We start from the raw sequence: 72089 nt of genomic DNA, 5'->3' as shown, positions 1-72089 counted from the left end.
TTGACTAGCAATCAAAGGGGTGTGGGTTCAAATCCTTCCAGGAGGTGTACTTTTTCAGAATTCAATAACTGTCTGCATGCCGTTAACTTATTTATTGATATTGTTTTTAACGTCGACGACACGAACCTTTGGTGGTATGTGCTGGGGTGAGAGCACGCCATTTGAAGAATGGCGTGCTCTTGGGGTGATTGTTTCGTCCCACTGCTAGGGTCGGACTCATCAGGTAGGTTAATGAACCCTAGCAGCTACCTACGACAATCGCCGAAGCAGCGTAGTTTGTGCCTGCTATAAACGCCGGTTACGTCGAGGGTATAGAGTGTTGCGTCGCCGGTGGCGCCATCGTTTGGCGTATGCTGCACCGCAATAGACGTATAATCTACCCTGTGATCGCAACCGTCGTGCGCAGTGATGCCATCGTTTGGCTACCCTTGGTACCATCATGGTGAGATGAAGTATTCCTCTACCATGGGTACAACTACGCCGCCACAACACTCTGAGCTATTGTCTCAACCGGTCTGGCCTTCTGGGATACGTCGTTAAGACGGCCCTCCCTCATCACGTCGGGGTCACCACTTTGGCTGTATGTGCTGGGGTGAGTTCACGCCATTTGAAGAATGGCGTGCTCTTGGGGTGATTGTTTCGTCCCACTGCTAGGGTCGGACTCATCAGGTAGGTTAATGAACCCTAGCAGCTACCTACAACAATCGCCGAAGCAGCGTAGTTTGTGCCTGCTATAAACGCCGGTTACGTCGAGGGTATAGAGTGTTGCGTCGCCGGTGGCGCCATCGTTTGGCGTATGCTGCACCGCAATAGACGTATAATCTACCCTGTGATCGCAACCGTCGTGCGCAGTGATGCCATCGTTTGGCTACCCTTGGTACCATCATGGTGAGATGAAGTATTCCTCTACCATGGGTACAACTACGCCGCCACAAACCCTTGCATCGGGCCCTCGATGTACGTTCCCAATCCTACCTAGACGCCACTGGAATCGTGGAGCATTCTCATCTGCTAGCAATACCAAATCACCTCCTTTGATGCATTGCTTTCATCCATCCTTTCCAGGACTTTTTTGATAAAGAACGAGCTCTTTGCCATTCAGTCCGCACAGTTTTTCCATCTGAAAATTTGGGCATAGGAATACCTGTGCCACAAGATGAACCAATAAGAAAATGATTGGGGGTTATCGATTCAAAATCATTAGGATCCGATGAGACTCTGGTTAAGGGCCTAGAATTAACAATGAATTGGTGATTTCCTGACGGTAGACGTCATCGACGCAAATATGACGTCCTATAAACGTCAATGAAGGTGACGTAATAAAGACTTCTTCACGTGACGTTACTTCATAGTACTCAGTAGCGCGTGCCAGTATTGAATAAGGATCCGTCAATTCCAAACGTTACTTCATCGGAGAAGAGGTCTGTTCCGATATTGCTGGTTTTACTGGCCCGCAATCGAATAACAATAGAACTCGAACGACTGGGCCAATATGCGTCGTTTCTGAAATCCTGACAGTACTGTTCAGGAATATCGGAACAGATGGAAGAAGGTATAAATGCTCTGACGGGGTCAAACGAGACCGAAACCATGGTCAGCATCTGCTTTTCTTCGATGGAGCGTACTCTATTTGGTGGCCCTGACGATGGCATATTGGCTGGCTCATTCAGATCGTAACTCCTGTCGAATTCGTATCGGCGGGTGGTAAGCATCTGAATTAATTCTTATGATATTCGTTGCCTTTCTCTTAAGGCTTTTTCCCTTTCATAATACTTCAAAATAACGTCATACACTGACGTCATAATGAAGCTGACATTTGACCGTCATCTAGACGTAAAAAGACGTTAACTTTGAGGTCTACATGACATCTGACATGACCTTTAGGGTAGTTACTTCATTGTGACGTACGCTTGCTGCCTGTGTGAAATTCTCGAAAAGTTTGTTACGTAAAAAAAAAGAATTTACTTAATTAATTTTGGATCGATGTAACAAAAAGGTGACCAGCCAGCTCACTCAGGGTGGGGTAAACTATTGAGCATGGAAATAATAAAGAATTTAATGAATTTGTGGGCGCCAGGTAATTTAAATATCTGGCCACCTGTATTTAAAAATTACCAAATCTATTGATCAAAAAAAATAGAAACCCTATTGTTTAAATCTTTAATTTTAAACTTCCTAATTCCTAACACTATTCTACTCTAATTCTTAACCTATATACCTATTTTTAACTAACTATACCTAACTCTAACCTAGTCTAACCTACTCTAATTCTTAGTCTTCTTATATTTCCTATATCTTAACCTATCCCTAGTATATCCTAACTATTCGCCTGTTTTTCTGACAATATTAAATTTACTATATACAGGTATATAATACAAATCCCCTGTGGGGTACTTATACAACCCAATTTTCGTTGAGGTGTATAACACGATGATCCTCTGCTTTAATTACGGCCAATCAATAATAAAATAGCAGGATTTGGAATTAGGAGTACAAAAGAAAAAACCCTAAAATATAATACAAAAACAATAATTAGAATATTCCTTCTGGAGAATGATATTTGTCTTACCCTTGTTGGTGAGTGGGGTTGACGTAAAGGTAACGGGAAATTTATATCAAAAATCCTCGATTAACGAGTTCAGCAAAAAAAAATGACGATGCCTTATTATCTAGAGACTGGGCAACACTAAGATCTAAGGTAGAGAGGGGATTGCAGGTGTTGAAGGATTGGTTGGATCGAAGATTGTTAAGGATGAATATCAAGAAAACTTGTTATATGCCATTCTCCTGCAATGCTGCAGGTTGCCCCACGTTTGACTGCTTACATTTGGAAGGAGACACTACATTTGAGATTCTACCTGTGAAGACATATAAATACCTGGGTGTGATAATAGACTGTCACCTAAGATGGGATATACATGTTAACAGTACAGTGAAAAAATTGAGATCCATTTTGTACATTTTTCGACGACTTAGGCTTAAGCAGAGATATTTGAGAACTTTGTATTTTGCCTTAGTGGAAAGTCATATTCGTTATGGCATAGCAGTGTGGGGTGGTGCGTTGCATACACATTTGAAGCCGATCGAAATCATGCAAAGGAGATTTCTCAAACTCATTTACTCGAGGGATGGTAGGTACCCCTCGGATGCTCTGTATGAGGAGGCGGACGTTTTGGATGTAAGAAAGTTGTTTTTTTTTAACGCAGTCACTAATTATCATGTTGGTTATAAGGTGCGTTCTGTCCACCGGTATGATACTCGCTGTAAGGATCATTTTGTCGCACCATTGATGGTTAAGAGAACAACCCAGCGATCATACAGTTTTTTTGCTCCTAGGATGTATAACCGGCTGCCTGAGGAGGTTAAATCCTTAAGGGCTCTCCATCTGTTCAAAAAATATGTGAAAAAATATTTGCTAACTACAAATAGGAGAGAAATTCTTAATATCTTTAATTGATGCATTTGGGACAGTGTAAATAGCTGATTGTATCTTGATATAGTAACGAAGTGGTGGTCTTGAAAATTGATTGAATTTTTTGTTGCTTTCTTTTTGACTTTGTTTCATTTTTATTGTTCATAAATTAGGCGAGACAAGTGGTTTCACTTATCGCCTTCTTCTGCTTTATCCGGAACTCTGATTATAGATATAAATTTTTTTTGTAATACAATGTAATAGTCCGAATAAAGTTATTATTATTATTATTATTATAAAATTTCCCTTTAAAGTGAGGGTTTCAAATCTCCGATGGAAATATCCAATGATATAATATCTATCCTCGCCTTATAGCCACCATAAGAATGCCATTTCTTTTAATCGTTGCCCCAGAAGGAAAATCCGTACAAAGGGAACAATAACATACGAAATGGTAAAAAAAAACTGATTTGTTCGAACTCGGTCTGCGTGCGAGTTAAGCGAATATACGCTAAATAAACATAATTCACACATACACTACTCATCAATAAATTGAAAGGGGAAAAGGAGCGTAACAACCCCCCACTTGCCAAAAAAAAAAAAAAATTGTTCATAAAAAGGAACAAAATAAAATGGTCCAAAAATCGGACGATCACACTATAGGTAATTTTTTTTTTCGCTGACATAATTAAAACATTTTAACTATTCATGACATTCCACATTCGACACCGGTTTCAAATCCTTAACATTCCACGTTCCCTGGTACTCATCATTGTCATCGCTCAATTCATATGTCCATGGAGAAACTTTTTTTCTAATTTTGAAGGGACCTAAATATTTAGGAGCAAACTTAGCGGTGAAATACTGTAAAGCGTCGGACAAAACATAGTTCTTTCGATAGACATACTGTCCAACGGCGTAGCCAATATCACGTCTCCGTAAATTATAATATTTCGAACTTCGTTCGGAAGATCGATTCATGTACTCTCGAATGTCTTTAAACAATTTTGAAAATTCTTGAACACGTGATAGCAATTTATCGGGAATCTTAATTTCCACCTGGGTACCGGATTCCGGAGAGAAGCAATGACTTTCCCCATTCAGGTGCATTTCCGAACCAAAATTCACGAAGTATGGGGAATTTTTAATGGTTTCATGGGGAGACGAACGAATAGCGCATGCAGCTTTCTGGAGGTAATTATCCCAGTTCCTATGATTATCGTTAACGTAACAGGATATTATGTTTTTCATTACTTTATTCACGCTTTCTGTATGGTTAGCTTGAGGGTGGTAATGAGAAGTATATTTAATTTGAACTCCGTACGACGAAATGAACTCGGAAAACTTTCTACTCTTGAATTGTGGTCCGTTGTCCACTACCAGAGATTTTGGGACGCCAAACAACATGAAAACTTGGTTTTCTATTCTCTCCATTATATTCTCCGTAGTAGTGGTCCTGAGAGGAAAGAACAAAGGAAATTTTGAAAAATAATCACAGACCACCAGTACAAACTTATACCCACGAAGTGATCTAGGTAATGGCCCAACAATATCCGCAGAAATTAGTTCCCAAGGTTTATTCACATAATTCCTAGTGACCATCAAACCCGCAGGCGCCTTCTGAATACCTTTATATTTCTGACAAACCTGACATGCTCTTATATAAGAAGACACGTCTGCTCGCAATTTTGGCCACTAAAATCTTTGTTATTTTTCCTTCAGTTTTATTCAAACCCAAATGACCAGATTCGGTATCATCATGATACAAGGATATGATTTTCCTACGGTCATATTTCGGAACGACCATCTTCCAATATTCACTATCATCGTAAGTCAACTGTGGATATTTTACCTTGCAATATTTGAACAATTTTTTATCGAATACCTTCCAGCTAGGATAACAAGAAGCTTTAAGTTCGACACGAGATATCATACTAGCGTACCATTTGTCGAGAGTACTACTTCCGATAGTTTTCGTCTCAGCATTTTCCGTAGACAATGTATCTACTAATGGTCTTACATTTCCACGAAATAGTACACTACTGATATCCTTTTCTACAGCCCTACTTAAAAAATCCGGAACAACATTCTCTTCACCAGGCCTATGAACTATTTCAAACTCATATTGAGTAAGGGCAACAGCCCACCTTGCTAAACGACCTCTCGGATCTTTGAGATTATGAAGCCACAAAAGACTACTATGATCAGTAATTACCGTCACTTTTGAACCCTCGATATAAGGTCTAAATTTATCAACGCTAAAACAAACTGCCAAACACTCTAATTCTGTGGTAGTAAAAATTCTTTCATTGCGTGAAAAAGATCTCGATTGAAATTTATTCTGGGGGGATTTTGCATCTCTTCATAAACTTTTTAGGGTTTTCACTCCCAATCTCTGAAACAAAATCAATTAAAAATGAAATCAACGATTTGCTCCTGCGTAAATTCTTGCACTAATTTGCTCCTGACAAATTTGTGCACCCTAAAAAGTTTATGAAGAGATGCAAAATCCGAAACGTTACAAAGAATTATGTATAATTTCAACGTTATTTATTTTGAGTTCATTGTCAGGCAACAATTTTTTCTAGTTAATTTGCTCCTGACAAATTAGTGCAAGAATTTACGCAGGAGCAAATCGTTGATTTCATCTTTAATTGATTTTGTTTCAGAGATTGGGAGTGAAAACCCTAAAAAGTTTATGAAGAGTGACAAAGATCTGCTGGCGTAAGCTATTACCCTATCGCCGTCAGGATATTTTTGACTTAAAACGCCACCCAAACCAAAACATGAAGCATCGCATTGAACGACGAACGGTTAATCAAAATTCGGACAAGCTAATATAGGGGCAGTTACAAGGGCATGTTTGATGACCTGAAATGAGCTTTCGCACTCTTCAGTCCACTTGAATATACTATTTTTCTTGAGGAGATTATTCAAAGGAGCAGATATATGGGCAAAATTTGGTATAAAGCGGCGATACCAACTCAGCATTCCCAATAAACTACGGAGCTCTTTAACTGAAATCGGTCGGGAAATATTTACTATAGCTGAAACCTTCTCAGGGTCATCTCGCATACCGTTTCTGTTCACTATATAACCCAAATATTTTATCTCAAACTTACAAAATTCACATTTGGAGTGATTTATCGACAAACCCGCCTGTAATATCCTAGATAAGCAGATTCAGAATCCTGAGATGTTCTTCGAAACTTTCAGTAAAGATAACAATGTCATCGAGATAAGGAAAACAATATTCAGTTAATTCCCCGGTTATTATTTTGTCAATGATTATCTGCCACGTTGCAGGGCTGTTACAAAGACCAAAAGGAAGGCGATTAAAATGAAATAGTCCCCTATTAGGTACGGTAAAGGCTGTATATTTTTTTGAAGTGGATTCCATCGGTATATTCCAGAAAGCGCTTTTTATATCAATTGTTGAGAGATAATTTGCATTTCTCAATTTATCGAGTATTGTAGTGATTCTGGGCAAGGGGTATGCATCTTTTACGGTGACTCTATTTAGGCGTCTATAATCAACGCAAAATCTATAGCTGTTATCCGATTTCTTTACAAGAATGATTGGGGAAGATCAAGGGCTGTCTGAAGGTTCAACTATATTATCTTTTAGCATTTGATCTAATTCGGAATCGATCTGCTTCTGTACTGGAGGGGATACGGGGTAGTATCTTTGTTTAATGTGCGTTTCATCAGTTAGACGAATCCTATGGTGAACCAGATTCGTTAAGCCGATTTCCGATCTAGTATGACTGAATACCTTCTCCAGCATTTCATCGAGTCTTACTCGTTCATCCTCAGAGAGAGAGGTTTGAGTCAATATATTATCTACGCATATATCTGATGCAAAATTCCATTCTTTAGATCGTAAGTTAGGAACAATTCCCATTTTCCGCCAAAAATCAGCTCCAAGAATGAGCAAATGGGTAAGCGATGGTACTACTAAAATATCTACCAGAACTGTGCGATCACAAACCTGAATAGGCACCGATACATAACCTAACACATGACACTGGGTGCCATTAGTGACAGTACAATGATTTCCCGAATATTTATTTATTTATTTTATTTATTTATTTATTAACGGTACATGACCTTTCAGTTAAGAAAAAAAAATTCAAATCAATCCATCAAAACACAAAAGAGAATTGACGTAGAGTAAATTCAAGTATACATACATATAAATATATACATCAAAACAGAAAGAAGACAATAGAGCAACAACTCAAATGTATCCAAAATATCACAGTCTTATCAGGTACTTCAAATCTCTTCTCAACCTCGAAATGGAATCATGAAATATATCAACTCCTAAGGAGTCCACGACATTAGCGTTTCTCATCATCCTCGAAACCGGAGAATTTAAACAATAATTAGTCCTCGACTGTGCGAGTCGAAACAAATCAAACCTTCGGATGGGTCTAGGAGGAACATACAGACTGAATTGCGATAACAAGTCAGGGGAGTACAAAATACCTTGAAAGAGCTTAGCAATTAATATCACATTCGCATGAAACCTCCTCGTTCTCAAAGAGGACAGTCCAAGACGGTCGCGCATTCGACTAGCTGAGAAAGTATAGACCGAGAAAGTACCCATTCTAACAGCAGCACACCTGACAAACCTGTTCTGAACCCTCTCCAGCAAAGAAACATCGATCGATAAGTATGGAGACCACACGACAGAAGAGAACTCCAACATAGGTCTAACTAAAGATATATAAAGATGTTGCAGAGTCTCGACGTTGAATTCCCTAGCATTTCTAATAACGAATCCCAAAGTCCTGAGAAATGACGCAGAAATGGCCTGAATATGTGCCCTAAAAGACAATGTGCTATCATATGAAACACCCAGATCCTTGAAAACAAACACTCTATCTATATTTTTACCACCTATACAATAATCGACCATGATGGGGCGCTCCAGGCGGGATATTGTCATGAACTTACATTTATCGACGTTGATGGCCAGACAATTGGCAGCACACCAATCCTCAACTGCCTTTAAGTCCGATCTCAATCTCTCAACGTCGGATAACTATTTTACTGAAAAGAAAAGCTTCAAATCATCCGCAAAGAGCAAGAACTTAACAAATCGGATGATAAGACTTAGGTCATTGATAAAAATAAAAAATAACAATGGGCCTAGGAGACTACCCTGGGGGACTCCCGAAGTTACCGGTATCGAAAATGATAATGTTCCGCCTACTTTAACGGTTTGGTATCTGCCTGAGAGATAAGACATCAACCACCGACATAAGTTATCATGGAGACCAAACATCCTAAGCTTTCTACCAAGAATTTTATGGGACACACTATCGAACGCCTTCGCTAGATCAGTGTAAACAACTTCGACCTGTCCATGATCCTCCAAAGCCTCAAGAACAAACTGAGTGAAAACCAGAAGATTTGTCTCAACGCTTCTACCCCGGAAAAAACCATGCTGTTCAGGAATAATTCTATCATATATTCTCGATTTTATTTGCTCATGAATTATTGATTCAAATAACTTAGGGATCTCGCTGAGTATCGTTATTGGTCTATAATTGGAAACATCCTCCTTGGATCCCGATTTAAAAATAGGCTTGATAAATCCAGTCTTCCAAATATCCGGAAAAACGCCATCATTTAAGGACTTATTGAACAATATTTGAAGTGGGAGAGCAATGAATTCCTTCTACTTCTTTAAAAACAAAACCGGAATGTTATCAGGTCCGGGACCCTTGTTTACGTCAAGAGATTCGATACCGCGCAACACCTGTTCAACATCGTGTTATCCTTATCACGAAATGCATCAGTGGCGTCGCAGGAGATGATGTCGTTATGCTGTTTATAAGTAGATTGGAAAAATCTTGCGAAAGCATCAACTATCTCGCTCTCATTACGACATTCGTCGCCCTCGTACAACATAACATTGGGTAAACAATTATCTCTTTTTCTGGCATTCACAAAATTCCAGAATTTTTTAGGATCTCTTTTAATAGATATTTCGGTTTCCCTGATGAAACTGCTATAACATTCATTAGTCATCATTGCACACTGTGACCTGAGGCTACTAAATTGAAGATAATCATCCCAGGCATTAGATATTTTATAAATTTTGTGAGCAATTTTTTTTTCTGAAAACAAGATCTTTCAGTTCCCTCGAAAACCATTTGGGAAAATATGACTTCAGAGGTAAAATAAGCCTCTTCAAGATTTCCCAACCCGGGCCGCCTACTATCGTAGAGGATGCTCCAGAATCTAGTAAACCTAAAAACTTTATATCATAAATCGATACCTCCAAATATGGTCTCTCATCACTCCCAGCACTTTCCAGTATATAATCTAATATAAGGGACGTCTTATCCGAGTCAGAAGCCGCTAGTCGACCATCTAGTGCTCCGGCCTGGCGTTTCCCCGAAACTTTGAACGATCCCTTGAACAGGAAGGACATGTGAGAACAGTATAGTCAGGCTTATTACAACGATAACATCTCTTTCTTTTAGGAGCTTTGCAAACATTCGCCCTGTGACCTATTTGTCCGCAATTATAACATTTGAGCTGTGATTCCACAGAGTCCACATATGATCTAGAAAGGTTATTCGAAAATGAAGTAAACGGTTCGCTATATTCCGCTTCTACCGCTGTTAAATCTGGCTCTAACAAATGAGAAACCCTACGTGAGGGAGGGGGCTTGAACGACTCTACAGACGCTTTACACGATTTCAGTTTTCTACCATACTTAAGTAATTCATCTATAGAATTTATATCCATTAAACCCAACTGGGTCTGGTAAAAGGGTGCTATGTTACTTAATAATACTTTTAGACGCAATTGCTCCGAAAGAGGAACTGTCAGGCGATTGAACAAATTTGTCATGACAGCTACATACATTCCTATAGTCTCATCAGGAGATTGAGTGCGGTTTTTGATCTCGTCAAACAACTTGTCATTATAATCAACTGGTTGAAATTCCTCACGCAATAATTTCACCAAAGCAGACCAGCCTTTGACACGACTTCTCGAAGCACGATACCAAACTAAAACTTTACCCGAAAACAAGTCTATAGCAGAGTTGAACAATTCTTCATGAGTCACATTTCTCACTATCCTCAAATCCTCAACACGTTTCAAAAAAGCACTAAGAGAATATGAGCCTCTCTCTCCAGTGAACTTCAAATTCCACTGAGAAACTGGAATCTTTTTGATTTTCCCTGTACTGACGACATTTGAAGAATGTGAAAGGTTATGTGGAAGAGCATCGACATCTGATTCAGTATCGGATGAAGACACCTCCGAATTACTACTTGAAAGTGAAACTTGAGCGATTCCCAGACCTAAACTATGTTCTGATATCAAGAGTGAACGGTTATACTGTTTAACTTTCTTGACTTAACTTTTGATTCATCATTTGAGGCTAGTTTCATATTATTCAGTCTTTCGAGAGCAAAATTTATCTTTTTTTCTTAATTGAATCATCATTTCCATTGAAAGAATCCAGCAAAGTGTCAATATCTGATACCGTTGACTCTAAAGCTATCTTATCTGTTTCGAAGGAATAGGGATATTCTGGATATTTTACTGAAACATCGGATTTTCGTTCCAACCTGAAAAGATTTCGTAATGTCTGTCTCATTAATTTGACCGTCTCGACATCTGTTAACCCCTTAAAGCAAGCAAATACTGTAGCCGAAAGACGATTTATCTCCAATTTGGGTGGAGCCATGATAAATAAAACGTATATCTATGTGAATTTATATGACAAAAACAAGTTGAGCAAAAAAAAAAGAAATGTGTATGGACTTAGATCTGATCGCAGATGAGTTCGAACAATATCAGCAGAAAAAAAATAAAACGTATAAATCGAGAGAAAGAAAACGAGTAATAATATAAAAGTACCTTAAGAGAAATCCCAAATTCCTAACTCTAACATTTGATTAATCCAAATAATCAATATTTACACCTCCACGATATCATATAAATACAATGTTCAGATATTGTTTAAAGAGCAACATTCAATTATTTAAGCAACAGAAAAAAATTTCCTTCATGAAAATTCAATACACCTTTGTGAAAATCTAATTTCTCAATATAACAAGAAAATTTGAAAAAGAGGGCCCCACGTTGGGCGCCAAATTTTGTTACGTAAAAAAAAAAAATTACTTAATTAATTTTGGATCGATGTAACTTATCCAACCCAATTTTCGTTGAGGTGTATAACACGATGATCCTCTGCTTTAATTATGGCCAATCAATAATAAAATAGCAGGATTTGGAATTAGGAGTACAAAAGAAAAAACCCTAAAATATAATACAAAAACAATAATTAGAATATTCCTTCTGGAGAATGATATTTGTCTTACCCTTGTTGGTGAGTGGGGTTGACGTAAAGGTAACGGGAAATTTATATCAAAAATCCTCGATTAACGAGTTCAGCAAAAAAAATGACGATGCCTTATTATGAAATTTCCCTTTAAGGTGAGAGTTTCCAATCCCCGAAGGAAATATCCAATGATATAATATCTATCCTCGCCTTATAGCTACCATAAGAATGACATTTCTTTTAATCGTTGCCCCAGAAGGAAAATCCGTACAAAGGGAACAATAACATACCAAATGGTAAAAAATAACTGATTTTTTCGAACTCGGGCTGCGTGCGAGTTAAGCGAATATACGCTAGATAAAAATAATTCACACATACACTACTCATCAATAAATTGAAAGGGGAAAAGGAGCGTAACAAGTTACTCGGCAAGTAATACCCCATTGAAGACTCGATTATTTGTATTCATTTTTATGAACGTAATAAATAATTATTCTTGACAGTAGTACGGAACAGTCCAAGTCGTTTTCAAGGTACTGAAATTGTATATTGGAGCAGAGGAAGCGATTGGCTAAAATTCATTCATGAAGATAGATTGTCCTCCTAAGAAACCCATGTCTCTCGGCTTGCATATATTTATTACTGGGCGCTATCCATTTTGATTATATTTCAGTGGTAACAATAATAGCATTTTGTCAAAATAAGCACTTTCAATAAACTCAAAAATGTCTCAATTTTGTACATTTTTTTCACCCTAAATTGCACGATACAACAATACTCTCAATCAACCTGATGCAACTAATAAACTCGGAAGTAGTGAGTCATTCATTCTCCAGCCATATGTTTGTAAAATGATAATTGTTTTACAATTGTATTTTGTAATTGAATTGATATTTTTGGAGTAACAAATAATTTAGTTTTCCAGTAATATTGTGTATGTTCACCTTTTGAGAAAGAGGAGAGATAAAAACGTTTGGAATGCATGTGGCATGTGTAGTTGTGAAGGTCATTTTTCATTTCGATTGCGATTAAAGCGTTATTGTTCTTGAATGATTATTTCGTTTCCAATAAGATTAACTATATAGATCGAAAAATATAAGAATATCGAATTATTAAGATTGTAAATTTAAAATTCATAATATAGAAAAGCTTACTGATGCTCTTGTAGTAAGAAACGATAATTTTTCTTATGATCTTTTATTAGGGTTAGACGTTATTAAGGATTTCAAACTAATTCAAGATGACAAATTAAATATTTTACAGAAAAATCCCGAGAATGATAAGATAGAACAGGTAGCAAATCAACAATACAATGATTCAATTTCTCATTTAACAAAAAAAAATATATAACTCTAGAAAATCCCAAAAATACATTAAGTAATGATTGTAAAGATTTAGAATTTAAGATGAATTTCAGTCAATGTATAGATAAAATAGAGGAAGATTTTAAATATTCAAATGAAAATAAGAAAGAACAGATTTTAGAGATGATTAAAATGCAAGATAAAGCATTCGCTGAACATACGTTCGATGTGGGTTTAGTTAAAGATTACGAAGCGCATATTAAGTTGTCCAAAACTAAGTTTATTTCAAAAAAGCTGAAAATTTATAGGCAGGTTAATCAGTTGCTGGCTAATGATTTAATAGAAAAATCTTCTTCTCCTTATGCGGCTCCGGTTACTTCAGCTTATAAGAAAAATGATAATGAACGGACTCGCTTTGTAATTGATTTTCGAGATTTAAATTCAATTTTGATACCAGAGTCCCAACCATTTCCTAGAATATGGGATAATATAGTAAAAGCAGGTAATTGTAAGTTTTATTCAGTTTTAGATATCAGTTCGGCATTTTGGACGATCGCTATTCGTGAGAAGGATTCGTTATAAGACCGCTTTCGTAACACAGTCTGGACATTTTCAATGGAAGAGGTTACCCTCTGGGTTGAAAGTGTCGCCGGCAATATTTCAACGGATATTATCGAGTATATCGCGTCGCCATGGATTGACGGATTGTTGCTTAAATTATATTTATGATATACTTATTTTTCCGAAAACTTTCAAAGAACATTTGGATCATTTGGAAAAATTACTGAGAGCAATAGAAAAGGAAGACTTCAAACTAAATTTGAGTAAATATCACTTTGTGCAACCATTTGTTAAATATTTAGGTCATAGCATAAGCTATAATTCAGTTCGACCTTGCAACGATAACAAAATCGATTCGGGAGTTCCCACAACCCAAGAATAAAAAGAACATAAGACATTTTTTGGGTAAAATAAATTTTTAATATAAATATATTCGTGATCATACCAGCCAGTTGGAATCATTTCACAATTTGTCAAGGAAAGGAGTGAGCTTTAAGTGGGATGAGCGATATCAATATACTTTTGAATTTATGGAAGATTATTTGTGTAAAAGTCCGGTCCTGGGAATCTTTGATCAAAATAGAGATACTTATATTTTTACGGATGCCAGTGCCTTTGGTATGCGGGCGGTTCTCAAGCAGAAACAAGATTCTGGCGAATTGAAACCGATAGCTTACTTTTCGAAAAGGTTCAATCCGTCACAAGCTAAGAAGAAGGCCATATATTTGGAGTGTTTGGCTATAAGGGAGGCGATTAAGTTTTGGCAATATTGGTTGATAGGTATCTCTTTCAAGGTTATAACGGACCACAAACCGTTAGAAAATTTGAGGGTTAAAGCCAGGACAGATGAGGAGCTGGGCGATTTGATATATTATCTCTCTCAATATAACTTTACGATTGAATATTCACCAGGAGAAGCAAATCAAGCAGCTGATGCTTCATCGCGCAATCCAGTGTTGGCATCCGTTGATAATTCGGATGATATACTTCAAACGGTTAATTTAGTGACAGTTGAAGATATCAAGTCAGATCAAAAGAGCATGAGTTTGAAAAAAAATATAGCACACTCAAGAAGAAGAATGGCCATATATACAAAAAATTGCGAAATAAAGAAAGACTATTTATATCACAAGCGTTTGCACTTATTAATATTAAAGAAATTCATTTACAGTATGGTCATATTGGACCGACACATATTTCATTGGCCTCATTTTGGCCTTTTTACTATTGTTACAACTCAGATAGTCTAATAAAGGACCTCTGTAGAAGTTGTGAAATATGTAGGAAAAATAAAACACGGAAATGTCAAACTTTGGGTTTGTTATCTCAGTTAGGTTCAGCTAGGGAACCTTACGAAATAATGTCTCTAGATACAATAGGTGGTTTCTTCGCTTATGGATCCTCGAAAAAGTATTTACATTTATTAGTGGATCACGTCACCAGCTTCGCTTTTACGTATAGTTCGAAGGGGCAACGAAGTAGAGATATAATTAAATTAATACAGCCAATTGCAGAAGATAATCAGATTAGGATTTTGCTGGTGGATCGATATCCGGCCGTTAATTCTAAAGTTTTCAAAAATTTCTTAAAAAAGTATAACATCATTTTGGTGTTGACTGCTGTGGATTGTACATCATCAGATGGATTGAATGAACGTTCAAACCAAACTTTAGTTAATAGAATACGGACAGAATACGGTGTAAGATAAATGAACTTCCAGGTCGTTCATGCTCAGCGATTGCTTCAGAATGCTCTGAAGAGTATAATGATACTACTCATAGTCAGCAGAAATTGAGTCGGTATCGTGGCAATATATTGCCATTATTTAATTCTTACAAATTGCTACAGTTTCGAGGAACGATTGTCCTCTTCTTCAGGCTAAAAAAAAACAAAACAATGAACATACAGACTTCATCGAGTGCGAAGGGAGGAGGCAACCTACCAACATATAATGAAATTAAGAAAAATAACGACATCAGCGGTATAACGAGAACAGATAGGGCATGACTCTACGCTAACCTAAAAAAACGGTGCAGAAGTCATATGTGCTATGGACGGCCACAGAAAATCCTATCAACAATAGTCACAGAATAAACTACAACTAAAGATTACAAAATACAGTTTCGTGAACAAGCCAATGGATGTGATCTCACTCAACAGCGTAGAGATCACAAACAAACAGTCACAGGATAAAAAAGAGAAACATATATTACACTGAGAAAAAAAAAGCATTGTGGCAATTGAAAAATTTAATAAATATAGCCTCAAGTAGCCAAGTTAATAGAACCAACTAAATAATTGTCATTGATCCGAAATAATTGAGACAATTAATTTTTTTAGTTGTATCAATTCAATTTTTTTTAATTATATGTATCATTCCATTACTTTGTTACAATTAATTTAGTTTAGTTGAATTTATCAAAACAGTTTGATTATGAGAACTTTTCTTAGTCTTGCATCAATCAATTCATTCAGTCAACACAATAAAATCCCTTATTTGCATCGAAGAACTCATTCAATTATCACAATAGAACCCAGTATTACCCCAATGCAATTTGTTGCGTTTTTTTCCCTTGCACCAAATAATTCATTGAATTATCGAAATAAAATTTTTTATTTGCACTGAACAACTCAATTAATTATTACTATAAAACCCAGTATTACCCCAATGCAATTCGTTGTGTTTGTGATAGAGTAAACAAAAAAATAAATTTATCAAAAATTTATTTATTTTTATATATATATATATATATATATCAAATGTTCATAAAACTTAAAACATCCTCCAAAAAATAACCTATAATATAATATACATATAGTAATATATGCTGTTTTCAACAAAAAAAATACATATGGTATAATAATGACTAGCTGTCTTAAACATAACATAATATTTGGTGTGAGAATGTATATAATTTGAAAGGTGAAAGTTTCGCAAACATACAGCAAAGGTGAAATTGATTAAACTTAAACCATCCTCCAAAAAACAACCTATAATATAACATAGATATAATATATGCTGTTTTCAACAACAACAAAAATACATATATGTATATGGTATATAATAATGACTAGCTGATGTCTTGAACATAACATAATATTTGGTAAAAGAATGTGTATAATTTGAAAGGTGAAAGTTTCGCAAACATGGAGCAAAGGTGAAATTGATTGAAATTATTCCACTTAAACTATCCTCCAAAAAAATAACCTATAATATAACATAATAACAATGATATATGCTGTTTTCAACAACAACAAAATACATATATATAGTATATAATAATGACTAGCTGTCTTAAGCATAACATAATATTTGGTATAAGAATGTATATAATTTGAAAGGTGAAATTTTCGCAAACATGGAGCAAAGGTGAAATTAATTGTAATTATTCCAAAATAATGTGACATATGAAATACCATTAATTTCGGAATGGTTGAGGTGAGAAACAAATTTAAGTGTTTCTAGCTTTACGACACTAATTTCTCTTGATATGGATATTCTGTAGGCATAAAAATGAGCGTTGAACTCTATAACATCAATTTTTTTGTTGACAAAGCATACATCCTTGTGCTCATTAACGAGAATAGCTTCAATTAGAGCTAATTCAGGAAACTTATTTTTTTTTCCAGTTAGAATAAGATCACCTACTCTATAAATTTTATTCGTTATTCTAATACTTTTTACTAATGTTACATTTTTTTTGAATTCATCAAAGAAAACTACATTTTTAAGAGCATTCAAATAAGCCTTATCAAAATTGCTAGTGTTGATATCATAAATGAATTTTCCTTTGTACTCAAATCCTTTACTCAATCCTTTCTTGCATAAAAATCTATTACAAAGTCGAAGCTGTTGCTTTACCGCTAAAGTATGTGTAATATTCACACGTGACGACACAATATTAGCATTAGCTTTAAACTCTCTATGTTTTGATTCATATCTATAAGTTGATAAATGTATTAGAGGTCCCTCATTTCGAAGGATGGTTGGATAATGTGTAACAATGTGATGTTTTGGCTTTAATTTCAAATTGAAAAGTTCCATGTAAAGTTCATGATGTTTTTTTATGAGCTGAGCTAAAAAAACTGGATCTGTTTGTTTGGTACAATCAGAAAGAACAATATCCAATATTTGTCTCAAAAGGAAATATAATTCCCAACAAGCATTACCAGGAAGAATTAGATCACCAAACATTACTCCAAAATACAAAATAAAAGTTTTCATTTCCGAATGTGACATTCTGATTTTTTTAGATGTCAAATTATTGCGAGTTATGAGTGGTGGCTTATTAGAATCATCCTTACCATAAGAAAAATGTTTGATACGATCATTCATAACATCAAAATCGAGTATTTTATCAGTAATGATTAACTTATATACATAATATCTCAATAATATCGAAAAGTCCTATGCCTTCAAAAATATCATGTGCTATATCAACACAAAAATTTTTAGTCACATGAAATGAAGAAATGGAATTGAAAATACAAGATTCCTTGATGCCTGTTTGAGAAACATTCCCTGTCAAATCCATGTTATAGTTTTCTACAGTTCGTATTTTGCTAAAATCCTCTTCAAGCAATATTTCCGATTCTTGTCGTGAACACTTACAAAACCTACAGAAATAATTGGCACGAAAACTTTCTACAAAGCCAGACAAAGTATTGAGAGCCAAATTATCTCCAATAATTAACGCAAGTTCAATGAAAACTCTTTTATTTGTGTTTCCTATTTGAATTTCAAACCCTTCTTTCGACAATTTTTGTAACTCTGATATTAATCTAGAAAAAATTTTGTCTGTTCCAAATTCCTTCAAATCGGAAGTATGGAAGAGCTGACACAAAAATATGTTTTCGAGATGGCTCTTGAAGAAGACTGGAATGCAAGGTATGGAATAATAAATACAACCCAACTTGTGAATACCACTATGGGATCCTAAGGGGTTTCCAGTCTCATAGTCATCATAGTATAGAAATAAAGGCAGCACTAATTCATTTTTTTCATGCAAATCTAGTTTCTCCCTCCAATATTTGGTTTGAACAATATTTTGTATATCAGCATCATTCAGTAAAGATTGTAAGTATTGCGTAACGACATGAAGAACGTCAGGAATTTGAAAAATTTTTTTTAAAACTTTAGAGATCGGTATGAACTGACTTGTGTTATTTTTACGAGTAATTTGATCATGAAATGTTTCTAAACGTTCTCCAACAATGATTTCCTCTGGAATAACAAAGTATCCTGATGCTTCCAGAGTCTTGAACCTGAGATGTTCTGAATCTAAATTTTCAAAAATATTATCCAACACATGGAAGAAGCTTGAAATTTCTTGTTTCAGATCAAATTTTGCCAAATAATTCTTGAAAATTGATAAAGGTTCCAAAAGCATTTCTTTCATAAGTCTGATGATAGTTTGAACATGTTTTCTGTTTAATGATTTGTCTGCATAAAGATTAGCAATGAAGAGTAGCACATTACGATCAATGGAATCCTTGAACAAATCAAAATGATATTCATTATGTGAATTGTTAGAGATATTTTCATCAGTTGGTGGAATAGTTTCGTTCTGTTCAATCTGTTGGGGATTGATATTTTCATTAATGCACTGAGTTTCATTTTTAACCAGATTCGAATCTGCAAGGTTTACTATATGTTTACTATTGACATGTTGTCTGAATGATTTGAGAGAAGAGAATATTCTGAAACAATCAATTTCACCACACCTTATCTGGCTATAATCATGACATCGATGCTCTAATTTCAAGTGGAGCATCAAAACCTTCAAACTACTGAGAGATATTCTGCAGAAACCACAAGTCAACATTTAGCAAATTAAGTCAAACTTTCACCTTTCAATTATATAACCTGATTTTTGAGATCAATTAAAACAGTCTTATTCAAAAAAAAAAGCAGTATCTATGTTCACAACTAGCACTTACATTAAATGATGTTTAATATCAGATAAGACACTAGATGTGCTTGAGTTTTTCTCCTTACAAGGAGTATCAAACACCAACTCCTGCACCAAGTTCCAAACGCTCTTTCCTTCTGGAGGATATTCAAGATTTAATGTCTGGTATAGTTTATAAAGAAGCTCTATGCAACGAGTACAATTCTGAACATCAATTTTGTATTTTTTGCCATAACAATGGATGAAGAATGTAATCTCCTCCAACACAACAACAGCATAAGCAAAGGGCTGTAAGGGAAGGTCACCCTTATCTAAAAACAATTTCCTTCTTTTAATCCGCTCCTCTAATTCTTCATCATCCTGAAAAACAAAAAAGCAAAGAAAACTGTAGCAGTCATGTCCAATATTCAAGCATAATGATATACAAGTATGAAGAAGTTTATATAGGTACCTTCACAACACAAAAAATGCTATCTTGCACCTCTGTTCTGGATGGCCTCCAGTGGAAGTTTTTTCCCTTAATATTAGATGGGGAAAACAAATAGGCCAGATGACTGAACGCTTGTGTCTGTGGATCTGTGAATATTGAAATACAAGTTGATTGTTTCATAAAATAGAATGATAAAATACAAGTCAATTTTAGGTAAAAAAAAAATCAATATCTGTATAGGAAAAAGTTAAACAAACCTAGTTCATGGGAGTTGAATTCCTTAGCTACCGCTATTCTTCTAATTTCTAACTCCCTTAAAATTGCTGGAAAAACCTTAGGCCACTGAGAATAAATGATATCCACTCTTCCTGGGTTATCCCTATTGAAATCAGTTTCGAGCTAAAAATAAGACAACTTGATTAATCTCAATATGAATGTAATATGTAATTGAAAATAAAATAATCGAATCAATTTCAAGATGAAAATAAGAGAATTTCTGTAATCAAAATATGAAAGTAAAATTTTATTGGTAATAAAATAAAATGCTCACCAAATTTAGAAAATAATCCTTATCTGAACATTTAATATCGTTGAACAGGGTTTGAATTTCACACTCAGAATAAATGGATTTTCTTATGTCAAATGTGGCTTCCCAATTTATCAACAAGTCATGGTAAGGTTCAGAATGCGTTTTCAGGAATACCAAGCACTGTTGTTCTTCAACTGTGAATGATTCAGACTCCACTTCTGGAGTTGATATTTTTTCTTTGTTTATCAACCTCAGTTGAGCTTTTATGTTGAGGTACCTATACCACAATTTTCCTCGGGCTGGTTGTTTCCTTAGACTGTCCCTTTTGGAACTGTATGGTATATAATATGTGTTTTTATCTTCTCCCACAAACAGTTCTTGTATAGACTCTGCAATTTCAATCAGCTTCTCGGTTTTCAATCTGTAAACAAAATTGAAACGTTAGCACAGAACACGAGAATATTATTTTTTAATACTAACTCCACTCTTTGCTTCGATCGAAGACATTCGTTAATTAACTCGTCTATTATCAAATTCACTAATTTCTGTCTAGAGTCATTGGTCAGTTTCTGTTTTTTCGCCAATAATATTCTACCTTCAGTAGAACTGCGCAATAAATCTTCCAAAGACTAGAAAGGAAAAAGAGAAAAAATGGTTTTGAAATATGAAATTTCTGACAGCTTTATAAAATCCAAGGTTTCAATAATCATGTTTGTTTAAGTAGAGTAATTAAACAATATATACCATGTAATTGATGAATAATGAGGAGCTCGGTCGCTTGGTTTTCGATTCTCTCATTATAGGTGTTAAATTAGGACAGGCGTTTTCATTAGATTGCTCCTCACTATTTAAAATAGCATCTAATTCTGGAATGAAACATCTGGAGTCATTGGATACATCACTTGAATAGTACGGAGTACCCAAGTCAGATATTGTGACTGTACGAGCAGTGGATGTTGAGTTTGAGGCTGTTTCTAATGACTGAAGAAATATTAGGATTTAGAAAATATTCCAGAATGCTGAAGATCATTATATACTCACATCAATTATAATATCTGATTTTAAAGCGTCTTCGATAACTTTTTTGTTCTTATATTGTTCATATTTTGAACGAAAAATGAGGAAACTTCCTTTTTTCGGAATAAGTTCCTTCATAGTTTGCTCATCGAGCAAATCGAAGGCAGTATCATCAATACCTTCATCTGTAAAAAAATCACTTTTGAAGAACTTCGATTACCACTCACTAATCAGAAGAAAATCCAATCATATAAAAGAAATAAAGAATCTTGAACTTCTACAAATAAAAAACCAAGTATATAGCTAATTAATGAAATATATCCCTTATCGTGAGATTTGATACAACACCGGAAAATATTTTGGACAAAAACCGCCAAAAACCATACCCATATGATACCCATGCACCTGTTAAAATAGATATACAGTGAACTTACCTTCAAATAATTGGATGAGGTATTCCAATCCCCAAGATTTCAAAATACTTTTGAATTTTTCACTCATTACCACTCACAGTTTGTCTATACACTTGCTTTTATATTTACACGTACCAAAGATAAACCTCTTTGCGTACCGCGTGCGTATCTGATTAAAATCTAGATTATTCTGGCGGGACTGGCGGGAGTATCAAGTGGACCGTTGCGTGCGAACAGGGGGGATGGTCTAATGAAACCGTTTATTTGGAGGAAATTTTTCGTTTCATTATTGTAACCATTGGTTTCATAGTACGAAAAGTAATACGTATTGTAGGAATGAACCTATTCGTTCTGAGTAAATGACCAAGTATATTTTTCAGGTTCTAATTACCACAACGAAACAGATGATTAGGCACTACTGCGTAAAGTTTTTTGCAATAATTAACTGATGGAAAAAAAATGGATGTCTTGACCGAACTATTCAAAATTTTAGGTTCAATGAAACATCTAATCGAACAGAAAAAACAATTTAATGGTCACAATGCGAAGCCTCTAAATAACAGACTTCAATTGAAATATTTTTTCTCAGTGTAGACACCACTGTTATGTTCGTCAACAACTATCCATTCTAAATTTTAATTTTATTGATGGGATGGCAATATGTATTACTTAAATTGTCTATGTCACTTCTAAAATTAACAGAATTATCAAACTTTTTTATACAAACCATCTCAGATATCATCCTCTTTCTATAGTCTCTTTCTCTATCTAAAATGCAAACGTTCTCTCAAAATCAAAATTATGACCTGTGGCAAGATGGTGTTCTACCAAGGCAGTTTTATTGTTGGATAGGTTCCTTATTGAACTTTTATGATTGGACAATCTTTAGGTGTTGTTTTGTGGTGCCTATGTAGCAGCCATCACAATTGTTACAATTTATTTTATATACCAAATTTGATTCTAGTGCTTTCGGCGTCTTAGACTTAAGTTTCGAAAAACAAATATTTCCCAAAGTATTCTTGGAATATGTGACAAACTTAAAATTATCTAGGTTTAAAATTGACATCAATCTGCTAGATAGACCAGGAATTAGTGGTATCTTCACATAATGAAAGTTGTCTCTAGTTTCATTAGGTTGATTTATATTGTCATTGATGCATTTGTTGACTAATCTTCTGGGGAAATTATTCTTAACTGATTCTGATCTGCTGTCAACACTCTCAAATTGTCTCTTCTAAAAACGGGATCACTTAATCTTGCAACCCTCCTAACTCTCTCTTTTATCACATTTGGTGCAAAGGATGTAGAGAATGAAAATTTATAGTCCGGTTTGTACTTGTGGGCTTTTTATATAAGTTAGTCCTAATTTGACCATCATTGGGATCTCTTATGAGTAGTACGTCCAGAAATGGTAAGGAGAATGAGTCTTCATCCTCGAGTTCACAAGTGAACTTCAAATGTGGGTCAATAGCATTGAAAACATCAAGAACACGGTTGATTGAACTCTTCATTATCACGGCAAAAACATCGTCCACATACGAGCACAAGATTAAAAGGTCTATACCAGATATTCTTACCACCTCACACAGAACATAATCCATCACCATATCTGCATATTTGGGTGAGCTGGGCGATCCCATTGAGCATCCTGAAACCTGTTCGTAGAATTGGTCCAAGAACATCACACAGCCACTACGGAAACTGACTTCACCAGTTCCAAAAAGTTATTGAGGTCCAACTGAGTAAAAGGCTGTATATTATCCCAGTTATCCAAGATAAGTTGCTCAACAAGAGGCTGTTTTATGTTCGTAAACAGACTTTCCGCATCAAACGAGACAAGACAATAGTCTTGTGGTACTGATATGTCTTTCAGTTTTTCTATAAGTTCTGCTGAATTTCTAATATCGTATGAAAAAGTTGGAGTCAACTGGTTGAGGATCTTTAGTTGTAGTTTATTCTGTGACTATTGTTGATAGGATTTTCTGTGGCCGTCATAGTACATATGACTTCTGCACCGTTTTTTAGGTTAGAGTAGAGTCATGCCCTATCTGTTCTCGTTATACCGCTGATGTCGTTATTTTTCTTAATTTCATTATATGTAGGTTGGTTGGCTCCTCCCTTTCGCACTCGATGAATTCTGTATGTTCATTGTTTTTTTTTTTTAGCCTGAAGAAGAGGACAATCGTTCCTCGAAACTGTAGCAATTTGTAAGAATTGAATAATAAATATATTGCCACGATACCGACTCAATTTCTGCTGATTCTTGTTTTTTGGCAACTAAAGGTATTTCATTGACTACTCATAGTGTAACAAATTTCTCTCCAAGATATTCACTGAGGCGTGTTCAATCACATATAATTCTATTGCCTCTATGTACTAAATCTGATTTAGCTATACCTAGATAGAGAATTAGCGTATCAAAATTCTAAAAGAAGTCATAATAGGAATGAGTAGCGGATTGATAAGAACAGGAAAAGTGTAGAACTTAATATCGGTGATGAGGTGTATGAAGAATTAGGAAATAGAGGTAAATTAGATATATTACATTATGTCTAATGTAATATATACAGTAGATTTAGGTCGTAGAAATAAGTCAGAGTATGTACATATCAATAAATTAGCTCCTTACTCCCGACCCTGAAGGGGGGGAGATGTAAAATGATAATTGTTTTGCAATTATGTTTTGTGATTGAATTGATATTTTTTGGAGTAACAAATAATTTGGTTTTCCAGTAATATTCCGTATGTTCACCTTTTGAGGAAGAGGGGAGATAAAAAATGCAGATAAAATAACTTCCACGTCTTTTCAAGTTATAAATTTTTATTGACAATGAATGTCACTTCAACTTCAAACTCAAATAAATAGCGATCTAAATACCACATTCTAACACTCCCCCTGGATCGTTGATCCCCATATTTTTCAAATGGTTTTTCATCAAAATCAAAGGTATAGTCTTCGTCAATAGATCAGCGACGTTTGACTTAGATTCAGTAGACTTCAGATGAAATATTTTATTTTCTATCAGGTCTCTTACGTAGAACATCCTCAGATCTATATGTTTGGATTTCTCCGAAGTTGCCAGTTTTATTGCTCCTTGATTATCAATATTCATGTGACATCTTCAAAATATTCAGTTTGAGAAATTTCCTCAACCAACTTCTGCAAAAACACAAACTCTTTGGCTGGCTTCATTTAGTGCAACAAATTCTGACTCTACGGTGCTTAATGCTACTTAATGCTGCTTTCGACTGGTCCAGCTCACAGCTCCTCCTGCTAATATGAAAACATATCCACTATATGATTTCCTGTCCACTTCGTTCGCACACAGTCTGCATCACAAAAAACTTCAATTTTCTTTCCAGTCTTACAATACTCTAATCCATAATGCATTGTTCCCTTTAAATATCTAAGAATATGTTTCATTCCTTTCCAATGTTGGACATTTGATTTGTGATTTAATTGACTCATAAATGTCGCTGCGAATGCTAGATCTGGCCTATTTGAGATGGACAGATATAAGATGCTTCCAATGATTCTTTGAAACATGGCCTTTTCATAATCATCTAACATATCTTCGTCATTTTCACACGATTTATTCTTTTCTCCAATTGGTGAAGGAGTAGATACCTTTCTACATTCTAACATGTTCATTTCCTTCAGTATTTCAAAAACGTACATTGTTTGGTCCAGTCTGATATTATCCCCTCGTTTAGATACTCTCATGAATAAAACATGCTTGACTTCACCAAGATCTTTTACTGCAAACCGTTCATTGAATTTCTTCTTCACACATTCTACTTCTGCACTGGTCCCAAATAATATTCAGTAATAGCCAGTGGCCAAGAGGACTCATTAGAGCTCTTCATCCCTCTAATGAGGGATTCTTTAATAATTTTATTTGATGACAAATGCCCACATTAACATTTAAATATCTGGAGAATATAAGGGAGAATATAAGGGGTACTTCATATGAATAGCCTTGATAAAGACCAGAAATAAAGGTTGAAACGTCGGCAACACATAAAGGATTTTATTTCCCCAGTCCTCTTGGCCACTAGCTATTACTGAATATTTCGAGAAGTTAGGACACGAATAGTGTTGAATGATTCCCAAATAATAATATATCATCGACGTACGTAGTAATAATTATATTGTTATTTTTATGTTGATAATGAACAGACGTATCAGCGATAGACCTTACAAAATTTTGGTTTCTGATGAAAAAATCCACATTCCACGTTCCACATCAGTCCTGACTGATGAAGCCCATATAAACTCTTTTTCAGCTTGCAAACTAATTTATCATGTTTGATTTCTTCCTTTGAAGGTAAATCGACAAATTTTCAATTCAGGCTATAGAAAACTACTTCATTGCCTTTCGGCATCTCCATATAAACTTCTTCATTCAGGTCGGCTAAGAGATAAGCTGCTGTAATATCGATATGGTGAATTGTCCAATCTCTATTTGCTGCTATTGCAAACAACGTTCTCATCGTCTTTTTCTGTACCACTGGAGAATAGGTTTGATCAAAATCTTTGCCTGGCATCTGAGCTACCAGTCTGGCACGATACCTTTCAATTTCTTCATTCTCATTATATTTTGTCCTGAATACCCATTTTGTTCGGATGATCTTCCTACTTCCTTGGTTCTTCACGATACTCCAAGTGTTCTTGTTAATAAGATTTTCAAATTCATCCACCATAGCTTTCTTCCAGAATTCTCTCTTTTCCCCATTCAACGCTCTACTTACATTCGTTGGATCTATTTCTCTTTTCTCTCTATTTGCCATTTGACAACTTATGCCTACTATGTCTTTGTCCACATTCGTCTGATAATAATAATAATAATAAGGGCTCTTGACGATCTTGAAGATTCACAAGGTGGATGCCAATATTGTCAAGTTCCTGAAAACCGCCATGTCAACCTGGCGTACTAGTCTCAAATGAAAGCAGCAGATTGCTCCATTACAACAGGATCTATTTCGATAAGACGCAGAATTTTCCAAGGAGATTCGCTGAGTCCTCTGTGGTTCTGCAGGGCCCTGAATCCCTTGTCTCATAGATTTAATTCTACGAACTACGGATTTTCCATCAAGAGCGGCAGTAGAACTATGATGAAACTGAATCATCTCCTTTACATGGACGATTGGAAACTCTTCGCATCTACTAAAAAACAAATGCAACAGATGCTGAAAATGGTGGAAGAATTCTCGGAAGACATCAAAATGAAGTTTGGATTGGAAAAATGTCGACTGCTGAACATAACGAGAGGGAAAATAGAAGATGGTTCGTTCAATCTCAAGGATGGCGCAGAAGTTCAAGCATTAAAGGAAAGAGACATATACAGTCCCTGGCCAGTTTTTTAGACGTACTGAGGATTTTTTTTTATATTTACTGGTATTACCCGAGGAAAAAGCAGAATATTTGAATTTCATTTGCACAGAATGTCAGTTTTATCTACGACTCTCATTAAATTGTTCTATTTGGCATTTATTTTTGATGTTGTAGTATTAGTACTCAAGTGTGAATCAGTACTATGTCTTGCATTCTGCAGGTTCGACGTTATGTCGATAATCCACATATGAAATCATTATACTCGCATGCAGCAAACCGAACAATTTTGCATTGATAGTATGAAGCTCTCATAGCTACACAGGGTGGCTCAGCAAAATATTAGAATTTCATGTTTAATCATCAATAAATCAATATTTTTTATTGAATGTGATATATTCAGGTCGATTCTGTTTGGAAATAGTAATATGGTTATAGAAAAGATATTGCTATCACAGCAAAGTTTGAAAAAGTGGTATTTTAATCATTGATTTTGAGAAATATGATCTGTCAATTCCTAGAAGATCTTGTTATTTCAGTTTGCTATATCAGCAACATCATTTAAGTACTTGCTATTTCATAACAAAGTTGAAAATGGCAGTGAATCTCTTGTTTTTCCATTTCTTTCAAGCGTTAGAAATTTAGGAAGTAGGCAAGTAATTATAAACATGCTTCGTTTTAGTAACTTTTTGGAAACCTTCACTTGAACTTTTCATTTATAGCGAAAATATTCGACATATTAGTGACACCAGTAATTCATTTGAATTGCCTGATGAAAAGTTTCTGGAACTGTTTCGCTTGAATAAGGAAAGAAGAGTTGAATGGATTGGTTGAGGAACCCACTAGTAAAAATACAGTTCCTTTTTACCTACAAGTGGGTGAAAATCCATAGAGAATTTCTAGGAGATTGATTATCAAATCAATTCCATCTGATGGAACACAGTTCAACCGAAAACTCACAATCCAAATACCGCAAAAAACATTAAAGCAGAGAGTATCAATTGATGATACTCTTTGATTAAACATAACTTATTCTTCTTTTCAATAGAACAATTATAGAATTACGTGCTCTTTTCTATGAAATGAGAATCTTACCCTTCAAAACAGTGTTGTCAGCTCAAACATTCGATTATTTTTCAACAATATTGCTATGGCCAAAAGTCATAACTAATCTTGCGTAAAACGGTGAAACAGAATATTCGTTCGCTCAGTCATATTGCTATATTTTATAATTATAACGATGTTGTAGATTTAGCAATGTTATAACAAGATGCGAACAGAATCGACCTGATTATATGTGAAAACCATTTACAGATGAAGTATATGTAACATATACATTCAATTTAATAATTCAACATTGAGATTTTGCATCGAATCAATGCGTCTAATAATATGGCCAGGGACTGTACAAGTATCTAGGCATAAAACAGGCAAGAAAAATCAATCAGATCCAGATGAAGAAGGAAATAACGGAGGAGTTCACCCGAAGATTGAGAAGGATAATGGGAACTGGTCTTAACAGCAAGAATCTGATAAAAGCGATTAACACCTACGCTTGCTCGGCTCTGATCTATTCATTCGGTATCATCTCTTGGACGACCACCGATTTAGCAGCTTCACAGAGAAAAAATAAGAACGATGCTGATTAAACACAATAAAGATCACCCCAAAAGCTCAATAGAACGGACAGAGCTGCCACGACATATTGGGGGTAGAGGAATTGTTGATGGACAATTTCCTGACAATATTTCGTGAGAACTCCATCGAGAAGTTTGTGCTCCTGATAGTTCTACGCCGTTAAAGCTACAACAGGATCACTTGGAAAACGTCGAACATACTGCAGAAAGTAAAATGCAGAAACTGATTGGCAAACCTTTGCATGGAAGGCACCAGAACGAGGTCAACCATAATAACATCAACATAACTGCGTCTACTCGCTTCGACGTCTCGCTCTCGACTGATACTCTTTTCGGTACACTTGGTGTCCAATCCTATGAAGCCCGTCCCTACGACGTAGGTTATAGTGACTTTGCTGGGCAAAGGCTAGTGCCAATCCGGTTCGGACAAATTCAAAAGTCTCAGCAGAACGGTTCAGATCATTAACATGGTAAGCAACTTACGGTTCGGTATCCGGTTAGGTGTGATCCTTTCGATCCTTGTTAGCAATCTCGGTAGGAAATGTGGCGTTCGGTGAACGCATTTCCCCATCAAAATTCAAGAATGCTGGGCGATCTGCGGTTGACTCGTGTTTTGAGGCGGAATTTACTCCATTTTCATCGGAAGCCTGAACCACCACTTTGGACAGCTTTTCTCATGGGTCCAAATTCCATCCATTTTCACAAGGTTCTTCCACCACATAGGAATGATTCCTTGTCGGCTTCTGCTGGGGAACCTTGTATCGGTGACACTTGCTACATTTTCAGACATATTGGGCAATTTCTCGGAACATTCCTGGCCAATAGTAGCTGCGGGCTATACGAAATTTTGTTTCTGCTATTCCCAAGTGTCCAGCAGTTGGTCGGTCCGGTCAGTCGTGGTTCTCGAGAGGTACTTCTCTTCGGTCATCTTTCAGCATACATAACTTCCAGGGATTTCCCAGTTCAGGCTCTATAAAATCATCGGAATCGCAAAAATGGCGATATAATTTTCCTGATACAATCCTCTAGTCGGGAAACGCTGGATTCGGCAGTGACGGTAACGATAACAATGACGGTAACTGATTCTGCTTTTCCTGTGTCATGAGCTGGTCCTTTAGTAATTCAGTTTCATTACAGCCGCCTTCATGCAGCCGCTTCACTGCTGATGAAGGACCTGGTTGATCCGGTGTCCTTCCGCAAAACCGGGAAAGGGGTTGTGTGTAACTGACAGATATCCGGTTTTGAGAAGTTCCTCGGTAACGGACACTGACAATCTCTGGACATTACATTCTTACAACATCGAGAGAAGAAAAGTATCGGTTGCGATGTACACTGTGTTCGGAGATGGCCCTTACCACCACATCTCCAGCACTAGGGTTCGGTTGGCATTAGGACGGTATTCTTCGGTTCATCTTGTCTCTGACGTGCTGTAGAGTTTTGAACAAGTTTCAGTTTTTCGGACGGTTCGGACAGTGTGCTGGGGTGCATTCCGATCGGTTGGACGTTCGGTGAGGGATTTTGGAAGGTAAGATGCGGTTTGTTGATGAGACCTTTTTGTATTTGTGGCGAAGCATAGTTAGCAGTTTGCCATTTGACCAATTCGAAAACGTTTCCTTTTCGGAGCAGTTCATCTATCGTTGAAGTTGGTTGGGAGTCCAGGGCGGTTTGTAATTCTGGCAGTAAACGTCGTCTGATGATATTCACCTGCTCTTCCTCGGTCGGTCGCTTCACGGTCAGTTTCTGAAACAGATTTTGCATTCGAGTTACATACAACAAGAGTCGTTCTTCGGTTCTTTGAGTGCGTTTCTTGATTTCCTCTAGTAGAATGTCCTCGTAATCAGGAGGAAGAAAGGCCTCTCGGAGTTGGTCCTTGAAATCTGTCCAGTCGCTGAATGTACCTCTCCGGGGAATGTACTAGTCTATAACATCCTTACGTAACAGTTCGTATTTTGACTCGAACAACTGTTTGTGGCTCACCCTTCTAGCCTCCGCAAGATACTCAGCTTCCTCCAGGAATGAGGTCACGCTGGTTGACCCATCGAATATCAGGCTCCATTTCCATACAGGAACGGTAGAAACGATGGAATAGTCTTGGCGGTCTTGCTGCGACCTGTCACCATGGGGTGTCGGTCATGATATGTCACCATCTTCTCCCAAGTTCAACAAGTCTGCCTCTCCAACGGTTGTTGAACATGAAATCAAGTCTGGACCAAGCCTAGATTAGATGTCCGGTAGTTCCTGGTCAATCAGCGACGGTGCGCTGGCGGATTTCCTGGAACACCACCCAACCACTGAGTATTCTCCAGCAATCTCATAGCCACCCTCAGAAAGTGCTCCAGCTCGGTCTTCCTATGAAGCAGACTGGTAGCTTCCGGGGATAGACTTCTCAGTCGGCCTTGAACGTTCAGTAGCCAGCTTCTAATGCGCTGCAACTCATTGTCTCCATTATCAATATCAAACTCACATATCTCTCTCATTAAGCTGCACAATTTGGCACCACAAAAACCAATTTCCGGTGCCTGGTCAATGTCATCTTTTGGTATGAACGATAATTCGGAATGGATGGCCCTTCTCAGGTGAGCTCTCTTTTCCTGAACGGTATGTCCTACGGCGCAGCCTTTAACTCCTATGTCAGTTCGTCGCTTTTCAGTCAATTTCACGGCACCAAGCAATCAGAAGAGTTATTTACAATATGCACATTATGGGCATATACAAGAAACAAAGAACGGCTAGCAATTTGCCAGTGTAGAGTTTTATGATTCGATAAGAAATGAAAAGAAACGGTACGGACGGTTACGGTAACATCAACTACTCACAGAACAGCAGAAGTCCCTGCTCGGGCGCCAGATGTGATAGACTTTTTCGTACTCTGGCCGCTTCTTACCTTTGCTCGGGTGCCAGTGGGGCAATCTCTAAAACCCCTCATCTTTCACAGAATCTCTCAAGAATTAGAGAGCCCGGGTAGACTCGAGTATCAGTGGAGAAGGGTATTGATGAAGACTAGGGAGGTATCGCCTTCTTAGTGTCTGCTTTTCAACGGTCTTTAGGCGATAAAAAGAGTACTTTCCTCTTCTAACTAAACTCCTAGATGAAACTGATTTAAAAAATATACACTCACTGGCAAAATAATTGGCAACAAAATAGATGTTCAACTATTTATTTCTATTGGATTAAACAATATACAAAAAATATACAGTTACAATAAAATCATGAATGTCAACGGGTGGGCCTAGTCGGCGTAGGACGGTTTGTAAAATAATTACAAGTTAATTCAGCACGGTCACTCCAATAAAAAGGAAATAAAATTCAGAAAAATGTAAATGGTTTCGGAAAATACACGGAATCAAGGCGAGTCAAAATTTAATGAACTTCAGAGAAATATAAAAGGTATCGGAAAATAAACTGAATTAAGTCAAGTCAAAATTCAAAAGCCTACAGTAACTCCACCTCTCGGTAGAAATCGGTACGGACGTACACCAGTCGGTTACCTTCGGTCTCTCTCTCTCTCGCTTTCTCAGTAACTTCAAGATGGCTGACTGTCAAATAGCAACCACAGAGTCCGGCGGTGACGGTGTATGACGGTCACAGAAATCCATCTCTATGGTCGATGGATCCAACCTATAACCTATAATTTAAACTGTTAGAAATAGGGACGAAATGATGAAAAAATGAAGTATCGGTGAAGTAAGGGAGCCCAACGTCCTCCTGGAACCCAAATACCACCCTACGGTAACGGAAAGAAATCTATATCGAGGGAATAGCTAGATTAAGTTACGATTAATTCAGATTTTCAGCCAAGCAAAAAGTCTAGACAGGATATTACTCTACAAAGGTGCAATAAAGCAGAAATAAATGTCACCAATTACTTGCCTTGGAGTTTATAATCTCGTTAGTTCGGAAAACAGATTCTCACTGTCGTCACTCACTCACCTATCGATCTCAATTCCTACTGATCTTGACCGGCACCGGGCCTCGAAGAAGTACCCCTCTCCTCGGAAAAACTGTCCCCACCATGGGTTACTCATTTACCCATTGGATATACTCAAATTGTTCGGTCAATCAACTGGTTGGGAAAGACACAGAAATAATTGAAGAGAAGGAAAAACGGAACAAGTTGAAAGACCGTTTTTCGAGTCAAAATGACAGAAAAAGTACGTTTGAACGGAAAGACTTATAAAATATATGAATTGTGAAAACAAAAGACATACGGTTTTCGCTACAAATATGGGACTGATCGATGGGAAACGATGACATAATATCAATCGGTAAATCCCCCTTATGATAATATAACGGTTTTCTTCGAAAATATTGCGATTGTTAGGTCCTATAAAGAAAATATCGGTGAAGAAATTTCCTTTTGTGGCGGAGCTAAAACTGCCTCTTCACACTATAAAGAAATAATGAATAAAAATGTTGTGTTACAAAAAACTTGCTTGTTTGTAGTATCAATATTTATGAATCAAGCTATGAAGAGGAGCTGCTTCATAGATACGTACTGACCGAGGTACTGACATTATGGTTTCAGAAATATAAAAATTTCACACTGTAAAAATAAATAAACTTATCATTGTATCTGAAAAGACGTTGGACCTAATAATCTGATATTTTTCAAAACTCCAAATGAATACACTCTTGGTACACTTTCAAGTCATATTTCACTGCAAAATATCAGCCGATAGGTAAATAATAAATTGATGAATTTGGATGTTCTTGTGTTATATTATATTAATCACTCAAATCAACTTTCATTTTTAGGTTATTTAAGCAACGGAAGGCCCCTAACGTGTGTGGCATGGACAACTTTCACTTCCCGTGACCTTTTAAATACGCTCAAAATACCTTCGAAGACGTTCATCACATTTATGATGACCCTTGAAGACCACTATGTCAAAGACAATCCATTCCATAATTCTCTGCACGCTGCGGATGTAACGCAAGGTAAGTTCAATCCAGTTTTGTCCCGTAATTGGAGCATTATTGGATATGACTCTCCAGTTGTTGCACTTTCCACACATTGGTTTTCGATTAGATAAGGATAAGGAAATCAAGAAATTATTCTTATTGGTTGGGACAAAATCACTAAGATCGGAGAAATGTTGTTGTTGGTTATCAAACCTTCTTTTATAATTATAACATAATAAACTCGAAGACTAATAAATATTAAACATAAACATTGGTGAAACAAGCGGTTAAGGGTTACGGCTAATGATTATCAGTGAACCCCTTCAACACTATCGGAAGACAGGATAGAGTACCGAATTTTGAAGATTGTAAAGAAAAATGAATAGTAGCTGCTAACTTCTGGAATACTATGCCGTTATCCCAAAGTCCTTAAGTCCCTTCGAAATTTTCACCCAGTTTAAAACAAAGTTAAGACGTTTATTCATAAAAAGTAGACACTTGGACCCACCGAAAACTTTCTACACACAATGGTTCGCCTGATTCCTCATCTGGAATAATGAGATGATTGAAGACGGTTATTAGCTGAATTCTTTTTATGAATATATAAAAGAATAATAGTACGGGAGGTGGCGTCACTTTTGAACTAGTGATGGATCATCTTTTTTTTGTGTTGCAGGGGGAAAATTTGCAAGACAGACGAGCAAACCTCTCCTGAGGGAAAACAAGTGTGGGGATCTCTTCTTAATTGATCTCTTGGTCTCCTTCGGTGAATTCGCATTCTCCTTTTGTCTTCCCCTGGGTCGTAGTGCACTAGGCTTCGAATAATTTCTCTGCTTTTCTGTTCATGAATTCCGTTATGGTTTCCCATATTAGGTCCCTATAAATCCGTCTATTCCTGACAAACCAAGGTGCATCTATTGCACATCGTAGCAGCTTGTTTTCAGTTGCCTGAATTCTTTTGATGTGGCTCTTTGCCGCGGAACCCTAGGCAACTGAACCATAAGTCAGTTGAAGCCTAGCAACGGCTTTGATTACATTCAATTTTGTCTCTTTCGACATGTAGCTTCTTCCTATTAGAGGGTAGAGTCTATTCATCGCTGCTTTCCTTTTTTCGATTGCTTGTTTGATATGACTTTTCCAAGTAAGTCCTTTGTCAAGCGTTATTCCTAAATATTGGCTTCATTTTTTCAGTCGTTTTCTTCGCCGTCAACTTCTAGATTCGTTGTGGATCGCAGTCTTCTCTTCTATAGTAATATTACTTGGCTCTTTTGTCCATTGAGCTTGATTTTCCACTTTATGCACCAGTCATTTGTTTCGTCAATCGTTTCTTGTAGAACTCGTTCTATTACTTCTGGGTTGCGGTGTCGAGTTGCTATGCCTGTGTAGTCAGCATGAAAACGTCAGCATGGTTCTTGGATTCTTCGGAATATCGTGAATGTATATTTGGAAAGAAGTGGCCCAAGTACTGACCCTTGGGGTACTCCAGCCTCTATATCTCTTGTTGTGGTGCATTCTCCTTCCACTTTCACGTAAAATCTTCTATTTTTGAGATAATTCCGGATCAACTTGCATATTTTGATCGATTATCCAGCACATCTCATCTTGTATATTAATCCTTAATGCCATACTCTGTCGAATGCTCTGGCGACGTCTAGTAAAAGAAGACCTGTAGCTTGTTTATTTTGGAATCTTTCTGTAATGTATTCTGTAAGCCTTAATGATTGTTGCTCTGTTGAATGCTCTCTTCTGAATCCGAACTGTTCTGGTGGTATTAGTTTCAGATTTTCGGTTTCCTCATTTAGCCTCGTGGCTATAATTCTTTCTACTTCTTTTCCTAACGCCGACAGTAGACTTATCGGTCTATAGTTTTGTGGGAACTTCTTCTCTTTGAATGGTTTATTGAACACTATGACTTCCGCTGTTTTTCATTTTTCTGGGTAGTATTCTGTCCTCATAATTCCATTCGCGATATTTGCTAGAGCGGCTATACCTTTTCTTTGTAATTTCTTCAACATAACATTCGTTATTTTATCGCTTCCGGGAGCTTTTCCCTTCTTCAAACTTCTAATTTCCCTGATTTCATTTGGCGATGTTGGTTTGTCTATTTTAGCAGCCGCTGGTAATTCATCCATTTCTCCATCATTTTCTTCAACCAGAACTTCCAGATCTTCATTATCGTCGTCTATCCTTTAATTTATTCTCGATTCTCGTTCGATCGAGTCCGCCAATGCATCTGCCTTATCAGTATTGGTATACGCCATCCCCCTTTCTAACGAACATTGAAGGTTTTCCGCCATTTTGAATTTTTTTTCCGGAGTTCTTCATCTTGTCTGATTTGAGCACTCAAAAATACTCCGATGTGACCAGAAACCGTTACTTTGAGGATTATACAAAACTTAGCACACTCATTAGAATAATGCTCAAATACGACGTTGAACACCCATTTTCTCGCTTATGTGTCGAAAACGGGGTATATGTCATAAGGCAAAAGTGATTCTCCCGGTGTCATTTACCCACTATATATGTTTGTCCAGTTTATGATGAAACACCCTCTATAAACAAGTAATTAATATGTACACTCGATAAATAATCGTCAGCCGGCACGATGCCATTGGAATATGCGTCAGTCGAACTGCATAATGTGCAGCGCGCCAAAGGAAGCCCTTGACTTTGGAAGCCTGACTGACGCATAATCCACTACAGTAAACGTGACTGACGTCCATTTTTAGGTTCAATTTGATCAATAATTTTGATCAATAATCATTCTTCAAAATTCCAAGTGAAAATCGGCCACTTCAGATTTTTCCGACCACCATGTTTCCACCATCGGGAAAGTGATAAACGCCCATTTTCACTCATAATCATGAATAATTTACATTAGCACAATGTTTTACGTGAAGATCAATCACTTTTTTTTTTTAGATTTTTCCGGCGAGTTTCACCGCCTCCCACGCCCACGCCCACCACGGTCGCGCGGACTGACTTTCGATTTCGAGTACAGTAATAGTGTAACTCTCTAATTAATCACTTTCGAGTTGGAGATAAATCACTAATAAAAAAGTGACACCACCTCGTGGACTATAAGTAAGTTAAAGCTGTACTACGACGCGAGCGAAGCTATGGGTGATTTCTGCGTAATTTCGTCATTTCGTGAATAAAGCTGGGTTTCAATTGAAACACTGTGCAGAACAATTAACAATAATATTGAATGAATATCAACTGCCATAGACGATGAAAAACTCTGCGTGTACAATCTCCACTACCTTGGCGAATGTTTTTCTGGTATCAACTAAACATCATTCCATAATATATATGGATTATTGTGATGACGTCACAAGGTTAGGTATAGAACGGTATCACTTCATCTGTTGTACGCAATTGACACTTTGCAGCTATTCATGAAAGTGGTTTTTATGACGGATATTAAAAGTGTATCACCTTGTAGCTTAACATATTAATTTAGGTGCGAAGGTGTGGAAAATGAATTGATTTCACGAATTCAATTGATACGAAATTCCTTTATTACCATAGAAATCATAATATATATACTCACTCTAGAATGCTAATCCAAGTAGTAAGAAATGCGGCGAAAAATTGACAGTTGTCGTTAAAGCGAATGCGCGACATTAATTCATTTCAACTCGAACGTTGCATAGACTTTCCTACCTCAGTCGAATTGTTTATTTGGTATAAATGAAAAATAAACATATTTCATTCGTTAAAAAAACTTATTTTTCGATTCATACAGGACTTCTTTTCGGTATTGAACACATGCATGGATGACTAATTGTGTTTATATATGCCTTGTTAGAAAATCAGTACAATGATGTTGCAGGTTTGAATGAAAATATATCAGGATCTCGGAGGTAAGGTGTGTCGAGTGCAAATCTGAATTTGTCGGTAGAGGTATTATTGAGTGTTCATTGAATGTTTGACCAAACCGTGAATTGGCAGAAGATTGGAGTTTTATAGCGAATTCCATGGTAACAACTGGTGCTTACTAAATATTTGGAACTCACAACAAAAATTCCAGAAGATCTAAACTTAATATCACCAATGCAATTCGATATTATCGCAGATTCCATTAGATGAGCAGGTACCTAAACATTGAGTGCATATTATAAACCCGTGCAACAATTTTGAAATATCCTGATCTAGTGCAATACTACTATATACCATTAATGGAATTCGCTATCAGTGGAACTCGATAATTTATTCAAGTTTTGAGTTTTTTGTTTGCATTTATTATTTTTAATATAATAAACAAATACACAAGTACATTTCAGAAAATGCGACTTAAAACTCCTTACCTCCGAGCAGGTCGTGCAACATTGAAAAATCAAATGACTGAAAGAAAACGCGTTGTTGTCCGACATACCTTCGTTACATGAATTGTTCCCTCTTCATAAGATTCGATCGACAGAATATACAGAAGCTCGGCAACGTTCTGCTAGAAAATAAACTAATGATGCGCATTCGTATTAACGACCACTGCCAATTTTTTGCCGCATTTCTTACTACTGGATTAGCATTCTTCTGTAATAATATACAGGGTCTTTCACGAGGAAGCTCACCCATATTTATACGGGAAACTACTGAACGTATTTTCATGAAATGATGACAAAATCGTGAAAAATCAAATTTTTCGAATTAGAACCCCATTTTTTTATGGCAGATATTGAATCTACGTTAAAAAATAATGTGAGTGTATGCATCACACCCTTGCCCTAAAGTGGATATTTTCTGAGTTATTCACAAAAAACTGTTTTTCGTCTTGAATTTTCAGCTATTTCTTTTCCCTTCACGCCAAAAAGATGAAATTTTCAGGAACTGTTACTTTTTTTTTTTCAATTCAATTCAATTCAATTTAATTCCACATAAACACCTTAAAGGTAAATTACAAATGCAGAACAGAGACAATACAGAGAAAATATTCTAACCTACAATAGTATAGTTTCCAATTCATTAATGGTAGTATTGAAAATATCCACATCAAATTTTGTTACAATTTCATTGCACACATGCATCATACAATTTACAGGAGATAAGTGTCCAGGTATTACATGAAAAGGTTCCTTGTTTAAAATTCTCAAATTCAATTTGGGAACCTTAAAATTAATAAATTTCACAAAATCACAATCTTGGTAGCTCACATTATTCAGAACTTTGAACATAAAGGTCACAGCCTTGAATTTACGCCTATTATCTAGTGAAATCATACTGAAATCCTTCATCATGTTTTGGTACGATATTCTAAATGGATATTCATTATATTTTATCAGGTGTAAATAGCGCAGAAACCTTTTCTGAACTTTCTCAATTTTGTCTATGTTAGTGACTGTGAACGGCATCCAAACTACCGAGGCATATTCAAGATGAGGTCTTACGAGGGCATTGTACAGCAGAGGGATAGTTGAACAATTAAAATCTTTCGCATTTCTGAAGACCAATCCCAACATTCTATATGCCCTTGCGGTTGATAATTCAAAGTGGCTATTGAACTTTAGATTCGGCTGAAACATGACACCTAAATCTTTGGTTTTCGATTTGCGATCAATTATTTGTGAACCGATTGTATAATTGAATTGTATCGGATTCATTTTCCGTGTGTAGCTAACAACATGACACTTTTTGATATTCAAAGACATCTTGTTCATCTTAAACCATCGCTCTACTTCATCTAGGTCTTTCTGCAAAAGGCAGCAATCTTCCTGAAAAGCTTGAAATCGTCCGCGAACAATAAAGCCACACAGAAATACAGGTGAGCAGGAAGATCATTCATAAAGATCGAAAAAAGCAGTGGACCGAGTATGCTTCCTTGAGGTACATCTGATATCTGCAATAGATCGAGAATATGCACCTCCAATCTTGACGAACTGCTGTCTCTGCCTCAAATATGAGTCAACGAAACTACAGGCATTTTTCGAGAACTGTCCTGCAGCCAGCTTCCTAATAAGAATTGCATGGCTAACCCTATCCAACGCTTTCTCGCAATCAGTATATACTGTGTCGAGCTGATGACCACTTTCAATTGCTTCCGCTGCTAATTCAGTAAAACTACAAAGATTGCTTACCGTCGATTTTCCCCTAGAAAAACCATGCTGAATCGGATTAATCTTGAGATGTGAATTTTGTATTATATCTTGATATATTATCCTTTCAAATATCTTGGACAAAGCATTCGCGATGTTTATGGGTCGGTAATTCTCGACTTGACATATTTCCCCCGACTTATAAATGGGTGTTATTACCGATGTTTTTAGAATATCGGGAAAAGTATTCTTTGATATTGACAAATTGAAAATATGAAGCAGTGGATCTATCAGATAATCAATGCACCCCTTATAAATATAAGAAGGAATATTATCTGGGCCTAAGGTTTTTTTTGGCTTCAACTTTTTGAAACTTTCTCTCAGAGCGTCCTCTGTTATTAAGGAGAAACTGAAAGTTCCCCAATCGGACACTGTGTCGTAGCAATCAGAATCCAAAGTGTAAATTGATTCAAAGAACTGAGCAAAGGCATTCGATATGCTTTCCGCGTTATTGAGATACTCTTGTCTGAATGTCATCATTGATGATACCTTATTCTGAGATTTTTTCTTTTTCATAAATGACCAAAAAGTGGAAGGATCATTCTTGAAATTCATTTCTAATTGTTTTTTATATTCAACATATTCAAGCTTCGTTTGTTGCTTAATATTCTTCCTCAACTCCGTAAATTCAACACCTATATGTTTCCTTTTATGAAGTCTATTTTTTTTTCATTATGTTTTGTTTCAAATCAGCAAAAACCATATTGGAAATTTACGTCTTGCACTGACTGAATTACTTCTTTTGAATTTGGGAATAGCTTGGTCCAATATATTGTACATTATATCATAAAAAAGGTTTATACTCTTGTTAACATCATCACATCGAACTACATCTGACCAATCACACTGTGACATAAGATTATAGAGGAGTATGTAATCACCTCTTGAATAGTTATAACTAAATTCATTGTCATATCCACTATTTGACCTATAATGTGAATAATCGACGGAAAATTCGAGTGCTGGATGATATCTATCCTCGTTTACAACAGTACATTGGGATTTAATCACAGTAGACACTGACATGTTCGACAAAATCAAATCCAATCTGCGACCCATGAAATTCACTACATCGTTATGTTGTTTCAAGTCGAACAAGTTCAGAAAGTTATTGTAGTACATTAAAGTCACCGAAAATTAATAAATCATCGTCATCCAATAGCATTCTATCAAACATACTAAAATAATTATCGTGTATATCATACTCTGAGTTAGGCGGAAAATAGACAACAGATATGTAACATTTATAATTTCTTGATATTGATTTAACCAGTTAATCAAAATCAGACGCTAGTATAGTCGTCTGAAAGCGCTACTTAAACCATGTTTTAGATTTTACTACCCTAATATGCAAGAGAAAAAAGTTACAGGTTGTTCCTAAATAGATGGCGAATTTTGATTCGAATTTGTATCGGAAACCTTTTTATTTCAATTAATCGGCCATCGGTTTTCTCTCCAGTGATAAATAAATAATTCCTTATGAACCATATGCAAAAACTTACCATGTTTTACATTCTTTTTTTTTAATGATAGATATCATTAATTACATCTGCCAAATTCCTCTTTATTCAGTAGCATTTTGTGTTTACTATTAATTTGGTGATAATTCGTATTAAGTTCTAAAATCGATCACTATGCCTAATTTTACCACTGAAGATTATTTAAATCTCATTCTACTTCATGGAGAATGTAATAAAGTTGTAGATAGAACGATTCGACTGTTAATTGAGAGGTTTCCTGACCGACCCAGACCAACGAGAGATACCATTAACAAAACCATGACAAACTTGAGAAATGTCGGATCTTTCGTTAAGAAAACTATACACAGAGAAAAAAGTGTAGTAGAAGATGAGAACAACGAAATTACAGTTCTTGCATATTTTCGTGTGAATCCTCAAAATTCTCTCAAAGATGCCGAGATTGATCTGGGATTATCTCAATCGAGTGTTTGGAGAATATAAAAAAAAACATAAAATGGACCCATATAAATTCAATAGGCGTACAGCATTTGAAGGAAACTGATTTCGTCAGGAGAACAGAGTTTTGCGAAGCCATGATCATTCGATTTCAAGAGAATGAAAACTTTTTGGACTGTATAATTTGGACAGATGAATCTGAATTCACAAAGAATGGTTCTTTCAATAGGCATAACAGTCATTATTGGGATGAAGAGAACAACCACCACTTCAGACAATGGAACTTTCAAGAGACCTGGAGTTTCAATGTTTTTTGCGCCATCAAAAATAATGCAATTCTCGATGTTCACATTTATGATGGAACTGGTAAGATAGAACACTACACATGTTTGCATTATTTAAAGAATGTTCTCCCTTAGGAGATAGATATTCTGACATATTGACTCAAATAATTGAGCCGCTAGTACAGAACCATAATGACTTATGGTATCAACAAGATGGCGCGCCTCCACACAATTCACTCAATGTGTCAAATATCCTCTACAGGCTATTTGAAGATCGATGGTTGGCGAACAATGGTCCACATCTTTGGCCACCACGTTCTCCCGATTTAACTCCGTTAGACTATTATGTTTGGGGTAGGATAAAAAATATTGTCTACTCAACTCCCCTGACTGATAAAGAGGACTGCATAGAACGAATCAGAAATGCGTTCAGGTTTGTTTAGATTTTTAGATTGATAGTTTTGAAACTCAATTTGGTTTTTAAACACTTTTGCAGATCTCTTCCTCCCGATGAAATAAGAAGGGCAACGCACGAAGCATTCCTGAGACATATAAATTTATAAATAAATGTCTAGAAATTAACGGTCAAAACTTTGAGCATCTTCTCTAGTTATAACTGCGAGAGTTTGCCATGGTTCTCCTAATAGTAACTTGAAGTCGGTTTCAAGAAGATGTGAAAAATCTACAGCATGGTTCAAATAACAGTTCCTGAAAATTTCATCTTTTTGGCGTGAAGGGAAAAGAAATAGCTGAAAATTCAAGACGAAAAACAGTTTTTTGTGAATAACTCAGAAAATATCCACTTTAGGGCAAGGGTGTGATGCATACACTAACATTATTTTTTAACGTAGATTCAATATCTGCCATAAAAAAATGAGGTTTTCTTTGAAAAAATTGATTTTTCACGATTTTGTCATCCCTAACTTTGAAAGCGATTTTTTCACCCCCTGTATCATGAATCGCGATTTCGATTTTCAAAGTGGATACATCAATCTTACATCTTGGAAAATCCCAAAAATGAAAATTTTCCACACAAAAACTTCGAAGTTTTTCTTGTTTCAGCGGAGCTCTATTTTCGATTTTTTTTTTCGAATTTTCCCGCGCAGAGAGAATTTTCCAACCAAAACTGAAAAATGTTACATCAAAATAACTTGAAATTTTCTAAGGAATCTATTTCTGCAATAAAAAAATGGTGTTCTAATTTGAAAAACGGAAGTTGACGTCATTTCCGGAAAAACCGGAGGTGCTCATGCCTTGAAAATATTTTAGATTCCATCAGAATCGTGAAATACTTATAAGTGCTGAATTTCATGAAAATACGTTCAGTAGTTTCCCGTATAAATATGGGTGAGGTTCCTCGTGAAAGACCCTATATAATTTGATTTCTATGTTTATTACTCCAAATCGAGAACAATGACATCACTTAACAATAATGAATATTAATATGTTATTTTTTAGGTAAAATATTTAACCTTATTATAATGATCAGGATTTCTGTCAAATACTTATTCTCGACATTTTATTCATGTAATACAGTTTTAATTGGATGAATTAATGCTCAATGTGAATTTTTTCAAATTTCCTATAAATTTCGAGAAACGAAATAAAAATCCGCCGTATCTAATAACTTCTAGCTTTGGCTTCAATGGAATTTGACTGAAAATTTAAAAATCGAACATTGCATATGTTCGAAAGTGATTGAACTGTTGACTCTTGCAACACGAAATTTGATTTTCTTTGAAAATACATTATGCAGTAATTTTAACTCCATGGGTGCAGCTCAACTCCCACTATCGGAATGATGAACAAGCACCATGTGACAATATACAGGTGGAGCAACACATCCGTATAAAATAATGTGTGTCGAGTGTTTTTTCCATGATTCCATTTTGTCGCATCCAATTCACATTTTAATTTCGGTATTATTTTCGTTCATCGAGGCTTATAGTGTCAAAGTTTTACCAACCAATCTATAGCGTTTCAATGAAAAGCAGATATGCTTTGTCCTTAATCAATAGCTTAATTCTTTTTGACCTAATTTTCTTTCAGGAACTCATGTTTTATTGAATACTCCAGCTTTGGAGTCGGTCTTCACACCCCTCGAAATAACCGCAGCCCTGTTCGCGGCCTGCATTCACGATGTTGACCATCCCGGCTTGACGAACCAATTCTTGATCAATTCCAGCAGCGAGTTGGCGTTGATGTATAACGACGAATCCGTGTTGGAGAACCACCATTTGGCAGTGGCTTTCAAATTATTGCAGAACGATGGATGTGATATATTCTGTAACATGACAAAGAAGCAGAGACAGACCCTGCGTAAAATGGTTATAGACATGGTGCTGAGCACAGATATGTCCAAGCACATGAGTCTGCTTGCTGATTTAAAAACGATGGTCGAGACCAAAAAAGTCGCTGGGTCCGGGGTAAGGAAATATTCTCCCAAGTGTTCACATATCGAATGATGTCACAAATTTCTCTGTAAGAAATATCATTATTCATTTTTATTCAGGTTTTGTTGCTGGACAACTACACTGACCGTATTCAAGTATTAGAAAATCTAGTCCATTGTGCTGATCTGAGTAATCCTACGAAACCATTGTCGTTGTATAAACAGTGGGTCGAACGACTTATGGAAGAATTTTTTCAACAGGGCGATAAAGAAAGGGAAGCCAAAATGGATATAAGTCCCATGTGCGATAGGCACTCGGCAACGATTGAAAAATCGCAGGTAGGTTTATATTATAAAATATACAGGATTGGTCATAAGTCTGAAATATAATTAACATATTTGTTTTACCAATAAGCTCAAAATGAAAGCGCTGAAACCCGTCAATGGATGTTAAATTCTCTGGAAATAAACCACATATTTTTCTAATGCATCCCCGTCAAGGGAAAATATACCTAAAAGCGTGAGTATGGATTCTTGCCACCATGAATGAAAATAAAATCTGAGTTAGAAGCGAAGAATTCTTTACTCGTTATGAATAATTCGCTTCAATGGTAGCGTCCAGTATTCAAGCGTTGATGGCTGCATGAGAACGGAAGTGGAGTTTTCGATATGGAACGCGATAATATTGATATGGAAATTTTCATCGATGAAGGGATATAAATATTTCAATACAAAAAGAAGTAGTTCTGTACAGTTTACAACACTCTAGTTCGAGCGCCTATCCGGGCGCATCGGAAGAATGAAATATTAAGTTCATAAGTACCTCACATTATTGGAGCGACAATTCCTTCGGAATTGTAATTTCCATTGATATTTCAAATATGTATTTGTGCAACAAGTTGGAAAAAGCACTATTTTTCGTATTTAGGAAATGTTTCCAACTTGTTTCACACACTTTTTTTCAAATTTTGAATGGGATGTGAATATGTGAAATAGAGAATTCTGTTGTGGGATATGAAATCTCCCGAACAAGTATTCCAATTTATACATACCTACTAAAAATACATGTTGGAAAGAAATTGCTGAAATATTTTCTGGATGAAGTAATTCAAACTAGAAAAAAAACAAACACTCTGGAAACCGAAAATTTAATAGGGAAACTCGCGTTTTGACGCGTAACTACACAAACGCTACATGTGGACGCAACATGAAATAAAGGTGGAAATACATTAATAAAACGCGACGCGAGTTGACGCGTCTGGTGCGGGTGAATTGTACGCGCGTGGCGTCGCATCGGGTATTCATAGTATGATTCTGGTCTATAGAAAACAATACATTTGATTCGACTCAACACGCATCACGTTTCATCGGGTCTCGTCGCGTTTGAATAATGTGTTTCCGATGTGTTTTCTCTCTCTGTTTTAGTCTTTATTTTCAATTAATAGGTTTATATCCTGTCGAAGGTCGATTTCTTCTTAAAATATGGTGAAAATGAAAATCTGTCGTCAGTGTCAATACATATTTTTTCAATATATTTTTTTTTGGAAACCTTGGAAACATCCATTCATGAATACTTTATAGTTGAAATGAACAACATCTTTTGATTCTATGAAAAATACAATAATTCTCATGCCTAGTAATTAATCTGGGAAATGGGCCATTACTTCTTAATATCTCAAACAATAAGTTTTGCAACATGTCTTCGATAAATGGTGTTGTTGGAGTTTCTAAAACATCCACTGGTCGTATTTTTCCATCCCTTGCTGGGTAGACGTTGATAACAACAGCCTTCTGCCATGAATTCCTAGGCCCATCTGGATCCACCATTATAACAACGTCTCCCAGTTGTAGCCTCTTTCTCCATTCTCTCTATACCATTAACTGCTTCTGATCAACGTAGGTAAATATTCTCTTGACCATTTGGATCAAAACATATCGGCTAACCTTTGTGCAGCTCTCCAAGAAGACATCAAATTCAAGTCTTTTTCTACAGTTTTGGTGAATGATGGTGAATAATATGGGAGGTCTTGATTCCAAGGGAATCAAGAAACGGTATGGTGTCAAACTTTCTGCATCGTCCGAATCGAGTGATACACGAGTCTGTGATGTTTATTTTGATTTGACTTTGAAAAATTAGACTTTCTAGTTTTTAATATTTTATTTTTATAATCTTCAAGAAAGAATGTTCTTCACATTCGACAATTGACGACTTAACCTAATCTTTTTCTCAACGCTACGCTCACTCTAATCTGACTGTCCACAGCACCGGTCACATCGGTTACTCTTGTCTACTCGAATTTTCCGGTAACTGAACCTCATTGTCTTCTTCTGTGACGAGCACATTAACTGATTAGGTTTGTTTATTGGTTGCTCCGATAAATCCTTGAATTTTGTTGTTATAACTTGATGTCGAAAATTGGAAGATATACCAGTTTGATGCTTTTGATGTAGTGAATACGAAAATCTGAACTATATTTGTGGTAAATATTAAGAACAATAAATAAAAAGGAATATCGGGAATGTGGACCTTTATTTCTGCCAAAGCTACAAAATAGTTGCCGACGTTTCGAGGACCTGTATATCCTCTTTTTCAAGGCTGTAAAATCAATTGAGTTTCAGGTACATAATCATCAAGGAAATAATCTAGGCATTACCAATATTCTGCTATGTTAAATGCAGTCAAAGAATACTACACAAAGGAACATCTAGCCAAATTAAAGCAATATAATATCAAAAATAGCACGTGCACATTAAAGCTGTTAAATTATAAAACCATAACCTCACAAACTTACAAAAATACTGCGCAGTGGACAAAACCACTGAGCCGTCAGTAGACTACACAGAACTAAACAAAAGAAAAAAGAGAAGAACACTCATGGGCTTAATTATTCTTCTGAAATACTATATTAAAAATTATATTCAACAAAATTACATTTCACTACTTCACCTATTATCATCCTGTCATGTTATATCTAGTAAAAAGTCATACACTAAACTAAGGTTCTTAACATCTTCCCTAAAGTTTACAGAGTTGTTCATTTTTATGTAAAGCATCTCACTAATATTACGTTTGCAAGTAAACTTTTCTCTGTCGAGAACTGTGATATTCTTAAAATCAAATTGATGTTTCTCCTTTAATGCATGGTTAGTAAGGGCTGTCTTGTCTATGTTGCGTGCACTTTTTAGATCTGTTTGATGTTGTTTTATTCTTTCCTTCACATACTGTTTGGTCTGTCCTATGTAACATTTTTCACAGTCCAGGCAGGGGATCTTATATACTACCTCTGTTTGCAATTCTTAGGGGGTCGGATCTTTGAGACGAGTGAAAAACTTTTTTGTTGTATTCAAGTTATAAAACGCACACAGACAATTATATTCATTGAAAATCTTTTTTATCTTATAAGAGAGGTCTGGTATAAATGGAAATTTAAAATATCTCTTACTACTCATCTCAAGGTCCAACCCAACATCAGGATTATTCACCGCACTAGTTAAATGTTCAACAACTCTTTTTATGATCTTATTAATGAAGTATATTGGATAATTATTGTCTATTAGGATTTTTTTAACCACTCTTAAATTTTCGCCATGGAAACTGGAGTCGCTAAGGGTTAAGGATTTTTTTACTAAATTATAGGCTACATTTGTTTTTTGGGGTACACTGTGGTTACTATGATAGTTCAGTAAGCGATTGGAGTTTGCTGGCTTATAGTACCACTTAGACAACAGTCTATTATTTTCATTGATGATAGTAACGTCAAGGAATGACAGACACATTTGGTTCTCCATTTCCATGGTGAACTTAATTGAAGAGTGGTATGAATTGGGTAATTGTAGTAGGAAATTGCAACTATTCTTAGGTATTAAAGCGATGGTATCGTCTACATATAGTCTAAGCAGGGGAACAGCAAATGGAATTTGGTCAACTACAAACTCAAATAAATCATTCATTACAAGATTTACAAATGATGGGCTGGCTGGGTCACCCATTATTGTGCCATATATTTGCCTGAAGTAGGTACCATTGAATGCAAAATAACCACTATCAAAGACTATTTCAACCAATGTTATAAACACATCTTTATCTAAATATGTGAAATTGGATATATACCTCCACCGCTTTCTAATTACTCTAATAATCAACTCTTTTGGTACATTTGTGAATAAGGATACAACATCGAATGATACAAGAATATAACCTTCAGGTACCACGATATTCTGTATCACTTCAACCAATTCATGAGAATTTCTGATATTAAAGGTCGAAGTCGACAAGACTTGTGAGAGAATAAGGTGTAAGAACTTACCAATGTTGTATCCTGGTGAATTAATACTACTTACTATAGGTCTAAGACATACATTGGGCTCATGTACCTTTCTCTGACAATATAGTTTTGGTGTGGCACTGTTATGTCTAAATAACAATTTATAATCACTCTGGGTGATACTTGAGTTGTCCTTCATTCCTTGACGTTACTATCATCAATGAAAATAATAGACGATGAAAGTATTGTAACCAGTCCGGCCCTTGCGGTCGGACCTTTCGAGAACCAGGGCGGTCGCTTCCTTCTGGAAGAATCGCGAAAGGTTCGCGAAGGTACCTGAATGTTTCCGGCGCCTATATAAGCCCAGCGGAGGAGCAGGTAGGAAGTACAAGTACAGTAACAGTGCAAGCGACTAGTGCAAATAAACAAGAGTGAAAATAAATAGTAGTGTAATAGTTAGTTTGTGAGTTATATGTGTATTGAGTGTAAATAAATAATTTTAATAAGTTGGACGTTTTAATCAAGCGAAGAAAACGTTACATTGGTGTCAAGTGTGCGGTTCAACATCGCTCGAATTAAATAAATAATTTTGGATATTTGGAGTTCATGCCAGTGACCACAAGACTGCAGAACGCGATGGAGACTCAAGCGGTAATGGACTTTTTGAGAAAATTAAATGAGAAAATGGACGAGAATTCTTGTAAGTTGGAAGAAAATTCTCGAAAATTGAATGAGAAAATGGACGAGAACTCTTGTAAATTGAATGAAAAAATGGACCAGATTAAGGAAAATTGTAATGATGTGGTGAGTCGACTAACAGATAAATTGGATGAGAAACTGGAAACCATAAATGAAAAATTTGATAAAGTAGACGAAAAGTTTGATATAGTGAACGAAAAATTTGGCGAAGTTGATAAAAAGTTTGACAAGGTTTATGATGAAGTTAATGGAAAATTTGAAGAGATGGCAGGATTAATTGAACATCATGCCAAATTGATAGATTCCTTGAAAAGAATGTCAAACAGAACAGATATTCTGGCTTCAACACCCTACAGCACAGCGAAAGCGGAAAATGACGGCGAAGGTAGTAGAATGAAGATCAAGCCTCCAACTTTTGATGGAAAAATACCCTGGTCGACATATCAAAAACAGTTTGAAGCTGCTGCGCTGGCGAACAATTGGAACGACAACGAAAAAGCCACTGCATTAATTATAGCTCTACGAGGAGAGGCACTCAACATTCTACAGACGATCCCGGAGAGTCAACAAGCCTGTTACGAAGTTCTTACATCGAAACTTCAGATGAGATATGGCGATGCTCATCTGCAACAAGTATACCATGCACAAATAAAGAACCGAGTGCAGAAAACAGGGGAAAATCTCCAGGAGTTTGAAGCTGATGTGGCGAGATTAGTCAGGCTGGCTTATCCATCTGCTCCAGATAGCTTCCTGGAACAGCTATCAATCCAGACATTCGTGGATGGGATAAAGGATGGTGAAATACAACAAGCCCTGAGACTAGCACGCCCTAAAACCGTAGATGATGCCTTAGCCCAGGCTTTGGAAATCGAAGCAGCGAAGCAAGCGTCGCATAGGGGACACCTTCGTGTCAGACAAGTCCAAGAAACAGACCGATCTATTGAGGACATTGTCAGAGAAGAAATCCGCAGAATATCACAAGTTAGGAAAAAGGATGCTGTGTGCTGGAACTGCAACAAAAGTGGGCATTTCAAGCGAAACTGTCCAGAATTGGAAAAAGAGTCACAGCAGGGAAACTAAAAGGGGTCGGTGATAAGGGGCATAAATCGACCCAAGCCAAAAATGCCCCCGAAGTGATTATCCGAGGAATAATGTCTAAGGATTTATCAAGCATAATTATCCCTGGAAAGATAAATGATCGAAATGTGAAAATACTGGTAGACACTGGCTCGACCAAAACCATTGTGCGTCCAGAAATTGCTGAAGGACTCAAGACTCGCCCAGTTAGGATCAAACTCCGAACTGCGTCTGGACAAGAAATACCGACTTATGGATCGATCGTCTCCACTATTGAATTGGGAAACACAACAATTAGCCACGAAGTTCTGGTAGCTGGAATCACGGAAGAAGTTATTCTGGGATTGGACCTTGTTAAGAAGCTTGGATGCCAATTGGATATGAAGAGTGATGTACTTCGGCTAGGAAGTGAAGAGATTCCATTCAATGATGTGGAGGACAAGATATATCGGATTCGACTGACCGAGGACATCACGTTGCCAGGGCGAACTGAAGGCATAGTGACTGGTAGATGTGACGACGTAACGAGGAGTGGCTGCGTGAGAGTAATTGAGCCCTGTGACGATACAACATTAGCTAAAGGACTATTACTTGGGAAGACCTTGGTAAGGATAAGAGACAGCATTCCCATCCGACTGCTCAATGTCAACATGTTTCCAGTCACCCTGAAGAAGGATACCTTGATTGGACGTGGTGTACCAGTGTACCATATTTCGGGTGGGATAAGTACTGCAGAAATCTCAAAGTCACAAAGGAATTCTGAAGAACTGGTGTCCCTCCTCACTTCAAAGTGTCAGGAGCTCGACCGATACCAACTACTCGAAGTGAGAAAATTGGTTCAAACCTTCTCCGACGTTTTTGCCACTGACGGAAGAGCAGGGAAGACCGATGTTGTGCAGCATAAAATCAATACGGGTGATGCACAACCTATCCGACAGCATCCTAGACGTCTCCCTCTGGCAAAAAGAGAAGAAGCTGAAAGAATTATTGAAGACATGGCGAGAGAAGGTGTAATTGAACCCTCCGATAGCCCCTGGACATCGCCCGTTGTATTAGTGAAGAAGAAGGATGGAACCACTAGATTCTGCGTAGACTACAGGCAGCTCAATCAGGCCACGAAAAAGGACAGCTATCCCTTACCGAGAATTGACGATACCCTGGACACACTCTCGGGATCACGTTGGTTTTCCACCTTGGATCTGAAGAGTGGGTATTGGCAGGTTGGCTTGGATCCAAAAGACAAAGAAAAGACTGCCTTCAGCATTGGAACGGGTCTGTGGCAGTTTAAAGTTATGCCTTTCGGTCTATGCAATGCTCCTGCCACATTTGAACGTCTGATGGAGACAATATTGAGAGGGCTCTCCTGGAAAACTTGTCTGGTGTATCTGGATGATGTGATAGTAGTGGGAAAATCATTCCAAGATCACTTACGCAACCTATCCGAGGTTTTCCAGCGACTTCGTGATGCCAACCTGAAGCTAAGTCCTAAAAAATGTAATCTGTTTCGAACAGAAGTGAAATATTTAGGACACGTAGTTTCACGGGGAGGTGTGAAAGTTGACCCGGATAAGATCAACGCAGTGCAGGAATGGCCTATACCGAAAGACAAAAGTGAGTTGCGGAGTTTCTTAGGCCTTTGCACTTATTATAGAAGATTTGTATCTGGTTTTGCCAACGTTGCCAAGCCGCTGACGAAATTGACGGAAGACGGACAGGAGTACATATGGTCCGATGATTGCACTGAAGCCTTCGAACGATTGAAAAAGGCTCTGGTCACAGCTCCAGTTCTGAGTTACGCAAGGGCTGAAGGTAAATTTGTGCTCGACACCGACGCCAGTAATACAGCCATTGGCGGCGTTCTATCGCAAGTCCAGGATGGACAGGAAAGAGTCATCGGGTACTTCAGCAAGGTGTTGTCCAAACCAGAACGGAATTATTGCGTGACCAGGAGAGAACTTTTAGCAGTCATCAAGTCCGTAGAACATTTCTACAAATATTTGTACGGAAGGAAATTCTTACTAAGAACGGACCATGCTGCTTTGAAATGGCTCCTGAGTTTTAAGAACCCGGAAGGACAAGTGGCTAGATGGATTGAGAGGCTGCAAGAGTATGACTTTGACACTGAACACAGAGCGGGGACTAGCCATCGCAATGCAGACGCGTTATCAAGAAGACCTTGTCCTGAGAATTGCAGCCATTGTTCGCGCCTGGAAGAAAAGATCGATTTAAGGCGGACCACCGTAATCGAGGACGACTGGCTACCTGAAGAAATTCAAAGAGCACAAGAGGAAGATAACGACTTGAAAGTAATCCTGAGTTGGAAGAAAAGCGATAGACGACCTACTTGGGAAGAGGTATCCAGACTGAGCCAGAATGTAAAGTCGTATTGGGCACAATGGGAAACATTGAAGATTGATGGAGGTCTTCTGAAACGTTGCTGGGAAAATGAAGATGGAACTGAGCAGAGACTTCAGTTGGTTGTGCCAAAGAGCCGTGTGACAGACATTCTGACCAGACTACATAATGGAACTTCAGGTGGACATTTCGGGATAACCAAGACGTTGGAAAAAGTCAGGCAGCGATTTTATTGGCCAAATTGTAAGAGGGACGTTAAAGATTGGTGTAGAAGATGCAAGGTTTGCGCTGCTGCTAACGGACCTTATGGTAGAGGAAAAGCACCAATGAAGCAATATAACATCGGATCTCCCATGGAACGAGTAGCTATCGACATCGCTGGCCCCTTTCCCGAAACAGACCATGGAAACAAGTACATTTTGGTAGCGATGGACTATTTCACGAAATGGGTGGAAGCCTACGGTATTCCTAATCAAGAGGCAAGTACGGTGGCTGATAAATTGGTCAGAGAATTCTTCTGCAGATTTGGAATACCTCTGGAGCTACATTGTGATCAAGGCCGAAATTTTGAGTCGAAGTTATTCCAAGAAGTATGCAGCAAATTGGGGATTCATAAAACAAGGACTACACCTCTTCATCCACAATCAGACGGCATGGTCGAACGAATGAATCGGACCATGGGAAAACATCTGGCCAAAGTAGTTTCTGATCACCAGCGGAATTGGGATGAATATTTACATCTATTCACCATGGCATATAGATCTTCGGTTCAAGAATCTACCAAGGAAACTCCATCCAGTTTAATGTTCGGCCGAGAAATAAGACTGCCTTGCGACTTAGAGTTTGGATGTAAGCCTGGAGAAGACGTAGCTGGGGAGGACTACGTTAGTAAATTAAGGAACAAGCTGGATTACATTCATGGCAAGGTGCGCAATCAAATGCAGCAAGCAAGTGACCGAATGAAAATGCGCTACGACATCAAGGCTATTGAAGGTGGATTCACCGCTGGAGATCTGGTGTGGCTACATAATCCACAAAGGAGGAAAGGTTTTTCACCAAAGCTGCAGAGGCAGTGGGAGGGACCGTATGAAGTAATCAAGAGGATAAATGATGTAGTTTACCGGATAAGGAAGCTCCCCAGAGGAAAACCAAAGGTTGTCCATTTCAACCGATTAGCCCCGTACGCGCAGGACAAAGAAGAGGTACGTCTTGTGGAAGTCCCGATGCAAGGTAGCAGCGATTACCAGAAGTTTATGGATCGTTATGGTGAGACACGCGTTGCACGGTTCGGCGCTACACAGGAAGTACATCAAGATCTCTTTACCGTGTCTGAGGAATACTCTCTCGCTCATTGCGTAGCGGAGGACCTTCGTATGAGCAAAGGAATAGCCAGAGTATTCAGAAATAAATTTGGACGTCAGGAACAACTATTGCGACAGCAGCCCAGAATCGGAAAAGTTTTGAAATTGAAGGCTGAAGGTCGGTTCATTTACTACCTAGTCACCAAGCGACATTCCTATCAGAAGCCAACCTATCAGAATCTATGGACGGCACTGCATAGCTTGAAAGAAGACCTTCAACGCTTTGGAGTTAGGAAATTAGCTGTTCCCAAGCTCGGTTGTGGATTGGACCAGCTGAATTGGCGAGTTGTGCGAAGCATGCTGGAGGTGGTATTTCAGGGGACTGGTATACGGATCCTGGTGTGCAGTTTCAACCCAAAGCAGGCCAGGGAGCCTGGAAAAACTGTGGAGTGCTACTTCCATCAGAATGGCTACTGTAGGAATGGTGATGACTGCAAGTTTCGCCACGGTCCTCGGAGAAATTCACTAAATCTGTTCTGGGACAGAACAGGCTTAAGGAGGGGACAGTGTAACCAGTCCGGCCCTTGCGGTCGGACCTTTCGAGAACCAGGGCGGTCGCTTCCTTCTGGAAGAATCGCGAAAGGTTCGCGAAGGTACCTGAATGTTTCCGGCGCCTATATAAGCCCAGCGGAGGAGCAGGTAGGAAGTACAAGTACAGTAACAGTGCAAGCGACTAGTGCAAATAAACAAGAGTGAAAATAAATAGTAGTGTAATAGTTAGTTTGTGAGTTATATGTGTATTGAGTGTAAATAAATAATTTTAATAAGTTGGACGTTTTAATCAAGCGAAGAAAACGTTACAGTATTGTAGCGGGTTGCTAGGACAGGTGTAGCAAGTAAGTATATACTAGGAGTTCACCTAACGTTTCGCCAACTTTATTTTGGCTTCATCAGAGGCTGAAAATACGGAATTGTTGACAGCTTGTCAAAAAAAATCAATTTTGGTGAAATATAGCAATCCAATCACAAAAACATGGTGTATTTTAATTGTCAGGGATTCCTTAATAATAAGAATAAAATCGTTCATTTCATTCAACTATTAGGATTTTTTTAACCACTCTTAAATTTTCGGCATGGAAACTGGAGTCTTTAAGGGTTAAGGATTTTTTTACTAAATTATAGGCTACATTTGTTTTTTGGGGTACACTGTGGTTACTATGATAGTTCAGTAAGCGATTGGAGTTTGCTGGCTTATAGTACCACTTAGACAACAGTCTATTATTTTCCGTCTGTATGTTTCGCGTCCCCAATATTATGATGAAAGTATTGTAGCGGGTTGCTAGGACAGGTGTAGCAGGTAAGTATATACTAGGAGTTCACCTAACGTTTCGCCAACTTTATTTTGGCTTCATCAGAGGCTGAAAATACGGAAATTACAAATTTGCAGAAGTTTAACATGTACAACATTAAAATTTAAGTCATTAAAGCATACAATATTAAAATACACGACAACACAACGGTATTACAAGGTTTTATTGGGAAACACTTACAGTCTCTTATTTTTCACCTTTGTCTGTAAGTGTTTCCCAATAAAACCTTGTAATACCGTTGTGCCTGTGAAGATGTTATTTTGATACAATTGTGTAATTGTGTTGTCGTGTATTTTGATATTGTATGCTTTAATGACTTAAATTTTAATGTTTTACATGTTAAACTTCTGCAAATTTGTAATTTCCGTATTTTCAGCCTCTGATGAAGCCAAAATAAAGTTGGCGAAACGTTAGGTGAACTCCTAGTATATACTTACCTGCTACACCTGTCCTAGCAACCCGCTACAATACTTTCATCATAATATTGGGGACGCGAAACATACAGACGGAAAATAATAGACTGTTGTCTAAGTGGTACTATAAGCCAGCAAACTCCAATCGCTTACTGAACTATCATAGTAACCACAGTGTACCCCAAAAAACAAATGTAGCCTATAATTCAGTAAAAAAATCCTTAACCCTTAAAGACTCCAGTTTCCATGCCGAAAATTTAAGAGTGGTTAAAAAAATCCTAATAGACAATAATTATCCAATATACTTCATTAATAAGATCATAAAAAGAGTTGTTGAACATTTAACTAGTGCTGTGAATAATCTTGATGTTGGGTTGGACCTTGAGATGAGTAGTAAGAGATATTTTAAATTTCCATTTACACCAGACCTCTCTTATAAGATAAAAAAGATTTTCAATGAATATAATTGTCTGTGTGCGTTTTATAACTTGAATACAACAATAAAGTTTTTCACTCGTCTCAAAGATCCGACCCCCTCAGAATTGCAAACAGAGGTAGTATATAAGATCCCCTGCCTGGACTGTGAAAAATGTTACATAGGACAGACCAAACAGTATGTGAAGGAAAGAATGAAACAACATCAAACAGATCTAAAAAGTGCACGCAACATAGACAAGACAGCCCTTACTAACCATGCATTAAAGGAGAAACATCAATTTGATTTTAATAATATCACAGTTCTCGACAGAGAAAAGTTTACTTGCAAACGTAATATTAGTGAGATGCTTTACATAAAAATGAACAACTCTGTAAACTTTAGGGAAGATGTTAAGAACCTTAGTTTAGTGTATGACTTTTTACTAGATATAACATGACAGGATGATAATAGGTGAAGTAGTGAAATGTAATTTTGTTGAATATAATTTTTAATATAGTATTTCAGAAGAATAATTAAGCCCATGAGTGTTCTTCTCTTTTTTCTTTTGTTTAGTTCTGTGTAGTCTACTGACGGCTCAGTGGTTTTGTCCACTGCGCAGTATTTTTGAAAGTTTGTGAGGTTATGGTTTTATAATTTAACAGCTTTAATGTGCACGTGCGATTTTTGATATTATATTGCTTTAATTTGGCTAGATGTTCCTTTGTGTAGTATTCTTTGACTGCATTTAACATAGCAGAATATTGGTAATGCCTACATTATTTCCTTGATGATTATGTACCTGAAACTCAATTAATTTTACAGCCTTGAAAAAGAGGATATACAGGTCCTCGAAACGTCGGCAACTATTTTGTAGCTTTGGCAGAAATAAAGGTCCACATTCCCGATATTTCTTTTTATTTATTTATGTCATGGATGAAAATATCGAACCAAATTAAGAACAATTATTATCGTGAAAAAAACTATATTAATTTGCTCGTTCATTCGGAAAGTTATCGGACAGATGATATGGTGATAGTGTAAAGGTGGCCATGGAGTGCAGTTCTCGACAGAGAAAAGTTTACTTGCAAACGTAATATTAGTGAGATGCTTTACATAAAAATGAACAACTCTGTAAACTTTAGGGAAGATGTTAAGAACCTTAGTTTAGTGTATGACTTTTTACTAGATATAACATGACAGGATGATAATAGGTGAAGTAGTGAAATGTAATTTTGTTGAATATAATTTTTAATATAGTATTTCAGAAGAATAATTAAGCCCATGAGTGTTCTTCTCTTTTTTCTTTTGTTTAGTTCTGTGTAGTCTACTGACGGCTCAGTGGTTTTGTCCACTGCGCAGTATTTTTGTAAGTTTGTGAGGTTATGGTTTTATAATTTAACAGCTTTAATGTGCACGTGCGATTTTTGATATTATATTGCTTTTATTTGGCTAGATGTTCCTTTGTGTAGTATTCTTTGACTGCATTTAACATAGCAGAATATTGGTAATGCCTACATTATTTCCTTGATGATTATGTACCTGAAACTCAATTAATTTTACAGCCTTGAAAAAGAGGATATACAGGTCCTCGAAACGTCGGCAACTATTTTGTAGCTTTGGCAGAAATAAAGGTCCACATTCCCGATATTTCTTTTTATTTATTTATGTCATGGATGAAAATATCGAACCAAATTAAGAACAATTATTATCGTGAAAAAAACTATATTAATTTGCTCGTTCATTCGGAAAGTTATCGGACAGATGATATGGTGATAGTGTAAAGGTGGCCATGGAGTGCGGGATTTGTAGTACCGTTTCATTGGAAAGGAATCCAATTGAATGTAATAGATGCAAGAAGAAAATTTGTGAATCATGTTCCGGATTGTCGAAGTCTGAAATTAAGGTTCTTGCTATGAAGAGAGAAAACCGTAAATTGAAATTTCATTGTTTAAAATGTGATGGTTCCGATACCATATCTTTACTACAGGAATTATTATTAGCGAAAAATAAGTTTATTGAAGATAAGGAAAATATAATAAAACTTCTAGAGAAAACTAAAATAGGAAATGAATTTGCTGAGTCCCGAAGATCATATTCAGAAGTACTACTTGTTGAACCCATCAATAATCAGAAAAGCAATTTAACTATGTCAGAGGTTACGGACAAGATCGATCCTGCTAAACTTAAAATCGGTATAGATGGAGTCAAAAGTATAAGAAGTGGAGGTATAGCCATTAATTGCAAGGACAATGAAACAAAGGATCTTATTACTACAAAATTAAATGAGAGATTAGGCGATAAATACAAAATTGTGGATGCTTCCATGAAAAATCCGAGAATCATCATCAAAGGAGCCGAAAGTAAATACATGGATTACGATGACGAAGAACTGGTAGAATGCTTAGTCTTTCAGAATGATTTGAATCAAATTGATGAAAATATTGATGATAAAATGAAAATTATTCGTTAGTTTGAACCTAAATCACGAAAGAACACTGCGAATATAATTATGGAAGTGGACTCTTCTGTTTATAAGTTCATTAAGTATAGGAATAAAGTTAATATAGGATGGAGAAGTTGTTTCATAAGCGACTATTATAATATAATCCGTTGCTTTAAATGTGCGGGTTTTAATCATTTCCAGAAGGACTGTAAAAATGAAAGATCTTGTTCCAATTGCTCAGAAGATCATGTCTCAAAAGATTGCAAAAATACCGAAAAAAAATGTATTAACTGTACAAAGAAGGTTGAAAAATTAGGCATAAAACTGCAAACCGATCACACAGCATATGATCGGAATTGTCCTTGTTACGTAAGAATTGTTGACAGCTTGTCAAAAAAAATCAATTTTGGTGAAATATAGCAATCCAATCACAAAAACATGGTGTATTTTAATTGTCAGGGATTCCTTAATAATAAGAATAAAATCGTTCATTTCATTCAACAGTGGAAACCTGACATTATCTCTTTGTGTGAGACCCATATCACAAACGATATACAGTCAAACGAAATAAGTATTCCCGGGTATATGACTCTTAACTGTGCATCAGATAACAAAAGAACTGGAGGAGTGATGATTTATTTACGATATGGAATTGTTTACACCGTTGTAACGACAATTTCCGAATCATACCTATGGCTTATTGCCGTAGAAATAAAAGTGCGTAAGGAACGATTGCTGTTAACAACTTAATATCACCCTCCTGGGATTCGCGTACCGATTTTCTTGGATTTTGTAAGTGAGTTTTTTGAGGAGTTTTTAACGTATCAGGGGGGATTTGTTTGTGTCGGTGATTTTAATTTGGACTTCAAGAAAAATTCTTTCTACGCGGAAAAATGTAAGTCTATGATTGATCAGTCAGGTTTCAAACAAATTGTTAATGATTATACAAGGATCACTGAAGACAGCTCCACCCTTATTGATTATGTCATAACTAATGATAGATGTCTGGACCACACTGTTCACAAGACTCCTAAGTTGTCGGATCACTCAATAATATCTATTAATTTGGGACCTTTGAATTCTTTTCTTGTTAGTACTTCCATAACTAAACGTTTATATAATAAATATATACCCGATGAATTCCAGAACGACCTTAGAAAATGTAGTTGGGATAATACCCCCACTGATGTGAATATTTTGGCAGACAGTTTCGTTGATTTTATTCATAAAATATTTTATAGTATGTGCCTCAATGCTGAGATTGTCGTTAAGAACAAGGGAGTATTGCACTGGTTGAATGAAGAGATTAGACAGCTTATGAAAAAACGTGATGATTAATATAAGAGGGCAGTTTTCACACGTTGTGGCGAACAAAGGGAAATTTATAAAAAATTGAGAAACGAAGTTACAGCGAAACTAAGAACATCGGAAAAAAAATACTATTATGATATAATAAAGAATAGTTCAAATGAAAATATTTGGAAAAATTTGAAATTTCTATTTTCCAATAAAGCGGTTAATTCGACAGATAATGTGAAGTTCAAAGATCAAATTTTGACGGAGGCCTCTGAAATATCCGAGGAATTCAATGAATTTTTTGTCAGTAGTGTTGATGACACTGTGCTAAGTACGGTTAAAAAAAAAGATCTCTTTTACTGTATGTCTGAAATTGATGAATGTGCCAAATTTTCGACATTTACGAAGGTAACAATGAAACAACTAAAAAATTATATAAAAGACATTAAAAAAACGATTGGTCCTGATGACATAACAACTGATATTTTTAAAGATGCATTTGATGTGGCAGGCAATCGTTTCCTGGATATTGTTAACGCGTCACTTGAGAGCGGTATTTTTCCCGAATCTTGGAAGTTATCTACAGTCATACCAATTGAAAAAGTTTCAAATGCAAAAAATTGTGAAGAATTTAGAGGCATTCATACACTACCTGTTTACGAAAAGTTTTAGAACTAGTAGTTAAAGATCAATTGATAAAATATCTTAATGAAAATAATGTTCTCATAGAGGATCAGTCGGGTTTTAGACCTAAACATTCCTGCGAGACTGCCATTGTGGATATTTGTGATGAGTGGTTGAAAGCAATAGATAAAAACAATATCGTATTGGCAGCATTTATTGATTTCAAGAGAGCTTTTGAGACAATCAATAGAAAATTATTACTAAAAAAGTTGAAAAAAATTGGAATGAGGGGTACTGTTTTGGCATGGTTCACGTCGTATTTAACTGACAGGTCACAAAGGGTCAAATTCAAAAATGGGTTATCTTCGAACAAGGGAACTGTACATGGCGTGCCACAAGGCACAACGTTGGGACCAATATTGTTTGACGTTTTGACGTTACTATCATCAATGAAAATAATAGACTGTTGTCTAAGTGGTACTATAAGCCAGCAAACTCCAATCGCTTACTGAACTATCATAGTAACCACAGTGTACCCCAAAAAACAAATGTAGCCTATAATTTAGTAAAAAAATCCTTAACCCTTAGAGACTCCAGTTTCCATGCCGAAAATTTAAGAGTGGTTAAAAAAATCCTAATAGACAATAATTATCCAATATACTTCATTAATAAGATCATAAAAAGAGTTGTTGAACATTTAACTAGTGCTGTGAATAATCTTGATGTTGGGTTGGACCTTGAGATGAGTAGTAAGAGATATTTTAAATTTCCATTTACACCAGACCTCTCTTATAAGATAAAAAAGATTTTCAATGATTATAATTGTCTGTGTGCGTTTTATAACTTGAATACAACAAAAAAGTTTTTCACTCGTCTCGAAGATCCGACCCCCTCAGAATTGCAAACAGGGGTAGTATATAAGATCCCCTGCCTGGACTGTGAAAAATGTTACATAGGACAGACCAAACAGTATGTGAAGGAAAGAATAAAACAACATCAAACAGATCTAAAAAGTGCACGCAACATAGACAAGACAGCCCTTACTAACCATGCATTAAAGGAAACATCAATTTGATTTTAATAATATCACAGTTCTCGACAGAGAAAAGTTTACTTGCAAACGTAATATTAGTGAGATGCTTTACATAAAAACAAGGGAACTGTACATGGCGTGCCACAAGGCACAACGTTGGGACCAATATTGTTTTTAATATATCTAAATGACATAAAAAAACATCTGAAAAATTTTAAAATAAAATTATTCGCTGATGATACCATGCTCTATATAATCGGCAAAGACATCAATATTTTATGTTCTTTACTTAACGAAGATTTGGAGTTTCTGAGTGACTGGCTAAACGACAATCAACTGAAGGTCAATTTCAATACATCAAGTTACATGATTTTTGGAAAGCAGAACATATTGCGAATCATTAATGGAGAGAGATTAGTAATCCGAATCGAAGACAATATATTGAAGAAAGTTGACTCAATCAAATAACTAGGCATTATACTCGGTGGCAGTCTCGATTTTGGGCCTCATGCGGATCATTTAGTAAAGAAACTTGCACAGAAGATTCAGTTCATTTCTAGGATGAGCAGTAAAATAGATATGAAGACTAGATGCATGTTATTTAGGTCCATTGTTCTGCCACACCTTGACTACTGTGCATCTCTCTTGTTCAATTTGAAGTCTAATGCCATCAGAAGACTGCAGATAGTTTTAAATAGAGGAATGAGAATGGTTCTCAGATGCAATAGAAGAACATCAATCAGATCAATGTTGGAGGCATTGAATTTGATGACAGTAAGGCAGAGAATTAAATTCCAAACATTTGATCTTATTTACAAAATTGAACATAGTATGATGCCTGATTATCTGTACAGGAGGACTCGGTATGTTTCTGAGGTTCATCAGTATAACACCAGAAACCAAAATAGCCTTTTTGTCGGGACATATGGTACTGATTTAACAATGGGTTCCACTCTGGTTGGTGGCTTCATATGCTACAATAAATTACCTGGTGCACTGAAGACTTGTAACAGATATACCTGTTGATTTCTTATGTTAAGGAGCAATACTTTTCGTTTGTTACTTGATGATATTCAGAATTTGTAACTATTATCTATTACTAAATAAAGATTATTATTCTTATTCTTTATTGTCACTATCAAAGAGTCAGTGGTCTGGAGTTGAGAATACTTTCACATTCTAAAAGTAATGTCCGGAGTACATGTTCTGGAGGTATCTGCATTTTATTTATTTTATTTATTTATTTATTTATTTATTTATTTATTTATTTGAAGTAATACAAGACGGGACGAACCCAAAATTATGTATTTACTAATTATCCAATTACAATGTTACTCAAAAAAAAAACAATAACAATGAAAACAGTGCACCCATCTGAACCATGAATAAAAAATACAAAAACAAGATAAATTCAGTTATTTCTCAGTAATCGTTTCAAAGTGCCAGAGAAGGCCGATAAAAAATCAGAAAAAACGTCAACGGCAGCGAGGCTAGACAGAGAATTATAAGTTTTGCAGCATCTTATCAAAGGTGAATTGATATGGTAATTAGAAGAACTCTTATTTATATGAAATAAAAACTTATTTCTAGTGCAATAGTTAGGTACATTGAAACTGAGCATATTCACTATTTCAGTGGAATCGAAAGAATTGACCGTCTTGTAGATAAACCTTGAGTCCCTCAACATTCTCTGGTCAGCTAAAGTAGTTAACCCTAATTCCCTCATTACTCGTCCCTGAACATCAGTAATATGTTTGTAACATTTTTTGTTGACATGATTAATGAACTTTTTCTGAATTTTTTCTAGTCGATCAATATAGATATTGTAATTAGGGTTCCAAATTACCGATCCGTAGCTCAACACACTCTGGACATTAGCCATGTATAGCGCTCTGAGGGATTGATGATTACGAAAATGCCTACAAAGTCTGATGACGAAACCCAACATATTGTTAGCCTTTCTCGAGACATAATCGATGTGGTTGTCAAAAATAGTTTTGAGTCATAAATGATTCCCAAATCTTTCACCAGCGACACCTTGGTCAGAACAAAACTGTTTATGTTAAATTGAGTACTGAAAATGTTTTTATTTCTTGAAAAAGTTATGTGGTGACATTTACTGAGATTGAGAAACAGAAAGTTTTCGCGACAATATTCATCATCAAGAACTTGGCAAATCTGAAGCAGCCTGCGATATCATCAATATAGATGTTGAAAAGCAGGGGATCCAAATGTGACCCCAGCGGCACACTAGAAGTGAGATCCGCATAATAGGTGAAACATCCACTGATCAAAACTGACTGACGTCGGCCCACCAGATAAGAAGCAAACCAATCAAGCAGAGCACCGTGCACACCAAATACAGCAAGCTTTCGCATCAAGGTAGCATGATCAATTTTGTCAAAAGCCTTGCTGAAATCGGCGTAAACGGCATCAACCTGAGAACCCCCGTCCATGTGCTCAAGCAGAAATTGGGTATACAAAAATAAATTGGTTTCAACAGATCGCCCCTTCATGAACCCATGCTGCTCAACGTTTAAAAGGCCTTTAATCTCATTGTATAAAAAATCGAAAATAATCGATTCAAAAACTTTGGCAGTAATGCACAGTTTAGATATAGGTCTGTTGTTCTCTAATAGTTGTTTATTGCCTGATTTATGTATTGGAACAATTAATGCAGTTTTCCATATTTGTGGAAAGCAACCCTCTCTCAAAGACATATTGAATAACTTGTGTAGTGGCTTAACGAGGCCATGCACACAATTCTTCAGCAGGCATGTTGGCAGCATATCTGGTCCGGGGGGTTTATTGAGTAACTCGTTGATCTTCTTCATAACAACCTCAGATTGGATACTGTTCAAGTTTATGGGGTGTGAACTATAATTATTGTTCATCGGCACGGCATTATTGACAGAATGAGCTGGACTGAACACGGAAATGAAGTGATTCGAAAACTCCTCCGCAATACTCTGATGATCCGTCAAAACACTACTCTGATCGACACTACCACAAGATTTCCTTTTTTACTTTTTGCATTTTAAAATTTCTTTCATTATTTTCTTGATACTTTGTTTCAATCTCTCCCAGCTCCCAACCGTATGGGGTGCAAGAGGGGGATTGAAGGAAAACTTGATTTTTCTCATCGCAGTGAAATCCAAAATTTTTTTTTCTTGATTTTCGTGAATTCTTCGGGAATTTCCTTCTCAGCACTCTAAAAACAAGAACCATTGTCACAATAAATTTCATCTGGAAAACCCCTCCGACAGCCGAATTGTCGAAAAACACTGATGGAGGAATTAGTTGTCAAGTCATGAGCTATTTCTAAATGTACAGCTCGAGGGTTCATGAATGTGAAAATAGCTCCGCACCTTTCTTCCCGGCTTCTTCTTAGTGTGAATTACCATGATGGTAAACATCTCCGTGATATTTTTGGACTATTAGCTTCGTAATTTTGTGTTGTGAACAGTGGCGGCTAGTGATCTAGTTCACTAGGGAGCTGCTTTTAGAATAATAATAAAAATATGAAATTTCAAAACCAGATTTCCGCAAAATTTGATACAATATATAATTCTTTTTAAAACATACCAGTTCTTATCTACTTGCTCGTTATGCTTAGTAATATTATTCTGGTAAGCTGAATCTAATTGAGCAGCGATATTAGTCGTAACCAGAAGAGCTAATTCTGTCGAACAATTTACATGCTGGGCAGATAGCTCATGCTTCTCAATTTTTTCATTGAGGTGCTTCAAATCTCTAAATCCTGCCCTTGCCCATACGTTATCTCTTGTTATACACGTTATACACTGGTCTTGAGAATCGTCTTGTGTAAGAAGATTTTGGAGTTTTATCTGCCTGGGTTAAATTTAAATCGAGAGTCGGTCTACCCAGCAGTTTAATACGGCTTTTTTCCGCCAGCGAAAGCCTCGCGAAATCAGTTTTTAAAATATTTTGAACACTATTGTCCGCCATTATTTCAAAACGTAAACAAATACGAACACACGCTAGGTTGTCAATGCTCTAGCGGCTAGACTGAAGATAGGGGAGACATTTATCGTAGCCCTTTTACTCGTTAAAACTTCGTGTCTGACCGACACTCTACGACACGGCTAGAGCCGAATGACTGTCCGAATGCAAGAATTCTTGGCTATACGATTCATCGCCCATGCAGGGACGAACTGCTAGATTATGATTGAAATAAGCAAAACTGCAGGAGTCGCATGAAAGTTCTACATTAATTAATTATATAAATAACCGTGGAATGTAATATTTTCATAAAAGAACGTATGGGAAGGTAAATAATATAAAAGGATTGATTTCTTGTGATTTCTTCTATGGGGGCTGTAGCCCTCACGGACCAGCCGCCACTGGTCGTGGATCCAAAATAATAGGTTTCCTTGTCTCATTTCTCAGATCCAGGCCTCCCTCACATGGCTAAAGGAGCAATCAAAATCTGTAGTATTCGTCTGGACCCCCCTCTCATTCCGGAGTTCCCTAGAACTCCTACCTATAATGAAATGGCCGACCAAGCTGCAAGAGCAGCAGTAACCATGAACTACGTAGACAATTGTTCAGGTGGAGTCAATCAAACTGACCTCAAGATTTATTACAAAGAAAAATTTATGATTGAGTGGCAAACTGACTGGGACAAAAGCAATGCCAAACTAAGGGCTGTCAAAAAAACGGAGGAAAAGCTCAGTCGTACAAAAGATGTTTCTTTGACCAGACTGAGGATAGGACATACAAATCTCACATCACTCTACATGCTACGAGGATTTCATCAGCCTAGATACCAGGAGTGTAACCAAGTACTCACAGTTCATCACTTATTGTTAGAATATGAAAAATACCGGGCTGTACGAAATGAACTGAACATTAGCGACACTATTGAAACTGTTTTAATGGAAAAGCCTGAGCATGAAGAAAAAGTTATAAAATTCCTAGAGAGGACACATTTGATGGGAAAAATATGAATTTCAATTATCCTAGTCATATTCATGCACCTTCATTCTAGTCATATTTTCTTCTAGTCATATTTCAATCTAGTCATGTTTCACTCTAGTCATATTTTTTATACATTGCTTAGTCTAGTTACCCTATACACTCTTTGTTTTGCATAAAGCCTCAGCTACAGGTCTTCATACGAAATTCTGACGATGAGAGAAATGATCTCCTCAAGGCTTATGACCATAGCAGTCGATGCCTTTAAGTGAAAAGAAAAAAAAAATTGTGTTGGGAGTCTGCTTCTCGATGAGAAGGGATTACCTTGTATCAGTCCATTTATTTCTTTCATGAATGATTCCTTTTGTACTTTTCTGAAGGGAAGGTTTTCAGCTCTGTTGATCTCTTCAACTGAAAATTCCCTTTTTCCGTACACTGTCCCTTCACAATGTCGATAAATCTAAGACATAAGGCGTAGTTCGAAACAATCTTTGCCATTTTGAAAATCTTCGAATATCAGGTGTCGACAAAATTGTTTTGGTCGAAATAATGAGAACATTATCGAACTTTTTTTCCAAAGTGTCTGGGTCTATTCTGAAGTTCGCAGTTTCATCCTGTCTTGGCCAATCTTCAAGATTTTTGCGCAGAAAATCAGGACCGTTCATCCATCTCTGACTGTCCCAAGATACCTTTTTTTTGTGGTATCATCAGCTACATTTTCTTTCGAAAATACGTATCTCCACTCCGTGATATTAGTGATGTCCTAAATTTCTCCCAACCTGTGAGGGACGAATACTTTGAGTCGTCGTGCCTCTGATCTTACCAATGTAATACTGTACTTAAATCGGTCCTATAGAAAACAGAAGTTATTCAATTCAATTCAATTCAATTTAATTCCACATAAACACCTTAAATGTAAATTACAAATGCAGAACAGAGACAATACAGAGAAAATATTCTAACCTACAATAGTATAGTTTTCAATTCATTAATGGTAGTATTGAAAATATCCACATCAAATTTTGTTACAATTTCATTGCACATATGCATCATACAATTTACAGGAGATAAGTGTCCAGGTATTACATGAAAAGGTTCTTTGTTTAAAATTCTCAAATTCAATTTGGGAACCTTAAAATTAATAAATTTCACAAAATCACAATCTTGGTAGCTCACATTTTTCAGAACTTTGAACATAAAGGTCACAGCCTTGAATTTACGCCTATTATCTAGTGAAATCATATTGAAATCTTTCATCATGTTTTGGTACGATATTCTAAATGGATATTCATTATATTTTATCAGGTGTAAATAGCGCAGAAACCTTTTCTGAACTTTCTCAATTTTGTCTATGTTAGTGACTGTGAACGGCATCCAAACTACCGAGGCATATTGGAGATGAGGTCTTACAAGGGCATTGTACAGCAGAGTGTTAGTTGAACAATTAAAATCTTTCGCATTTCTGAAGACCAATCCCAACATTCTATATGCCCTTGCGGTTGATAATTCAAAGTGGCTATTGAACTTTAGATTCGGCTGAAACATGACACCTAAATCTTTGGTTTTTGATTTGCGCTCAATTATTTGTGAACCGATTGTATAATTGAATTGTATCGGATTCATTTTCCGTGTGTAGCTAACAACATGACACTTTTTGATATTCAAAGACATCTTGTTCATCTTAAACCATCGCTCTACTTCATCTAGGTCTTTTTGCAAAAGGCAGCAATCTGACAGATCAAGAATCTTCCTGAAAAGCTTGAAATCGTCCGCGAACAATAAAGCCACACAGAAATACAGGTGAGCAGGAAGATCATTCATAAAGATCAAAAAAAGCAGTGGACCGAGTATGCTTCCTTGAGGTACACCTGATATCTGCATTATAGATCGAGAATATGCACCTCCAATCTTGACGAACTGCTGTCTCTGCCTCAAATATGAGTCAACGAAACTACAGGCATTTTTCTAGAACTCTCCTGCAGCCAGCTTCCTAATAAGAATTGCATGGCTAACCCTATCAAACGCTTTCTCGCAATCAGTATATACTGTGTCGAGCTGATGACCACACTGAGAGAACGAAATAGTGAAATTACAGTGAAAATCTTGGGTTATTTGTGACCAACGATAATCACTGGAATTTCACAAGGAATATTTTGAAACGAAAACCTTGTAAAATCACAGAAAATATAAATCACAAGTTGGTTGTGATTTCACATGAAATTTTTTCTAATGATTTTTCTAGAAACTAAACCTGTGAATACTCATTGTGAAATCACAATGGAATTTTATGGTATCAACTGTAAAATTACATTTTTTCTGTGAATTCGCAAAGGATTTTTACAGAAATAAATTGTAAAATTAAAAAATTTTGGAAAATTACAGGATTCATTGTGGAATCACCTCTTGTTCTCGCGAAAATACGTCGTGAAATTTAGCATCAATTAGACCGTAAAATACTATAATGTTGTGAATAAACAGAGCAGATTCACAGAATTTAATTGTAAATTTCAAGTATTTGTTAAAATTCCAGATTTCATTGTAGAAATACCCCACACCCTTTTAAAATTACTTCGTGAAATAACCATGAAAATTACTGGATAATTGTCTTTATTTTGTTATTCATCAAAGTAGTTGTACAGAACTAAATTTGGCACAATCACTGCCTAAAATATACATCAATATGGAAAGAAAACATTAAATTAATTGAAAATAACAACTACACCATAAAATATAGTCATCAATATGAAAAACAAAAAATTTGAAACATTATATCAGTTACAAAACAACCACAACATGAAATTAATATAATCTTCAATATAAAAAGCAATATGAAACATTACATCAAACAAAAACAACAACCACAAATATCATACAATATGATTAAACATTTTTTTCAAAATATAAAAAAAAATCAACATAATTGTGAAGCATTCAACTGTGAAATATCAGCCTCTGAAAATATTGATATGAGTGTGCGCTTATTTAGCGGTTCATATCATAAGAGTATAAACTTAAAATTCAAAAACAAAGTATACCTAGTCTTTTTCCAACAAAAAAGACACAATCTTCTGGAATAGATAAATTTATGAATTTGTTTTCTATAAAACTTGCTTTTGTCGTGCTTGACTTACTTCCAGAATCCGGATGAATGTTGAAATGCATCCTTCGGAACATCTCCATAGATTAAATTGAGGGCCTCCCTGAATACATAGGTTGTAAACACATATCGTTTTTCCATAAAGAATTCGTATCGGTGGTTTATTCCTGAAAAAAAAAATTAAATAAGTAGGAATCCAATGGGCAATATTTCGATACAGAATAAATGAATAATAAGTTGTATGCATGCGGTGTTCAATTTTTTTCATTAGTATCTGCCAAAGGAAAACCACAAATCGAAAAAATAAACATCGTTTTCAAAAAATTATAACTATCTACTTACCAGTATTCCAGTATGTATTACTTTTGTCACACACTTGAAACCTTGAAGGAACTTGGAAGGCAGAAATACTTGGAACTTGAAAGAACTAAATCATATTAAACAAAAAACTGAACCATGTATAACTCTTCGCACTTCAGAGTTCTTGAAGACACAGTGGATCATTCCAGAATGAATTGGGTTATGGGGTAAGTTAGTGAGTATCTACGATAGGATATGGGATTGGGCAACGAGCAGGTGCCAGTTGCAGGAAAGGTTTTGATTGGCCACAGAATGAATCTGGAAGCAGATAAAAGTTGTGATTTTACAATTGCATTATGAAATTCCATTGAAGCTGTGAATTCGGATCCAGCCGAGCGACGTCACGTACCGCATAGGTGGAAAATGACTTGATATTTGCAATCATATTGTAATATTACGCTCAAGCTATGAATGTGTTTAACACATTTTTAAAATAGATATTTTACAAGAATACCCAGACTTACGAGTTTTGTCAGCAGTACTCAAAATATTTTCTGACCAAGTGACAGAATTTGTTATTCGATTATGGTTGAGGAGGAATGCAGGAACCTAACCTAACCTAACCTAACCTATATTCTCCTATTATACAAAGAATAGAATAAGATATATTTTATTTATATCTTCAGAAATGTATTCATATAAAGAACAAGTCGAGAAAAAAATTTCTACAAAAAACGTCATTGTGGACTGTCTCAATGCGATGAATAAATTAGACAAAAAGTCATCTGTATGGACTCTATGTTGTACTGATGGATCAAAATTAGAAAGAGGTACAGGTATTGGGGTGTGTGGACACAGATCAATATAAGGCAGCAGTCCAAAATGAGGAGGGGAGGAAGCATTAAAAAAAATCCTGTACACACACTCCTAGACATGCACAGAATAGTTATAACAACAAAAAAATTCTTTCCTTTACCGATCTACACCGGAAAGCTCCTGGAGCTGCCATTAGATGAGCTTCTGAAAAGTCAGCTTCAGATGAGACTCTTCGTGGATCGGAAAAAGAACAGCACAATTTTGGCCTTCGTAAGATCATCAGTTGTTTATTAAATTTCAAGCGGCATCTTTGGAACGCTCTAATGGAAACCGATTGATCTTTTTTTTTATTCTGTTTCCATATTCGAGAGAAATATTTTGACCATAATAAATTTCAAAAATTTCGCGTAAGATTTTTCTCTTGCTGTAGACATGTAAATAAAAAGTGTTCTATCCTTGAAGGAAATTGTGCCGCGATATCATGTTGTACAATTATATTTTTTCGTGGTAATTTCACAACCGCCGTAATAACACATTGTATAAGCACATTTGTGAAGGAATTTTAAAATTAAAAGGGTTCTGCATTGTAATTCTACAACACAACATTTTTTTCTTCGCAAATTCACAATAAAAATTCTCGAATCACAATAACTTTGTGAAATGACGTTGTGAAATCACATTTTCATGTGATAATTCACAAAATTATTGTGATTAAAAAAAAATTTTGATCACAATAATGTTGTGAAATTACCGTTTCATGTTGAAATTCGCAAATTTATTGTAATATTGCATTGCAGTTGTAATTTTTCAGGTGAATATTACAACCCTTGTGATATCACAGAGAATTAACACATATTTTCTGTAAATTTCATATTCACTGTAAATATACATGATAGTTTTACATTTTTCATGAAATTTCGCAACACCCTTGTAGAAACATCCAGATATTAGTTGTGAAAAAAATAATCCAACCGTGTAACTGTAACCTGTCCAGCTAATATGTGGGTAATTTCACATTGTAACCTCAAGATTTTTCTCAGTGCACTTTCAATTGCTTCCGCTGCTAATTCAGTAAAACTACAAAGATTGCTTACCGTCGATTTCCCCCTAGAAAAACCATGCTGAATCGGATTAATCTTGAGATGTGAATTTTGTATTATATCTTGATATATTATCCTTTCAAATATCTTGGAC

General features: G+C 36.3%; 2 protein-coding genes and 1 long non-coding RNA gene across 3 annotated transcripts; 2 read left to right on the top strand and 1 right to left on the bottom strand.

Annotated features, from left to right (window-relative positions):
- Nucleotides 1-16384: 16384 nt before the first annotated feature.
- On the bottom strand, nucleotides 16385-22040 carry LOC123314457. The gene is made up of 9 exons (XM_044899761.1): nucleotides 21917-22040; nucleotides 21507-21667; nucleotides 21210-21446; nucleotides 20946-21094; nucleotides 20487-20886; nucleotides 20194-20335; nucleotides 19958-20082; nucleotides 19535-19866; nucleotides 16385-16585 (listed from the first exon to the last, which is right to left on the bottom strand). Exons 1-9 carry the CDS (start codon nucleotides 21981-21983, stop codon nucleotides 16471-16473), a joined length of 1728 nt encoding a protein of 575 aa, XP_044755696.1. The 5' UTR covers nucleotides 21984-22040; the 3' UTR covers nucleotides 16385-16470.
- Nucleotides 22041-22117: 77 nt separating this feature from the next.
- Nucleotides 22118-22346, top strand: LOC123314459. The gene is made up of 2 exons (XR_006537820.1): nucleotides 22118-22213; nucleotides 22276-22346. It is a non-coding gene; the product is annotated as an uncharacterized LOC123314459 (long non-coding RNA).
- Nucleotides 22347-33616: 11270 nt separating this feature from the next.
- Nucleotides 33617-44855, top strand: LOC123313590 (cAMP-specific 3',5'-cyclic phosphodiesterase-like). Its single transcript, XM_044898533.1, has 3 exons — nucleotides 33617-33802; nucleotides 44108-44484; nucleotides 44571-44855. Exons 1-3 carry the CDS (start codon nucleotides 33727-33729, stop codon nucleotides 44838-44840), a joined length of 723 nt encoding a protein of 240 aa, XP_044754468.1. The 5' UTR covers nucleotides 33617-33726; the 3' UTR covers nucleotides 44841-44855.
- The last annotated feature ends 27234 nt before the right edge of the window (nucleotides 44856-72089 follow it).

The sequence above is a fragment of the Coccinella septempunctata genome, chromosome 5 (genome assembly GCF_907165205.1).
Source record: "Coccinella septempunctata chromosome 5, icCocSept1.1, whole genome shotgun sequence".
In the NCBI taxonomy this organism is placed as follows: Eukaryota; Metazoa; Arthropoda; class Insecta; order Coleoptera; family Coccinellidae; genus Coccinella; species Coccinella septempunctata.
This window is presented reverse-complemented; position numbering and strand designations above follow the sequence as displayed.

What these genes read in the sequence shown, in the direction of transcription:
- LOC123314457 (XM_044899761.1), bottom strand. Translation starts at nt 21,983, where the DNA reads ATGAGTGAAAAATTCAAAAGTATTTTGAAATCTTGGGGATTGGAATAC. An exon ending in AATCAGATATTATAATTGAT is followed by an intron (nt 21,447 to 21,506) that starts GTGAGTATATAA and finishes ATATTTCTTCAG; the next exon opens with TCATTAGAAACAGCCTCAAA. An exon ending in GCATTTTTTGTGTTGTGAAG is followed by an intron (nt 19,867 to 19,957) that starts GTACCTATATAA and finishes TTTGTTTTTCAG; the next exon opens with GATGATGAAGAATTAGAGGA.
- LOC123313590 (XM_044898533.1), top strand. Translation starts at nt 33,727, where the DNA reads ATGATGACCCTTGAAGACCACTATGTCAAAGACAATCCATTCCATAAT. An exon ending in CGCTGCGGATGTAACGCAAG is followed by an intron (nt 33,803 to 44,107) that starts GTAAGTTCAATC and finishes ATTTTCTTTCAG; the next exon opens with GAACTCATGTTTTATTGAAT. An exon ending in AAAAAGTCGCTGGGTCCGGG is followed by an intron (nt 44,485 to 44,570) that starts GTAAGGAAATAT and finishes ATTTTTATTCAG; the next exon opens with GTTTTGTTGCTGGACAACTA.